At 45.2% G+C, this 63,865-nt stretch overlaps 1 protein-coding gene across 1 annotated transcript; it reads right to left on the bottom strand.

Annotated features, from left to right (window-relative positions):
* Window positions 1-26,929: 26,929 nt before the first annotated feature.
* LOC135519515 (uncharacterized) lies at window positions 26,930-36,904 on the bottom strand. Its single transcript, XM_064944744.1, has 3 exons — window positions 36,769-36,904; window positions 35,342-36,071; window positions 26,930-26,993 (listed from the first exon to the last, which is right to left on the bottom strand). Exons 1-3 carry the CDS (start codon window positions 36,902-36,904, stop codon window positions 26,930-26,932), a joined length of 930 nt encoding a protein of 309 aa, XP_064800816.1.
* Between the last annotated feature and the right edge of the window lie 26,961 nt (window positions 36,905-63,865).

Below are 63,865 nucleotides of genomic sequence, written 5' to 3'. Positions count from 1 at the left end.
TTGACTATAGACATGGTGCACTGTGCTGTATATAAACTCAGCAAAAAAAGAAACATACCATTTCAGGACCCTGTCTTTCAAAGATAATTAGTACTGTGAGACGCTTAAGACAGCGCTACAGAGAGACAGGATGGACAGCTGATCGTCCTCGCAGTGGCACACCACGTGTAACAACACCTGCACAGGATTGGTACATCCAAACATCACACCTGCGGGACAGGTACAGGATGTCAACAACTCCACCAGGAACGCATAATCCCTCCATCATTGCTCAGACTGTCTGCAATAGGCTGAGAGGGGCTGGACTGAGGGCTTGTAGGCCTGTTGTAAGGCAGATCCTCACCAGACATCACCGGCAACAATGTCACCTATGGGCACAAACCCACCGTCGCTGGACCAGACAGGACTGGCAAAAAGTGCTCTTCATTGACGAGTCCCGGTTTTGTCTCACCAGGGGTGATGGTCAAATTCACGTTTATCGTCAAAGAAATGAACGTTACACCGAGTTCTGTACTCTGGAGCGGGATCGATTTGGAGGTTGAGGGTCCGTCATGGTCTGGGTCGGTGTGTCACAGCATCATCGGACTGAGATTGTTGTCATGTCAGGCAATCTCAAAGCTGTGCGTTACAGGGAAGACATGCTCCTCCCTCATGTGGTACCCTTCCTGCACGCTCATCCTGACATGACCGTCCAGCATGACAATGCCACCAGCCATACTGCTCGTTCTCTGCGTGATTTCCTGCAAGACAGGAATGTCAGTGTTCTGCCATGGCCAGCGAAGAGCCCGGATCTCAATCCCATTGAGCGTGTCTGGGACCTGTTGGATCGGAGGGTGAGGGCTAGGGCCATTCCCCCCAGAAATGTCCGGGAACTTGCAGGTGCCTTGGTGGAAGAGTGGGGTAACATCTCACAGCAAGAACTAGCAAATCTGGTGCAGTCCATGAGGAGGAGATGCAATGCAGTACTTAATGTAGCTGGCGGCCACACCAGATACTGACTGTTACTTTTTATTTTGACCCCCCCTTAGTTCAGGGACACATTATTCCATTTCTGTTAGTCACATGTCTGGAACTTGTTCAGTTTATGTCTCAGTTGTTGACTGTTTTGTTCATAGAAATATTTACACATGTTAAGTTTGCGGAAAATTAACGCAGTTTACAGTGAGAGGACGTTTCTTTTGTTGCTGAGTTTATATACATTATCATTATTATTTGGAATCTATTGATATGGTCCAAAGAGTATTTAAGTAACCCATTGACAGATAGGGCTATAGAATAGGTGGTGATTTGTGTTCTCCTGCAAGCTCCATGCAGTCCCAGCATTGTTTCTGAACCCAGAGCATTAAGCCCCATGGGTGCCTCTGTACCCTCAGGAGATCCACTGGTCTTGTCCCAGGGGCCCAAGGGGTTTAGATGTTCCCTTTACAGCTATGGCACTTGACCCTGGCTCCCCTGAGAGCACCGATTCAACAGTGATTTCATGTCGCACTGTTTTCAGTGCTGGAATATCTCAAGGAGGCTGAGACTAAGAGGGCAATAAAACTGTTAGCTCAGAAGGCCTTGGATCTAAACCTATGGGCCAGCAGTTTGGCCTTAACTCTCCCTTGGCGTCCGAACACCTTTTGCAGATCCCACAAATCATCAGGCGGAGAGTGAAATTATCACAGGGTCAAAATAGGTCACATTTTCCAGGAATTAGTTGTTGTGTGGGTGCGTTTGTTATGGTAACGTATGTTCTGTATGTGTGTGAGGTGTGGGACGACTCACATTTGCAGAGTCTGAGTCAGCGTTCCTAATCCTCTGGTGCTGCTGCCGCGCCTGCTCTAGATCCTCCTCACACCAACCAGGTGCCACCGCAGCCACAACTTGTCCACATAAATGTGAGGTATCTGAAGGGAAAAGATTGACTGACGTTGAACTATGAGCTGTGGTCTGTGAAACCCCCAAGTAGCACACAGTTGTGTAATAAAATGTGTGTAATAAAATCCACAGTTTCTAATTGTGATCTCGGGCTTTAGGGCTCTAAAATGTGAACAATTTGTTAGTTTTATTTTGGGAGCACTGTGCTACTATGAACAAAAATCTCCCAGATAATAATTGTTGTAATGATAAGGCTTCGTATATACCGTTGTTTCCGAGTGTCCTGGAGAAACAAGAGAGTGCAGATTCGTCAGCGTCACGGATGCACCATTACTTCATCAAAAATGGCTTGCTTCTAGTCCAACCGGGTAAAATAAATCTGACCCATATTACAGGCGCAATATTTTTATCCTCCTATCGCGGATCGCCGAGACCACATTTTACATTCATAAACCAGGCCGTTCTAAATCTAGTCACGCGTACCATTTGTTTACCATTTGTTCAGTCATTTTATCTCATTGGCAAACTAACTACCTGGTAACTTTACCAGTGCATACATTTGGGGGCACATAAAGTATTACATATTTGTTTCTAGGGCACACCATGTTCTTCAAAAGCACTGGAATTCATATAGGCCCAATATAGTTTGTATCTCATTCAATTTAAAAATCGTATTTTCTGGTGCTCCTAAATTTCATGTGGTGCTCCTAACTTTTTTAAGTTGGGCGCACCAGTGCTACCAATGACATTTTTACATTTAGAGCCCTGGAGGGAGTCATGACGATCTTTACTGATGTTCTTGTGATTTTTGGCTCCACCTTGACTGCACCTCGTTGGTTGAAATGCTATCTACACCCCTCTGAGAAATGAACAATTATGAATGTTTGTTGAGATAGGAGAGAGAGCATAATTGAGGTTATGACAGAGTCGGGTTATCATCTGCAGTCAATATATTTCCAACACAAAGGTGCTGCTCCTTATGTGTGAAAACAGCAGCGCCAGGGGGCTGGGGGTGCAACCAGACAGAGAGGTCTCTAACATCCAGAGACCAGGCTATTGATAGGCTGATAGGCACTAAGCAGGCCTCTTCAGCCGGTTAGCGTTGACATAATTAAAAAGATAAACCTTTTGAGCAGGGCTCAAAGATAAGGTTGTAATGAGAGGGAGACGTGGGATGAGACAGTGGAGAGAATAATTGGGGGGGTAAGAGGGGGCTTGGAGGGGGGTACTAATCCCCAGGGAAATAAAGACCCAGCCTGTCAATCATTTTCTCCAGATAAGTGTGGACGGATGGATGGATGGATGGATGGATGGATAGATGGACAGACAGACCTGTCCTGAAGATGATCTCTGTCTGCTAACTAGGCTTGATCTGTACCTTGACTCACTGAGTGTACGGATGATTGCAATGCCTAATTTTGAAACAAATCAGCTAATCTTGGTGCTTGATCATACCTAAGACATACACCCTTCAACAGATGTTGCCAACAACTAGGCATGAGATCAGATAATTTGTTCAATATGGCCGATGACTCAAGAGCTTTGATTCGCTTGTTGTTTTGAACAACAACATAATGTAGTTTACAGGACTAAGATCAAATCCTACTACACCGGCTCTGACGCTTGTCGGATGTGACAGGGCTTGCAAACTATCACAGATTACAAAGGGAAACATTGCCACGAGCTGCCCAGTGACACAAGCCTACCAGATGATCTAAATGCCTTCTATGCTCGCTTCGAGGCAAGGGACACTAAACCATGCGTGAGAGCACCAGCTGTTCCAGACGACTGTGTGTTCACGCTATCCATAGCCGATGAGTAAGACCTTTAAACAGGTTAACATTCACAAGGCGGATTACCAGGACGCGTACTCAGAGCTTGCGCTGACCAGCTGGAAAGTGTCTTCACTGACATTTTCAACCTCTCTCTGACCCAGTCTGTAAAACCTACATGTTTTAAAAAGACTATCGCCCCATGGCACGCACATCTGTAGCCATGAAAAGATTTTAAAGGCTAGTAATGGCTCACAACATCATCCCAGATTCCTTGGATCCACTCCAATTCTTCTACAGATCCACAGATGAGACCATCTCTATTGCACTCCACACTGCCCTCTCCCACATGGACAAAAGGATCATCTACACGAGAATGCTGTTCATTGACTACAGCTCGAAGCTCATCACTAAGCTAATGTCCCTGGGACTGAACACCTCCCACTACAACTGGATCCTGGACTTCTTGACAGGCTGCCCCCGGGTGGTGAAGATAGGCAACAACACATCCGCTACACAGACCCTCAACGCGGGGGCCCCTTGGGGGTGCGTGCTTGATCCCTTCCTGTACTCCTTGTTCACCCATGACTGCGTAGACATGCACGACTCCAACACCATCATTAAGTTTGCCGACATCATGATGGTGGTAGGCCTGATCACCGACGATGATGAAACACCCTATAGGGAGGAGGTCAGAGACTTGGCAGTGTGGTGTCAGGACAACAACCTCTCCCTCAAAATCAGCAAGACAATGGAGATGATCGTGGACTACATGAACCAGAGGGCCGAGCAAAAACCCATTCAAATCGACGGGCTGTAGCGGAACGGGTTGTTAGCTTCAAGTTCCTCGGTGTCCACATCACTAAGGATCTATTATGGTCCAAACACACCAACACAGCCATGAAGAGGGCACGACAACACCTCTTCCCCCTCAGGTGACTGAAAAGATTTTGCATTTGCCCTCAGATCCTCAAAAGGCTACTGCTATTACTACTACTGCTGCTACTACTACTACTGCTGCTGCTACTGCTACTTCTGCTACTGCTATTACTGCTACTTCTATTACTGCTACTGCTATTACTGCTGCTGCTGCTATTGCAACTACTACTACTACTGCTACTACTACTACTACTACTACTACTACTACTACTACTACTACTGCTACTGCTGCTACTACTGCTATTACTACTACTGCTGCTACTACTACTACTGCTATTACTACTACTACTGCTGCTACTACTGCTGCTGCTACTGCTACTTCTGCTACTGCTATTACTGCTGCTACTGCTACTACTACTACTACTACTGCTGCTGCTGCTACTACTACTACTACTACTGCTACTACTGCTACTGCTACTGCTGCTACTACTGCTATTACTGCTATTGCTATTACTGCTACTGCTGCTACTGCTACTACTACTGCTGCTGCCGCTACTACCACTACTACTGCTACTGCTACTACTATTACTGCTACCACTGCTGCTACTGCTACTGCTACTGCTACTACTACTGCTATTACTGCTACTGCTATTACTGCTACCGCTACTGATAGTACTGCTGCTGCTCCTACTACTGCTACTGCTACTAATACCACGACAGCTGCTACTGCTACTGCTATTACTGCTACCGCTACTAATATTACTGCTGCTGCTACTACTGCTACTGCTACTGCTACCACTACAGCTGCATAGGTAATATCTTTTTCCTACAGCAAATCATTCCTTCCCTTCAGAAAACACAGAGCAATCTGTTCCAGCTGCAGATGTACCCGTCTCTCTCACTTGAGTGTGTAAATGATCTCAGAGCACTTTGTCTTTCTGTCCTCCGGAACAGCCAGCTTACCATGTAAGCCTTACACCGGCGAGAGCCTCCAGACTGACAGGTAGCTCGTCTCTTTGACACTCATATATAGAGTTAAAGCCGTGAACAGAACCCTGCGTCTCCTTTGAGATGCTCTCACTTTTTCTGACACCTCGATTAGAAGGCAAACCTGCGTGGAGAGAATGCATCTCTAACTGGAACAGTGTGTGTGTGTGTGTGTGTGTGTGTGTGTGTGTGTGTGTGTGTGTGTGTGTGTGTGTGTGTGTGTGTGTGTGTGTGTGTGGCGCACACGCACGCGTGCGGTGCTGTGCTGTGAGGTGGAAACACAGCTCTCTTGTTACAGGGCCAGTGGTGGAGGTTGTTTACATGACTACTTTAGGAAGAACAATGTACAGGCTGACAGGCAAACTGTGTTACTTCATTTCCAGGGCTTCCTTGTTTAGAAATAAGAGTAGATAAATGGGTGCCATACATACACGATGGAGCATATCTGAAGATGTGTTGTAAATGACTCATAATACATAGACGTATGACAGTCAGTCTGCTAGTGCATCAATCTAATTACTCTAATCACATATTTTTATAATAATATGAAGAAAAGACATTGTCATGTCGTAGATGCCTAGCGCTAAATTCCAAACCGACCACAAGCCCTTTCTCCCATAGGCACTACTTTAGATTTGAAAGGGGTGCATAGATATAAACATTATGGTAATAGCTTTGTTTTATCTTCTGCTTGGCTTGGTAGAAATGTCACAATGTTGCTTACACCTACTTAATTATCCCAGATCTACCGGAGTGGCTATAAGGAGGGTTAATTGGCAATCCAGAACCAGACAGACTCCAACCCTACAAGTATAACATTTTCTGTGCACAGCTTGCCTCTGCTGTAGAACGTGCTCCAGCCTCTGTCTAATGTACCTGAGACTTCACATTTTCTATTCTAGAGAAAAATAAAACAAGGCAAAATAGAAACCCAGAAGTGTATTTATTTCAAACCCTCTCAGTCTCGTTCACTATTCAATTACGTCTTTCATTTAATCTTTTCAGTATTTCTAGAAAACATTTTTACTGAACCTAACATGCTGCATTATTTGCATTGGAGAGATTTACTGTACAAGAGAAATCTACCAAATAGCAGCTCTAAGACAGCTATGTTTTAATGTGTATTTTATTGAGTGAATGAAACTTAATTCATCTTTGTGTGTTGTGAGAATAATTTTTTCCCTGATGGTGCAACATGAATAAGGCTTTACTAACGTAATGGAGACAATATGTAACTCTCATACAAGAGCTTCTGACAGATAATTAGCATTATTCATCAACCAAAATAACCCATAAAGATGTTGAGAAATCTCTTCCTAATGAACAATGTGTCTTCCTTCAATCTGCGGTCTGTGTATTCAAATGTGACAAACCCACAAATTAGGATTTAAACAAACGTCAGTCATTTCTTTTTCCATTGCAGAAAAGTGGAAAGATGAGTGTTTGTTGGTGAAAAATGAAATGCTCTCCAACCATATGAATTGAGTTAAATGATAATTTCCCAGTGTATGGTTAAAAATCCCTCAAACTATCCATCTTTCCTTAATATGACATGTAACACAAACAGTGTAGCTACTGTATATGACTGATGCATTCTAGTCTCATTTCTAAATGTATTCTCTGCATACCTATGGGACACAAGCACATTATTAGAACCTTAAAGGAAGAAAGTGATTTATCATTTTCTAGAATACATTTGATACATTTTTCTTTAAAAAAACAGGTTTTCTCTGTCAAAATAATACTTATATCCCTTGATTGATTTGTTGCTCCTTGTAAGCACTTTTATGACATGATATATTAATCAGAGAGCTGATGAACAGAAGCATTCTGTGTAATCAGCAGATGTGTACTGTTTTATAGGCTGGCACAGCGTCGCTCACAGTAGCTGAAAATCTCTCCCTCTGTGTTGGGAGGTCTTCCTCCTGAGGACAACTGAACCCAAGGAAAATGCCTGTCTCAGTGGAACAGTAGTACAAGTGTTGATTTACATGTACAAGTGTTGATTTACATGGACAAATATAGTTGGGACTTTCTACATTTCTGCATTAGAGCTGGAATTACAGTTATTTTCTAAATTTGTAAATTAAATCCACAATTATTTTGCGTTTAATTTATTATTCATTCTTGTGAATTAATAATCTGAATGAATAATCTCAGTCTTAATTTACTTGTTTTTAGTTTATTTAGTTGAGTTTTATTCTTTACAATAGTGTCTATAACAGGGTGTCTGTGTAGAAATGAGAGAGGTATGTTTTGAACTGTTAATTTCGAGTTCCATCGGTTCTCTGTGTTGTAAAAACTCCTGATGTCCAGCCAGTCAGTGGAAATCAGGACATTGGTTACACCAACACTGCTTCGGGCATATTATTTAGCAGCCATGTTGGCAACCATGTTAGCACTCCAAACCTCAGATTTCACACCACAGCGTCCGAGGATGACATAGCTGACGCGCTATGCAGCCCCTCACCATGATAATACACATTTGCACAGAGCAATGGATAATTTATCTTTTCTCAGCAGTCACCCCTTCTACAGAACAGAACTATAGTCACTGGCTCCATTGTGAGCCGCAGACTAATGCATTATTAATCTGGATTTATGTTGTTACTTTCCTTACATGGTTTGGAATAGGACATCACATCCAATAACCTATTTATACAGAATGGACCAGTATAAACAGGACAGGAAAGGGAATATATACTGTAAGCTCTTAGAACTTCTACTCAGTACTTCTACTCAATAAAAGCAATGTTCTTGGATGGATTGCAGTTAGGGTGATAGGGCTATACAGTCGTGAATGACCCTGTTGAGGTGACTGATGTCTCTGAAGAGACAAGCCATGTGAGAAGACACAAAGATTGGATTGGAGATTGGTTGGAGATCTATTAGCCCTGGTCCAACATGTTAGTCCTCTGTTACGCCACTAGAACGTGCTCTTCAGCAGCCTATCAGTCTTCTGTTACTACTGTACCATCACCCCTCTCTTTATCTCTCTCTTCCTCTCTCTCCTTATCACTCTCTCTCTCTCAATAGTGCTCTCTCTCTCTCTATCGTGCTCTCTCTCTCTATCATGCTCTCTCTCTCTCTTTCTCCATTTATCTCTTTCTCTCTCTCCCTCCCTCTCTTGCTCTTTCTCTCTCTTTACCACTCTCTCTTCCTCTCCTCTTAATCTCTGTCTTTATATATCTTTATCTCTCTCTCTTTCTCTCTTTTTGTTCTCTCTTTCTCTATCTCTCTTGCTCTCTCTCTGTCTCTCCCTCCCTCTCTCTGCAGACCCTAAGACAAAGCTCTGTGTCTAATTTGTTGAAGAGGGCAGAAAGAATGTGATTTAGAGCTGTGAAAAGCAGCATACCACCAACACACACACTCTCAGGGGTCTCCTGTGGTTCTCTGGGCTGGTCTGTGGAAAACACACAGGATGAATAAATCACAGAGTCATACAGTGTCAGAGACCACCTATACCATACCCCACTGCTCATAGTCCATACCCATTGATTGATTGTGTGTGTGTGTATATGTGTGTGTGTGTATGCATGTCAACCCTGTATCTTCACAGTCTAATAACTGTTAATGACACATCAAGAAGACATTAGGGAGTCATGGTAGACCGAGTCACCATTAGGAGTTATCTATGAGAGAAACTGAGGGACCAACTATTTTAGGTGCCCTGTCTGCTGACCTGTAATGGCCAATATGCCTTAATTATTGACACTCTTTAACAAGCTCTGAACTCTTTAGTGGGCATTGAATAGAACTTCTAGATGTGGTCCTCGGGGAGTGAAGGGGTGTTGGGATGTTTTCTCCATGGGGTCCTGGTTGACTGGTCCAGGGCCTCCCCAGGGCCCTTAGCCTGACTGCCTTGCCTGGTTCACCAACTACTTTGCAGACAGAGTGCAGTGTGTCAAATCGGAGGGCATGCTGTCCGGTCCTCTGGCAGTCTCTATGGGGGTGCCACAGGGTTCAATTCTCGGGCTGACTCTTTTCTCTGTATATATCAATGATGTTGCTCTTGCTGCAGGCGATTCCCTGATCCACCTCTACGCAGACGACACCATTCTATATACTTCCGGCCCGTCCTTGGACACTGTGCTATCTAACCTCCAAACAAGCTTCAATGCCATACAACACTCCTTCCGTGGCCTCCAACTGCTCTTAAACGCTAGTAAAACCAAATGCATGCTTTTCAACCTTTCGCTGCCTGCACCCGCACGCCTGACTAGTATCACCACCCTGGATGGTTCCGACCTTGAATATGTGGACATCTATAAGTACCTAGGTGTCTGGCTAGACTGTAAACTCTCCTTCCAGACTCATATCAAACATCTCCAATCGAAAATCAAATCAAGAGTCGGCTTTCTATTCCGCAACAAAGCCTCCTTCACTCACGCCGCCAAACTTACCCTAGTAATACTGACTATCCTACCGATCCTCGACTTCGGTGACGTCATCTACAAAATAGCTTCCAACACTCTACTCAGCAAACTGGATGCAGTTTATCACAGTGCCATCCGTTTTGTCACTAAAGCACCTTATACCACCCACCACTGCGACTTGTATGCTCTAGTCGGCTGGCCCTCGCTACATATTCGTCGCCAGACCCACTGGTTCCAGGTCATCTACAAGTCCATGCTAGGTAAAGCTCCGCCTTATCTCAGTTCACTGGTCATGATGGCAACACCCACCCGTAGCACGCAGTCCAGCAGGTGTATCTCACTGATCATCCCTAAAGCCAACACCTCATTTGGCCGCCTTTCGTTCCAGTACTCTGCTGCCTGTGACTGGAACGAATTGCAAAAATCGCTGAAGTTGGAGACTTTTATCTCCCTCACCAACTTCAAACATCTGCTATCTGAGCAGCTAACCGATCGCTGCAGCTGTACATAGTCTTATCGGTAAATAGCCCACCCAATTTTACCTACCTCATCCCCACACTGTTTTTATTTATTTACTTTTCTGCTCTTTTGCACACCAATATCTCTACCTGTACATGACCATCTGATCATTTATCACTCCAGTGTTAATCTGCAAAATTGTAATTATTTGCCTACCTCCTCATGCCTTTTGCACACAATGTATATAGACTATTTTTTTCCCTACTGTGTTATTGACTTGTTTATTGTTTACTCCATGTGTAACTCTGTGTTGTCTGTTCACACTGCTATGCTTTATCTTGGCCAGGTCGCAGTTGCAAATGAGAACTTGTTCTCAACAAGGGGCGGCAGTGTAGCCTAGCGGTTAGAGCATTGGACTAGTAACCGAAAGGTTGCAAGTTCAAATCCCCGAGCTGACAAGGTACAAAATCTGCCGTTCTGCCCCTGAACGGGGAGTTAACCCACTGTTCCTAGGCTGTCATTGAAAATAAGAATTTGTTCTTAACTGACTTGCCTAGTAAAATAAAGGTAAAAAAAAATATATATATATACCTGGTTAAATAAAGGTGAAATAATAATAAAATAAAAATAGAGAGTACTGAGTCTCCCCATGGAGTCACAGTTACATACTGGGGTTAAATCTCAACAAAAGAGACCTGCTCAGTCTCAAAATCCAGAATGAGACAGAGAGAACACTTGCAATGCCTTGTATCTGGCATCTTCCACTTATAAACAAAGGAAAAACAACATTATTCATTACGATCTTTACATCAATAGGTTTATTTTCATGATGCAGACATTGTAAGTGGGATAATTAATGTGTATTTCAAATGTATACATGAATCCAAATCCAATCCAAAACCTTTCACTAATGCACCATACAGCCTGGTTGTGTTAGAGGCTTCAAGCATTGAATGTGCTGATGTCTTCTATTACCCCTCCATTGTCCATCAACAAACTGATGGCTTCCATTACCCCTCCATTGTCCACCCAACAAACTGATGGCTTCCATTACCCCTCCATTGTCCATCAACAAACTGATGGCTTCCATTACCCCTCCATTGTCCATCAACAAACTGATGGCTTCCATTACCCCTCCATTGTCCACCCAACAAACTGATGGCTTCCATTACCCCTCCATTGTCCACCCAACAAACTGATGGCTTCCATTACCTCTCCATTGTCCACCCAACAAACTGATGGCTTCCATTACCCCTCCATTGTCCATCAACAAACTGATGGCTTCCATTACCCCTCCATTGTCCATCAACAAACTGATGGCTTCCATTACCCCTCCATTGTCCACCCAACAAACTGATGGCTTCCATTACCCCTCCATTGTCCATCAACAAACTGATGGCTTCCATTACCCCTCCATTGTCCATCAACAAACTGATGGCTTCCATTACCTCTCCATTGTCCACCCAACAAACTGATGGCTTCCATTACCCCTCCATTGTCCACCCAACAAACTGATGGCTTCCATTACCCCTCCATTGTCCATCAACAAACTGATGGCTTCCATTACCCCTCCATTGTCCATCAACAAACTGATGGCTTCCATTACCTCTCCATTGTCCACCCAACAAACTGATGGCTTCCATTACCCCTCCATTGTCCACCCAACAAACTGATGGCTTCCATTACCCCTCCATTGTCCATCAACAAACTGATGGCTTCCATTACCCCTCCATTGTCCATCAACAAACTGATGGCTTCCATTACCCTTCCATTGTCCATCAACAAACTGATGGCTTCCATTACCCCTCCATTGTCCACCCAACAAACTGATGGCTTCCATTACCCCTCCATGGTCCATCAACAAACTGATGGCTTCCATTACCCCTCTATTGTCCACCCAACAAACTGATGGCTTCCATTACCCCTCCATTGTCCATCAACAAACTGATGGCTTCCATTACCCCTCCATTGTCCATCAACAAACTGATGGCTTCCATTACCCCTCCATTGTCCACCCAACAAACTGATGGCTTCCATTACCCCTCCATTGTCCATCAACAAACTGGTGGCTTCCATTACCCCTCCATTGTCCATCAACAAACTGATGGGTTCCATTACCTCTCCACGGTCCACCCAACAAACTGATGGCTTCCATTACCCCTCCATTGTCCGTCAACAAACTGATGGCTTCCATTACCCCTCCATTGTCCATTCAACAAACAAAATTAGTGCTAATGGTGACAGCAGTGTACCAGAATGGAGCATGCAAAACACACACACACACACACTAACACTATGAATATTGAATCAACAACAGTTAAAATGGAATATACTAAATGGAAAAAGAAATACTTCGAAAGTCTACCAATTAATATTTTGGTAAAATAACATTAGTTGTACACATCATTCTGTGCATTACAAAATGAAGCTAATGATTAAAATCAGCAACCTGACTGATCTCCTTTCATTCTCCTTTTGAATGACTCGTCCCTCTTTGTGCAGGGATACCTAGGTCTTTCACTGACTGGCATAATAGCCCTTTACAACCCTTTAATTCATCTGATGAGGAGATATCAGTAGGGGATGATATGGATGGTAATTGAGGAGATGTGTGTAACCACCCACACTATTATTAAAATTATTCATTTCCTCTTTCATTTGGAATTAATTGGAATAAACTCCATCCTACATTAGTCTCATAATGCAAGGCAATAATCTATAAAAGAAAACGTATAAGTGTGAAGATCTTCTTCTTAGGTTCAAATTAAGGAAATTTCTTTTTAGCCATATTTGATTAAATTGCTCTCATTTCACCAGTATTGGGCCTATGCCATTCATTCTAGAAGTGCATAAATTAAGAAAATAAAAAGGTGAATTATCTGAGAGGAGCTGACTGTCAGTGAATTCAGACCAAGTTCATTATTTCAGCCTGATAACCCTTCTCATCTCCTTGACTCGCTTTATAGAGACAATTAATTATGTCAAACATGCTCTCTTTCTTTCCTGAGAATAGCCAGGCACAGGCAGGCTGGTGGGGGTGTTTACAATACGAGGGATGGGGGGTCTGCAGGACGAACGAGGGAAAGCTTTCCCTAATCTCAACACACCTGTCAGACATATAGATCGTTATGTTGCCACTGAGGGCTAGATAACAAGCTGAATGTTGAACTACAACATCCAGGGGAGCGCAGAGCTGTGCTGAGCTGATCAGACCACTGTCCACTGGTAGACAATTCATTCAATTAGCCAACAGCACTCAGCCATGGCTGTAATGAGCTTGTAACAGGGCATGAGTTGGGCTCATTGACTGAAGATCCTCATACCTCGTCTATGTTATTGATACGGGACATTGACTTCATCTCCATCAAGGACGTTTTGCCGTTCCCTGCTTGTGGCTGCATGAAGTAGTGTTTGGGAATAGCAGGGAAAAGCAGTAACGTCTGGCAATGAGAGAGAGCCTGATCATCCTAGTGTTGAGTGAGGGACATCAGCATGACACCAAAAAGAAAGCATGAGCACATGGCAGTGTCCTCAGAGCTAGCGTGTATCCTGTCTGAGCATGTGGCTGTGACACCTGGAGATGCGGGGGGAGCATTTAACAATTCACTGAGTCACTATTGGAGGGAAGTGGGACCCTACGGCATAGCTACCAGAGTTGTTTCATCGGCAGGAACACACTTGGGAGACAAAAGTCTCTAGAAAATGCATGGTGTGTAATCCATCTCAGGAAAAAGGGCGGAAAATCACACCCTCTGTCCGAGGGGCCCGCTGCATAGTTGCTACGGCTGGTTACACTCTGTCAGTTTTTTTATTTATTTTATTTTTTATTTCACCTTTATTTAACCAGGTAGGCTAGTTGAGAACCAGTTCTCATTTGCAACTGCGACCTGGCCAAGATAAAGCTTAGCAGTGTGAACAGACAACACAGAGTTACACATGGAGTAAACAATTAACAAGTCAATAACACAGTACAAAAAAGGGGAGTCTATATACATTGTGTGCAAAAGGCAGGTAGGCAAATAATTACAATTTTGCAGATTGGCACTGGAGTGATAAATTATTAGATGGTCATGTACAGGTAGAGATACTGGTGTGCAAAAGAGCAGAAAAGTAAATAAATAAAAACAGTGTGGGGATGAGGTAGGTGAAAATGGGTGGGCTATTTACCAATAGACTATGTACAGCTGCAGCGATCGGTTAGCTGCTCAGATAGCACATGTTTGAAGTTGGTAAGGGAGATAAAAGTCTCCAACTTCAGGGATTTTTGCAATTCGTTCCAGTCACAGGCAGCAGAGTACTCGAACGAAAGGCGGCCAAATGAGGTGTTGGCTTTAGGGATGATCAGTGAGATACACCTGCTGGAGCGCGTGCTACGGGTGGGTGTTGCCATCGTGACCAGTGAACTGAGATAAGGCGGAGCTTTACCTAGCATGGACTTATAGATGACCTGGAGCCAGTGGGTCTGGCGACGAATATGTAGCGAGGGCCAGCCGACTAGAGCATACAAGTCGCAGTGGTGGGTGGTATAAGGTGCTTTAGTGACAAAACGGATGGCACTGTGATAAACTGCATCCAGTTTGCTGAGTAGAGTGTTGGAGGCTATTTTGTAGATGACATCGCCGAAGTCGAGGATCGGTAGGATAGTCAGTTTTACTAGGGTAAGTTTGGCGGCGTGAGTGAAGGAGGCTTTGTTGCGGAATAGAAAGCCGACTCTTGATTTGATTTTCGATTGGAGATGTTTGATATGAGTCTGGAAGGAGAGTTTACAGTCTAGCCAGACACCTAGGTACTTATAGGTGTCCACATATTCAAGGTCAGAACCATCCAGGGTGGTGATGCTCGTCGGGCATGCGGGTGCAGGCAGCGATCGGTTGAAAAGCATGCATTTGGTTTTACTAGCGTTTAAGAGCAGTTGGAGGGCACGGAAGGAGTGTTGTATGGCATTGAAGCTCGTTTGGAGGTTAGATAGCACAGTGTCCAAGGACGGGCCGGAAGTATATAGAATGGTGTCGTCTGCGTAGAGGTGGATCAGGGAATCGCCCGCAGAAAGAGCAACATCATTGATATATACAGAGAAAAGTGTCCGAGAATTGAACCCTGTGGCACCCCCATAGAGACTGCCAGAGGACCGGACAGCATGCCCTCCGATTTGACACACTGAACTCTGTCTGCAAAGTAATTGGTGAACCAGGCAAGGCAGTCATCCGAAAAACCGAGGCTACTGAGTCTGCCGATAAGAATATGGTGATTGACAGAGTCGAAAGCCTTGGCAAGGTCGATGAAGACGGCTGCACAGTACTGTCTTTTATCGATGGCGGTTATGATATCGTTTAGTACCTTGAGTGTGGCTGAGGTGCACCCGTGACCGGCTCGGAAACCAGATTGCACAGCGGAGAAGGTACGGTGGGATTCGAGATGGTCAGTGACCTGTTTGTTGACTTGGCTTTCGAAGACCTTAGATAGGCAGTGCAGGATGGATATAGGTCTGTAACAGTTTGGGTCCAGGGTGTCTCCCCCTTTGAAGAGGGGAATGACTGCGGCAGCTTTCCAATCCTTGGGGATCTCAGACGATATGAAAGAGAGGTTGAACAGGCTGGTAATAGGGGTTGCGACAATGGCGGCGGATAGTTTCAGAAATAGAAGGTCCAGATTGTCAAGCCCAGCTGATTGGTACGGGTCCAGGTTTTGCAGCTCTTTCAGAACATCTGCTATCTGGATTTGGGTAAAGGAGAACCTGGAAGGGCTTGGGCGAGAAGCTGCGGTCGGGGCGGAGCTGTTGGCTGAGGTTGGAGTAGCCAGGCGGAAGGCATGGCCAGCCGTTGAGAAATGCTTGTTGAAGTTTTCGATAATCATGGATTTATCGGTGGTGACCGTGTTACCTAGCCTCAGTGCAGTGGGCAGCTGGGAGGAGGTGCTCTTGTTCTCCATGGACTTCACAGTGTCCCAGAACTTTTTGGAGTTGGAGCTACAGGATGCAAACTTCTGCCTGAAGAAGCTGGCCTTAGCTTTCCTGACTGACTGCGTGTATTGGTTCCTGACTTCCCTGAACAGTTGCATATTGCGGGGACTATTCGATGCTATTGCAGTCCGCCACAGGATGTTTTTGTGCTGGTCGAGGCCAGTCAGGTCTGGAGTGAACCAAGGGCTGTATCTGTTCTTGGTTCTTCATTTTTTGAACGGAGCATGCTAAAATGGTGAGGAAGTTACTTTTAAAGAATGACCAGGCATCCTCAACTGACGGGATGAGGTCAATGTCCTTCCAGGATACCCGGGCCAGGTCGATTAGGAAGGCCTGCTCACAGAAGTGTTTTAGGGAGCGTTTGACAGTGATGAGGGGTGGTCGTTTGACTGCGGCTCCGTAGCGGATACAAGCAATGAGGCAGTGATCGCTGAGATCCTGGTTGAAGACAGCGGAGGTGTAACTGGAGGGCCAGTTGGTCAGGATGACGTCTATGAGGGTGCCCTTGTTTACAGAGTTAGGGTTGTACCTGGTGAGTTCCTTGATGATTTGTGTGAGATTGAGGGCATCTAGCTTGGATTGTAGGACTGCCGGGGTGTTAAGCATATCCCAGTTTAGGTCACCTAAAAGAACAAACTCTGAAGCTAGATGGGGGGCGATCAATTCACAAATGGTGTCCAGGGCACAGCTGGGAGCTGAGGGGGTCGGTAGCAGGCGGCAACAGTGAGAGACTTATTTCTGGAGAGAGTAATTTTCAAAATTAGTAGTTCGAACTGTTTGGGTATGGACCTGGAAAGTATGACATTACTTTGCAGGCTATCTCTGCAGTAGACTGCAACTCCTCCCCCTTTGGCAGTTCTATCTTGACGGAAGATGTTATAGTTGGGTATGGAAATCTCAGAATTTTTGGTGGCCTTCCTGAGCCAGGACTCAGACACGGCAAGGACATCAGGGTTAGCAGAGTGTGCTAAAGCAGTGAGTAAAACAAACTTAGGGAGGAGGCTTCTGATGTTGACATGCATGAAACCAAGGCTTTTTCGATCACATAAGTCAACAAATGAGGGTGCCTGGGGACATGCAGGGCCTGGGTTTACCTCCACATCACCCGCGGAACAGTGAAGGAGTAGTATGAGGGTGCGGCTGAAGGCTATCAAAACTGGTCGACTAGAGCATTGGGGACAGAGAATAAGAGGAGCAGGTTTCTGGGCATGGTAGAATATATTCAGGGCATAATGCGCAGACAGGGGTATGGTGGGGTGTGGGTACAGCGGAGGTAAGCCCAGGCACTGGGTGATGATGAGAGAGGTTGTATCTCTGAACATGCTAGTTGTAATGGGTGAGGTCACCGCATGTGTGGGAGGTGGGACAAAGGAGGTATCAGGGGTATGAAGAGTGGAACTAGGCGCTCCATTGTGAACTAAAACAATGATAACTAACCTGAACAACAGTATACAAGGCATATTGACATTTGAGAGAGACATACAGCGAGGCATACAGTAATCACAGGTGTTGAATTGGGAAAGCTAGCTAAAACAGTAGGTGAGACAACAACAGCTAATCAGGTAGCACAACAACAGCAGGTAACATGGCGTTGACTAGGCAACGGGGCCGACAGATAAAACATAAACAAGCAGAATGAGGTACCGTGATTAATGGACAGTCCAGCGTGCATCAGCTATGTAGCCAAGTGATCAGTGTCCAGGGGGCAGGGAAGCTGGATTAGTGAGTGTTATCCAGGTTTAAAAAAAACTAACAATGACTAAATAGCTTGTAGCTAGTTAGCTTCTGGAGGTTCTTGAGTGTGTTCTAAAAATTAAAATAATAGCAATTCCGTATCACATTGGGTGAGGCAGGTTACCGGAAGGTATAAACAAATTAAAAATCGAAAAGAGATAAGAGAGTAAATATGGGTCCAGTGAGTGTTTGGGACGAGGCGATTCAGACGGTTAGCAGGCCTGTGCTAACAAGCTAACAGTTAGTAGGCCGGGGCTAAACAAGGTAGCAGTTAGCAGGCCAAAATAGCAAGCAAGGAGATAGCAAGGGCTAGAGAGTTAGCCTTTGGGGGACGTCGCGATGGGGTGAGTCTGTTTATTCCTCTTCATGCGGTGACATCGATAGACCGGTCGTGGGTCTGGGTAATTGTAGCCCAGGAGTATGCTACGGTGGTAGGTATTGAAGCCCAGGATTATGCTACGGTGGTAGCACAGGTGCTCTGGCGGGGCTAGCTTCAGGCTAAGTGGGTGGAAGCGCTAGCCAGCAGTAAACGTCCGGGGTTGCGGTTTAGCTAAATAACTAGTTGTGAAGATCCAGCTGAAAGATGTTCCGTTTGCGGCGGGAATCCGGGGATAAAAAATAAAAAATATATAGGTCCGTTATGCTCTGGTTAGAGTCGCGTTGTTTGAACTGGCGAGAGCTTTCCGAGCTAAAGGTTAGCTGATAAGCGGTTAGCTGAAGACCGCTAGCATAGCTGGTAGTTAGCTGGCTAGCTTCAGTTGAGGGGTTCCGGTTCCGAAGTAAATATAAATACTAAATACTTTAGGAAAAAAAATAGCTACATTGGGTGAGGCGGGTTGAAGGAGAGTATTTGGAAGCTGAGGTTTAGCAAAATGTTTTAAAAGATATGCGAAGAAAAAAATATGTAAAAATGAAAAAAAGACGAAATATACACGGGACAAGGGACACGACACGTCTTACTGCTACGCCATCTTGGATCAAGATTGGGTAAGTCATTGGGTAAGGTCTGAGATGAGAGGGTGACGTTGGGTAACAGTTTTAAAGGCTAGAGAAAATATGAAGTTGGGTCACAAGGTTCTGGAATGGTAGTCATTTTGAGGAGTATGGTCTTCAAAACATTTGATCTTTGCGTGTTTGCTATATTTCTTCATTTGACTTCATAAAAGCCGCCTCTTCCTCATGAGAGAGTCTGAGAGAGTATGCATGAATACAGCTGCCTGCTTCTCTAGCTGTAACATACCACAGATGTGAGTACAGACAATGTACAGACAATTTAGTAAAAGTGTGAGCCATGGTAGCCGTGCATGGGCTTCCCCCCCGACATCAAAGAGATGGAGGGAGGACTGGTTGGAAGGATGAGGAGAAGAAGTGAATTAGAAACTGTAGCTCTCTACAGCTCAGCGTGAGAGTCTGACCTCCACCTCTGACAGCAGGCAATCCAGGTAAACACACTGTCTATCAGCAGGGGATCTGAATGCTGCTGGAAAAATGTAGGCTCAATTTACAGCCTAGAAATTAGCTAGTGGTATACCACATATACGTGTGTGTGTGTGCCTACTTGCGGGTGTGAATGGGAGCGTGTAGTGTGTGTGTGTGTGTGTGTGTGTGTGTGTGTGTGTGTGTGTGTGTGTGTGTGTGTGTGTGTGTGTGTGTGTGTGTGTGTGTTTGTGGTGTGTGTGTGTGTGGTGTGTGTGTGAGATGGCTATTTTGAGATGCCTGTTGGTTGAGTAAAAAGTAATTCTCTTTGATTCGTTCCCAGTCACACATCCAAATGAGTCAGGATGAGAAAGACAGCGGGGAGTCTCTTGGCCTTCCCAAACCCAAGGCCCATTTTTGGTGCATGGAATTGGCCTCTCTCTGTTTGGATTTATTCATTTTATATGTGGAACCTGATAATGAAATGAATGGCTTTAGACTGGTGCTGAAACAAAGAGAAAACTGAAGGTTTTAACCATTATTATATTGACTCTTCAGCAGTATTCCGTTTTATGTCTCATCAAATTCAAATAGTTGTATAAGCCCCCCTTTTCACCCCGATTTCATGATATCCAATTGGTAGGTACAGTCTTGTTCCATCGCTGCAACTCCCGTACGGACTTGGGTGAGGCGAAGGTCGAGAGCAATGCTTCCTCCTAAACACCCCACCAAGCCGCACTACTTCTTGACACACTGGTCGCTCAACACAGAAGCCAGCCGCACCAATGTGTCAGAGGAAACACCATTCAGCTGGCGACCGAAGTCAGCTTGAAGGCACCTGAAGTCAGCTTGAAGGCACCTGAAGTCAGCTTGAAGGCACCTGAAGTCAGCTTGAAGGCACCTGAAGTCAGATTGAAGGCACCTGAAGTCAGATTGAAAGCACCTGAAGTCAGATTGAAGGCGCTCGGCCCGCCACAAGGCACAAGTCCTGCCTTAATTTTGCTGGACCCCAGGAAGAGTAGCTGCTGCTTTGGCAAATTCTACCTCAATTTGACTTATACTGTTACACATGCAGCCACGCCATTTGTAAAATGGCGCCGGAGGAGATGGCCGCCGTTTTACGGTCTCCTAACCAATTATGTGGTGGGTTTTCGCGATATTTGTCAATTATTTTGTACATAATGTTTCTGCAACCGTATCTTATGGCAGAAAAGAGCTTCTAGATATCAGATCAGAGATCACTCACCTCGGATTAGACAAAGATTTCTTCAACAACAACAGCAGCAAGCAGGACTCACACGATATTCTCCAAACACGAAGCGACGCAGAGGAAGAAGAGCCGGATGCCTCGTCCGGACCCGCAGAAGGCAACTAGGAAAGCTGCCGTTACCGTCAATATTACTCGCCAACGTGCAATCATTGGATAATAAACTAGAAGAGGTACGATCACGAATATCCTACCAACAGGACATCAAAAACTGTAATATCCTATGTTTCACGGAATCGTGGCTGAATGATCACATGGATATTTAGCATGCGCGATACACGCTGTACAGGCAGGATAGAACAGCACACTCCGGTAAGACCAGGAGGGGGGGGGGCGGTCTGTGCATATTTGTAAACAACAGCTGGTGCACGAAATCTAAGGTTTTAAGTCTCTAGATTTTGCTCGCCTGAAGTAGAGTACATTATGATAAATTGCAGGCCACACTACTTGCCTAGACAGTTCTCAGCTATACTTTTTGTGGCTGTTTATTTACCACCACAGACAGATGTATAAGGAAATAAGCTAACAGGAAACCAGTCACCCAGAGGTGGCGCTCCTAGTGGCCGGAGACTTTAATGCAGGGAAACTTAAATCAGTTCTACCAAATCTCTATCAACATGTTAAATGTGTAACCAGAGGGAAACAAATACGCAAGGCGGCGGGGCCAGATGGATTACCAGGACATGTGCTCCGGGCATGTGCTGACCAGCTGGCAGGTGTCATTTTCAACATGTCCCTGATTGAGTCTGTAATATCAACATGCTTCAAGCAGATAACCATAGTCACTGTGCCCAAGAACACAAAGGCAACCTTCCTAAATGACTACAGACCCGTGGCACTCACGTCCATAACCATGAAGTGCTTTGAAAGGCTGGTAATGGCTCACATCAACACCATTATCCCAGAAACCCTAGACCCACTCCCATTTGCATACCGCCCAAACAGATCCACAGATGATGCAATCTCTATTGCACTCCACACGGCCCTTTCCCACCTGGATAAAAGGAACACCTATGTGAGAATGCTATTCATTGACTACAGCTCAGCATTCAACACCATAGTACCTTCAAAGCTCATCACTAAGCTAAGAAACCTGGGATTAAACACCTCCCTCTGCAACTGGATCCTGGACTTCCTGATGGTCCGCCCCCAGGTGGTGAGGGTAGGTAGCAACACATCTGCCACGCTGATCCTCAACACTGGAGCTCCCCAGGGGTGCATGCTCAGTCTCCTCCTATACTCCCTGTTCACCCACGATGCATGGCCAGGCACGACTCCAACACCATCATTAAGTTTGCTGATGACACAACAGTGGTAGGCCTGATCACCGACAACGACGAGACAGCCTATAGGTAGGAGGTCAGAGACCTGGCCAGGTGGTGGGAGAATAACAACCTATCCCTCAACGTAACCAAGACTAAGGAGATGATTGTGGACTACAGGAAAAGGAGCACCGAGCACATCCCCATTCTCATTGATGGGGCTGTAGTGGAGCAGGTTGAGAGCTTCAAATTCCTTGGTGTCCACATCAACAACAAACTATCATGATCCAAACACACCAAGATAGTCGTGAAGAAAGCACGACAAAGCCTATTCCCCCTCAGGAAACTAAAAAGTTTTGGCAGGGGTCCTGAGATCCTCAAAAGGTTCTACAGCTGCAACATCGAGAGCATCCTGACCAGTTGCATCACTGCCTGGTAAGGCAATTGCTCGGCCTCCGACTGCAAGGCACTTCAGAGGGTAGTGCGTACGGCCCAGTACATCACTGGGGCAAAGCTGCCTGCCATCCAGGACCTCTACACCAGGCGTTGTCAGAGGAAGACCCTGAAAATTGTCAAAGACCCCTGCCACCCCGGTCACAGACTGTTCATCACATATGCATAGTTACTTTAACCATATCTACATGTACGTACTAACCGGTGTCTGAATATAGCCTTGCTACTCTTATTTTCAAATGTCTTTTTACTGTTTTATTTCTTTACTTACCTACACACACACACACACATACTTTTTTCTCCGCACTATTGGTTAGAGCCTGTAAGTAAGCATTTCACTGTAAGGTCTACACCTGTTATATTCGGGGCACGTGACAAATAAACTTTGATTTGATTTGATAGTCTATGTGAAAGCACTGCTCCAGTACTGCAGGTGCACTGACTGTGTATGTGTTGAGGTTGTAAAGGACGGCTCAGTGACCCGGCCTTTGGAGGTCATCCCAGAGAGCTCTGCTGTCCAGAGCTGCAAGAGTCGTGACCTACAAGTCAGCGGACAGCAGACCATGGCAACAGGTTGACCCATATTTCACGGCCAGCTTGTGCAGGTGCCTCTGAGGTCAGGGGTCTGTAGCTGGAGGTCATAAGGGTCGCAGTCTGTTTAAAACAGTAGGGTCCTGCCCCGCCCCCTGGCCACCTGTCCTGAGCGTGCTACGTTTGATGCACCAGAAAGAGTGTGTGGGTGATCAAATGCATTTACCAAATTTCTCCAGCGGTGCTGGGCCTTAAAAAGATTGATAATTAAAAACAAGAAAAGCCTGCACACTATAAAACAGTACAACTTGATGAAGGCCATTGCAGCTTCAAGGCCAAAACGTTCTCTGTGTTTGTGCAGGGGGAAAGCATGAGAGCAGCATATACTGCTATGTATACCATGTGCATGCTGTTCTGTCTTTACTATGGGTGTGGTGATCAGCCAGCCAGACTCAGGGAGAGCGGTCAGTGGCCTGTCCAGTCTGGATGGACACCAGCAGGGGGGGATGTGTGGAATGTCCAGACTGCAGGCCACTCTACCCCACCATGGTATGCTATGTATATGGAAGGGAAGACCAACAGGACCTCACTCTACATGCACCTGTGTTTTTGATGCATGTGTGTACGTGCATGCGAGAGTGTATGTATTCGCGAGTGTGTATGCATGTTGAGTGTGTGTGGGGTGGGGAATCCTGGCATTGGAATGTGTGTTAACTCTTAAATGCCAGGCCACACCATCAGCTGGATATCTGGCCTGGATTCATTTAGGCTTCCTTCCTTCCCATCAACCTCCCTCTCTCCATAAACCTGTCGTCCCCCTCACCCCCTCATCGACCTCCTCATGCCCCTCTCTCACCCATCAGCCCCTTCTATCCCATTAACCCCTCACCCCCTCTTACCCATCCTTCCCTCACCCCCATCAACCCCCTCTATCCCATCAACCCCTCACCCCCCCTCTTACCCATCAACCCTTCACCCCCTATCAACCCCTTCTTTCCCATCAACCCCTCACCCCCCTCTCTCCCTTCACCCCCTCAACCCATCAGCCCCCTCTTTTCCATCAATCCCCTCTCTTCTATCATCCCCCTCTCCCCCACAACTCCTCAACCCCATCAACCCTCACCCCCTCACCCCCTCTTCCCATCAACCCCTCTCCCCATCAACCCACCACCTCCCTCTCCCCATCAACCCCTCTCTCTATCCACCCTCACCCCCTCTCCCCATCAACCACCCTTCCCTCCTCCCCCTCTCCCCATCAACCCCTCACCTCCCTCCCCCATCTTTCTCCACTCCCCCATCAACCCCTCACCCCCTCCACACTCCTCCCTTCCTCTCATTTCCTACTCACCATCCACTCATCTCTGGCAAACCCAACACTCAATACCTATCTTCTTTATTCTCTCATCATCCCCTTCTCTTCCTCTAATCTGTAACCCTCTTTCACCTGTTCTCTCCATTTTACCTCTATTTCTCCTTCACCTGCTGAGCCTCTATTGTCTGCTCCCTCTCTTTTCCTCTCTGTTAACTCCTCTCACAGATGGTTTCTTTGACTTTAATGGTGTTCGCCCATAGTACATACACCATCTGATATTATGCTCTATCCGGTGGCTGTAGTGGTATGTTAGCCAGCTGTCCTGGGGGTGTCTGCTATTTGATGTGTCTGCAGAAATGGCAGCAGGGGTGCGGGTCAGGGAAAGATGGTTTGTTTCATTACTATCGCAGCCCTGAGTTACGGCCCCGCTAGATGTGTTACTGGATAGCCTGCTCCCCTGTCGGTGTTTGAAGTCCCGTCAGATTTAGCAGTGGGGTGTACATCCATAGGCGATGCATACGGACACTTGCTCTGACACTACTGATGCGTTGTCCAGTGCCATCCAAACATATTCACACATTTCTCACACACACACACACACACACACACACACACACACACACACACACACACAACAAGTAGCAAGACCAGGGGCAGCCTTGCAAACTGTGCCGTAATAGAGAGAGTGTAGAATGTGGAGGGGTCAGGGACTAGGCCAGGGTTCATACATAGGCCCACCCACATGTAGACTCACTCCACTCAACTCCATACAGACAGACATCTACAGTTTCCCAGATGCAGATTAAGCCTAGGCCTACTCATGGCCTAAAGAAACATGCCCAATAGAGAAACTCCACTGAAAGAAGGTCTGGATAAACAAAATAAGTCTATAATCACTGCATGGCGGAGAAACTGACTTTATTCTACCCAAGGTGTCACCCATCATCAGAGTTATTGAGACAGTCAGTGGGCAAAGCTGTCACCATAGTCTAGTCAGGGTCTAAACAGACAGTACAGCAGTTTGAATCGCCTCCAGATTATCTTCACTCATTCAGAATGAGAGAGAGAGAGAGAATTCCTAATAGAAGTAATTACGATCTTATATTGTAAACTCTTTTCAATGGCCAAAGTAACATGGAGTCAGATTGTATTCCACAGTTGTGAGTGAACACCAGGAGAACAACTTTGGTCTGATGCCTCCATATCAATAACTTCTTCGTCTGCTATCAGGCTGAATCATTTCAATACCCTTGCTATTTATAAGCAATACCTTTCAAATATTTCTAAGTCAGTGTAAACGGGTAATTTGTGACTGACTAATGATCCTTACAGTCTGTCTAATTACAGCAATTGAAAGGGATTAGTCTGTTTTCATGTCTTCAAGGCCCTTGAATACCAACCACCATTATTAGGCATTCACACTGACAGAGAACGTTACAGGAACGCTAATAAAAGTGTGCAGTTTAATTAAGGCTAACGTTTCTTCACATAATAAAGCAGCGCGCTGAAGACCGTGAGCCTGGCTCTGGAGATCTGGAGATTTGTATTACACCCCCGCAATGTAATTAATAAGACAACAATATCGGTGCGCAGGGCCCCGTGGTTTGGAATGCCAACGGCAAACCCATGCAGCTAATGTACAAAGCCACTAATAAACAATATGGAAATAGAGGGACCCAGATGAGCCCCGGAGGGCCAGACCATTCTGATGCGTAATTACAATCACACTGTATTAATGAACACAGAACACTTATTCTCTGAAATGTGAGAAAGAACACCAAATCGTATTATATGAAGAGAGCAGACAGAGCCAAAGCCAAGTCCTTCAGCACTTTGGGGAAACGGATCTGAATCGGAGAGAGGATACACAGTGGCCTCCCATACATCATGGACAGAAGGTCATTGCTGATATGGAGAGGCTTTGATAGCTATTATCAGGCAGCACAAACAATGAAGGGTGTTGATAATAAGTGTATGAGAGTGGTCTTTGTGGGTGGGGTCTCTGTAGAGGGAGCCCCTCTGGTGTGAACAGAGCCAGGCACGCTGTGGCTCCTCCCTCTGGCTGGTGTGGCCATGTAGTCATTAGCTAGTGATAAGACAGAACAACAAGGAGGAAGGGAGGAGGAGAGGGAGATGTTTACTGGAACAGGGCTGGCTCTGACTGGAATATAGGAGGTGTACAGTGAATCTCAACCTAATGCTCAGGTACACTATGCATTCTCGCAGTCATTAAGATGGCAGAATTGTGATAGGAATCCTGAATGATTTCACCTTTGAGTGAAGCATTCAACACAATCACTACCCTGGCAAATATGTGAGATGTGTGAATGCATGGCATGTCAACATTATGTCGGCCATGATAGCAACAAATACTCAGTCTGCAGTCTAATGTTGTTTTCTGTGTGATTGACAGCTGCATCCGCCAGCCCTTGGAGTGCAGCCAGGCGTTAACGCCCTGCATGAGCGATCATGGGGTCCGCCCCCGAACCCGGGCTGCTGGGCCGGTGGGGTGTCCCACTACCACGACACGTTTAGGAAGTGGCAGAGGCCAGGGATTGTCTCTGGCCAGCAGGGAAGATGGAGAGACACCAGGATAGACAAAAGGAGGATAGGATGAACGTGAGGGCTGAGGCCTCTGTCTCTTTCATTAGAGAGGAGCCGTCTAGACATGAATGTTCCACAGGAGAGCAGGGCCTCTTTTAAAGATGACTTTGAGAAAGTCTTTGCTGGGAAAATAGGGGTGGGGGTCAGAGTCAGTGATCAGTATAGGCACCACAATACTAAGGTAAAACTGAATGTCTAAATGAATCCACATTCATCTCAAATCACATTCTGTGACATTAGGATACAGCAATCACAATATTGTGATCGCAATGTTTTGTATACAGTTTGTGTTTTCTGGTGTCTTCCTCCACAAAATAGCAGGTGCAATGTGTGCATGTGTGAATGTGTGTGCACGCATGCGTATCTGTGCTTTGTGGTGTCCCTTCCTTTCCACAGCAGCAGCACAGGAGGTGGGGGGTGGGGAGGAGAGGGTAATGGGCCACGGCTCTATTTTGAACACGTACTTACTGGTTCTTTAATAAACCTTTGACCCCCCCATGGGGTCATATATCCCAAAACAACTGTGCAGCTCCGCCACCCACAGAGCCTGCTGCCTGGCTGTCACAGTCACAGAGATGACAGGCTCTGTCTCACACCAACTGCACTGTACCCAATACCCTTGTGCCCTCATATAATTATTGGTGGTATGATTGTAAGAGGTTCTCTCCCTTTTAACCCCTGCTCCATAGCTGAATGTACTGTATGTGCTGAATTGGACAACCATCGGCTCTCATATAAAATGTGTGTATTTACACTCCTGCATACTGTACATGTAATGTATTGTTATACAGTGAGGCCATATTTCTTTCCCGGCGTGATCATATAGCCCCTCTGCACTGTTTATTCTATTTGTTTGCCTGATGCAGTGATTGCGTACGGTTATGATGGTCCCGCATTGAGTCGCATTCATTAACTAAACCTGCACTGACATTTGAAATATGCACCTGCAGTGCTCCCTCTAGAATGTTACATCAGGCTCCTGCTATAAAGATGCACTCAGACATGAAAACACTTGATGGGAACATTTGTAAATCTTTGCCTTGCAAATAGTGTTATTAAAATATCTAACTAATTGCAGGATGTAATGGCCCAAATATAGACATGTAGACCTATTCATATTTGAGAAATATTTAGTTACCTCACATAAAATATGTGATATGCAGTAACCTGGTTAGAAAGATGCTCTACAGCATGTGACCATTTTAGTCTTATTCCTGAAATAAGTTATTTGTTTGTAGATGCTTCCTCTCCTTACCTGCACATTAATCCCTGTATCTAACCCTCTCTAAAACAGAGTTCACCGAAGGCAGATGGGTCACTCTTCTGTTATTTAGTTGTTGATGGAAAATGTGTTCATCCTTGTCGTCTGTTCATCCACTGAGCCCTGGCGTTGGACTGAGTAGCGGGAGGAGAGGAACAGACGCTGGCACATTTGCATGAGAAAGTGTTTATGGTCCCCTATCTCTCCCCTCTCCTCTCAGGCAGTACATTTTGAATCAGTCTTGTTGGCTTTTTGGCCCTCTAGATGAGGGAAGGGGTCACGAGGGCAGCCTATTACAACGCCCCCTATCACTTCTGTGTCACTCAGACCCTGTCACATGACCCTTTGTCAACCAGAAGGGCGACAGCCCTCTTAAGAATAATCAAATTAGTTATCAATAAGCCCCATAACTCTGGATGTAATTGGCTTTTTATGGACAGAGGAGGTGTGCAGCTGGTGGCAATGATTGAGGTGACACACACGCATAAATACACAAAGGTGTGCAAAAGAATGATGGGATGGAGAATAATGCAGTCTCTAGGGGGTACTCTCTCTTCAAACCCTCAACCAAAATCCTAATTGAATTAGCGGAGCTACATTGAGAGAACTGGGAGGGCAGTGTATTATTGAAAATGATGTGCATTTTTGGTCAAAATTGAACTCAAAGTAGTTTAGAAAATACTTGATCGTGACATTTCCTCTACTAAAGAATTGTTTTGAATCTTTCATTTTTAATGAACACAACCAAGAATTGACCCATATGGGCACTCCACTGACATGTGTGTGAGGTATATCACCTTTACGTACAAGGTGTCCTAGTCTTATATTATGTGTAAATTGCAACAAGCCTCCTAGCTCCTATCAGACAACTCACCCTTCTGAATTGTTCTTTCCCCAATATCAATTCTCCTCACCCTGCAGAATCGTTCTCCCCAGGGCTCCTAGCCACAGCCAGAGTCACAGCCACAGTGCTGCCTCGCTACATTAGCTGATCGTCCAGCACCGGGGCCCGGGCCCTCCTAATGAGACGGGGGCGTGGGGCCCTGTAGCTCGTTCATCATCCCGCTCTCTCCAATCCCAAGCCCTTTTATCAGGCCCCTGTCATCTCCACCAACATTAATCAGCTGTCCGCTGAGGCACAGGCTCTGATAATGCCCTATTAGTCACCATGCTGCAGAGTCATTACGGGCCAATGAAAAGGCCAAGGAATTACATCCCCAAGACGCTCACAGAGCGCGCTCAGACAGCGCGACTGGCATGGCCCGGATATTAGTGTTAGCTAGCAACAATGGCTCAGATTCTGAGAGAGGAAAGGTCCTGCTTGGCTTGTTTTCTCTCTCACTCTCTCTGAAAAAATACTATTCGGTAATACTGAAGGGATGAGAATATTTCAAAGCATGACCAAATAGTACATTTTCTGTAAATAAAGACTTCGACTACCAACTAAAGAACATGAACCAAAAGCTAACCCTGGACAGAGATAATTTACATCCCCATTTTATCAGACAAAACCAAACATCACAATGTATTCCAGACAAATATGTCCTTTCAGTTCCTCCTCACCCATGCAATAACTCATTCATTATCACCATCAAGATCAACACTATGATCCACACTCTTAGAACATAGGTTTCCAAAGTGGTTCTTCAGCTGTCCCCATAACATAACCCTTTTTGGTTCCAGGTAGAATCCTTTTTGGATCCATGTAGAACCCTCTGTAGAAAGGGTTCTAATGGAACCCAAAAGGGTTCTATCTGCAACCAAAAAGGGTTATCCTATGGGGACAGCCGAAGAACCGCTTTAGGTTCTAGATAGCTTTTTTTTCGAAGAGTGCATGGTTATGAATATCATCAGAGCCATGCTGAACATATCCCCACCGTCAAAATATGGTGCTTTGGATCTTAGTGGTAATTATCTGAGATATGCGTTCACTTCCCTTTATGATTATCTCTGTGTATGCTTGAGTGATCTGGCATTAGAGGTAGCATAACATCCATCATGGGGAGACACAGGGAGATTAGCAGGGTTAGTCGTGTGATAGATAGCCCCTGATAGGCTAATGATAAGCTTCTTAGTGTCCATGTAGCCAGCCTGGTTCTGAGCTCCACTAACCATGCAGATGAGAGCCCATTTGTATTCATTAGACCATGGAGGTCCCGTCTCTCTCTTTCATTCTCTCTTTCTTCCCTTCGATCTATAGCCCTGTTTATACCTGGTGCTAACATGAGTCCCTTGTCCTGATCTTGTCTACATTCTGATTGTGCCCACATTTCCAGAAATGTGTCTACACGTGGTATTAAAATATGTTTGTTATCCATCCACTGTGTCTACACTGTGACCATATTTCCTGGTCCCTTCCTTTATGCAAATTATTTAATAGTTATTCTTTCAAAATATGATTTATATATATAAACTGATGTAATCAGTCAATGGTGCCACCTGTAAATGATTTTAGAGGGCGGAATAATGATGATTTAAATAGTTTCTCTGTTCAGATCTGTCGACACTTGTAAGATACACAGAGACAATGCATGTCTAACTACCTTAGGAGGTGGGTAGGATGATCTGATCACAATCAGATCACAATATGTCTTTTGATTGTCTACACCTGTCTAAAAACGTGGGCCCAAACAGAATGTGGACAAGATCAGGACAAAGGAATCAAGTTAGAACCAGCTATAAATGTGGCTTTTGTCTCTCTACCTCTCCATGAACATAAAAGGGTCAAATCTCTGTGGAAATTAAATCAGCACTACAATTCTAGAAAACCTATAACACCCGAGTTCCTGGAAGATACAAAAAAAGCTGTGTTTAAATTGACCAGGTAGACTTCCCTGAGAGACATTTTTGCCGTCAGTGTCAAAACGCAGCCTTTAAGTCTAGACTGACTGAGACCATCTCTTCTCTGGCCTTGGAGATGAATGGTGTCCATCTGACAGCTCAGCTTGTTCTGAGGGCTGATAGCATCTCCACACCGGCCCAGGCCCTGAGGTGAGGTGAGTCTAGCCTTATACTACAGTATGTCAAGCTGCTGCTGTGACACTGAACAGAGTGCTGGCCGCAGGCTACGTGTCCAGTCATGTGCCACAGGCAGGTGGACACACCCCTGACTCTGTAAAGTGTATTTACCACCTGTAATGGTTCCTGTGATCCAGAATCGTTAAGCTTTTAGAACAGCTGGAAGAGAACTGAGACATAGACAAAAGAGGGAAAGGACTGTGATATTTCTCTCTGCACTACATGCTGCCAATGTTCATTGTTGATATTGTTGCTGAGAGTAAACCAGGAAACATGTTGGCCAATTAACTAGCTGTGTTGTCATTCAGACAGTAGGCAACAGGTTAGATGACGTGTGATATTCTAATTAGTCCAGCAGGGTATTACAACATGTTGGTTCCAAACAGTTACCTCTGAAGGCAGGTAAGGCACAAACACACACTTTCTGTCAGTAGATCTCTTTCCTAATGACAGCAAGGCACAAACACACACTACTGTTACGGCTAGGTCCCTTTCTTCATGGAAGCAACAGAGAAGAGCACCCAACCAGCAACTTTTTTAGAAGAAGTGAGCAGGTTATTTATAATTTCATCGACACAGCCAATCCCAGCCAGGTGATTTATGGGACATCAACAGCTCAGGATGTGGAGTCATCTGCAGACAGAGGAAAGGTGTTTATCTGCTGCTGTCTGGATGAAGGGGAGGGAGGACAAGACACTCGACTTGGCTGTAACCGTCTGGTGTGATCTTTAATATACACCCTTCTGACAGCTTGGGTCTGTCCTCCAGACCTACTCTGATGAGGCCAAGAGATCAGAGTGAACTGAAGTCCCAGATTTAAACAAGCTTGTTGCTGCTGACTTACACTTTACACTCCACCTGTTGTGTCAAAAGGCCACTAAATAAGTGAAATAAAGATCTGTCTCACTTTGTCTCTTTCTATGAAAATTCATGACAACTGAAACAAATCTTCTTCCTCAAAAGCAAATTTAGTCAGATGCCAGTATGAGGCAACGTTACCTTGTGACCTGAAATCCTATGGAGAAGAGACCTCTATCTATCGCTGTGTCTGTGCAGTGTCAGGGTGTGTGATGGATGTTATTAGTCAGGACCTCTGTGGAGGCGAACAAGAGGTCTGTCATTACCACGGGACCAGGAAGGGATTACTACGCCTGAATTACCTGCACTGATAAGGACAGAAGGATGAGCCACAGACATCCTCCACTCTGACCCTGTTCCCCTGTACAAACATTTGATGTACAACATATTGGGGTTGTGTCTGTCTCTGTAATTGGAGTCAAATACAAGATCCAAAAGTTCACAAATATTACAGACGGACACCATAGATTTATCTCCAAACCCCAACATACTAAATTAGCCAAATACCCACAACCAAATAGTGAGCACACAAAACACACACACTACTCGCATCACTGGATCAAAAAGCAGAGATGAGTTGCAATGTGAATGCCACGACAGATGTACGTGACGCACTAGAGAAGCGATGCAAGACAAACAGGCCAACATGGGTACAGAGAAGCGCCAAGGGGAAATGGTGCTCTAATTATACCATCCAATGGTTCCCGGCAAAGGATGGCCTGCCTGTGTTTCTCTGCCTGCTGCTGTGCCGTGAGCCGCTGTTCAGCAGCACAGTCATACACCCTGGGAGGAGACAGACACCCACCGTCTGCCACCTCGGTATGTGTGAATGCTCCGTCGCCCGTCCTCCCCCACCTTGTCCTCCCCCACCAACACCCCTCTTTCCCCCACTGTCGCCCGTCCTCCCCACCTTGTCCTCCCACACCGTCGCCCCTCTATCCCCACTGTCGCCCATCCTCCCCCACCTTGTCCTCCCCCACCGTCGCCCGTCCTCCCCCACCTTGTCCTCCCCCACCTTGTCCTCCCCCACCTTGTCCTCCCCCACCGTCGTCCCTCTTTCCCCCACTGTCGCCCGTCCTCCCCCACCTTGTCCTCCCCCACCGTCGCCCCTCTTTCCCCCACTGTCGCCCGTCCTCCCCACCTTGTCCTCCCCCACTGTCGCCCCTCTTTCCCCCACTGTCGCCCGTCCTCCCTACCTTGTCCTCCCCCACCGTCGCCCGTCCTCCCCACCTTGTCCTCCCCCACCTTGTCCTCCCCCACCTTGTCCTCCCCCACCGTCGCCCCTCTTTCCCCCACTGTCGCCCGTCCTCCCCACCTTGTCCTCCCCCACTGTCGCCCCTCTTTCCCCCACTGTCGCCCGTCCTCCCTACCTTGTCCTACCCCACCGTCGCCCGTCCTCCCCACCTTGTCCTCCCCCACCTTGTCCTCCCCCACCTTGTCCTCCCCCACCGTCGCCCCTCTTTCCCCCACTGTCGCCCGTCCTCCCCACCTTGTCCTCCCCCACCGTCGCCCCTCTTTCCCCCACTGTCGCCCGTCCTCCCCACCTTGTCCTCCCCCACTGTCGCCCCTCTTTCCCCCACTGTCGCCCGTCCTCCCTACCTTGTCCTCCCCCACCGTCGCCCGTCCTCCCCCACCTTGTCCTCCCCACCTTGTCCTCCCCCACCTTGTCCTCCCCCACCGTCGCCCCTCTTTCCCCCACTGTCGCCCGTCCTCCCCACCTTGTCCTCCCCCACTGTCGCCCCTCTTTCCCCCACTGTCGCCCGTCCTCCCTACCTTGTCCTCCCCCACCGTCGCCCGTCCTCCCACACCTTGTCCTCCCCCACCTTGTCCTCCCCCACCTTGTCCTCCCCCACCGTCGCCCCTCTTTCCCCCACTGTCGCCCGTCCTCCCCACCTTGTCCTCCCCCACTGTCGCCCCTCTTTCCCCCACTGTCGCCCGTCCTCCCTACCTTGTCCTCCCCCACCGTCGCCCGTCCTCCCCCACCTTGTCCTCCCCCACCTTGTCCTCCCCCACCTTGTCCTCCCCCACCGTCGCCCCTCTTTCCCCCACTGTCGCCCGTCCTCCCCACCTTGTCCTCCCCCACCGTCGCCCCTCTTTCCCCCACTGTCGCCCGTCCTCCCCACCTTGTCCTCCCCCACCGTCGCCCCTCTTTCCCCCACTGTCGCCCGTCCTCCCCACCTTGTCCTCCCCCACTGTCGCCCCTCTTTCCCCCCACTGTCGCCCGTCCTCCTCACCTTGTCCTCCCCCACCGTCGCCCCTCTTTCCCCCACTGTCGCCCGTCCTCCCCACCTTGTCCTCCCCACCGTCGCCCCTCTTTCCCCCACTGTCGCCCGTCCTCCCTACCTTGTCCTCCCCCACCGTCGCCCCTCTTTCCCCCACTGTCGCCCGTCCTCCCCACCTTGTCCTCCCCCACTGTCGCCCCTCTTTCCCCCACTGTCGCCCGTCCTCCCTACCTTGTCATCCCCCACCGTCGCCCCTCTTTCCCCCACTGTCGCCCGTCCTCCCTACCTTGTCCTCCCCCACCGTCGCCCGTCCTCCCCCACCTTGTCCTCCCCCACCTTGTCCTCCCCCACCTTGTCCTCCCCCACCGTCGCCCCTCTTTCCCCCACTGTCGCCCGTCCTCCCCACCTTGTCCTCCCCCACTGTCGCCCCTCTTTCCCCCACTGTCGCCCGTCCTCCCTACCTTGTCCTCCCCCACCGTCGCCCGTCCTCCCCCACCTTGTCCTCCCCCACCTTGTCCTCCCCCACCTTGTCCTCCCCCACCGTCGCCCCTCTTTCCCCCACTGTCGCCCGTCCTCCCCACCTTGTCCTCCCCCACCGTCGCCCCTCTTTCCCCCACTGTCGCCCGTCCTCCCCCACCTTGTCATCCCCCACTGTCGCCCCTCTTTCCCCCACTGTCGCCCGTCCTCCCTACCTTGTCCTCCCCCACCGTCGCCCGTCCTCCCCCACCTTGTCCTCCCCCACCTTGTCCTCCCCCACCTTGTCCTCCCCCACCGTCGCCCCTCTTTCCCCCACTGTCGCCCGTCCTCCCCACTTGTCCTCCCCCACCGTCGTCCCTCTTTCCCCCACTGTCGCCCGTCCTCCCTACCTTGTCCTCCCCCACCGTCGCCCCTCTTTCCCCCACTGTCGCCCGTCCTCCCTACCTTGTCCTCCCCCCCCGTCGCCCGTCCTCCCCCACCTTGTCCTCCCCCACCTTGTCCTACCCCACCTTGTCCTCCCCCACCGTCGCCCCTCTTTCCCCCACTGTCGCCCGTCCTCCCCACCTTGTCCTCCCCCACTGTCGCCCCTCTTTCCCCCACTGTCGCCCGTCCTCCCTACCTTGTCCTCCCCCACCGTCGCCCGTCCTCCCCCACCTTGTCCTCCCCCACCTTGTCCTCCCCCACCTTGTCCTCCCCCACCGTCGCCCCTCTTTCCCCCACTGTCGCCCGTCCTCCCCACCTTGTCCTCCCCCACCGTCGCCCCTCTTTCCCCCACTGTCGCTCGTCCTCCCCACCTTGTCCTCCCCCACTGTCGCCCCTCTTTCCCCCACTGTCGCCCGTCCTCCCTACCTTGTCCTCCCCCACCGTCGCCCGTCCTCCCCCACCTTGTCCTCCCCCACCTTGTCCTCCCCCACCTTGTCCTCCCCCACCGTCGCCCCTCTTTCCCCCACTGTCGCCCGTCCTCCCCACTTGTCCTCCCCCACCGTCGTCCCTCTTTCCCCCACTGTCGCCCGTCCTCCCCCACCTTGTCCTCCCCCACCGTCGCCCCTCTTTCCCCCACTGTCGCCCGTCCTCCCCACCTTGTCCTCCCCCACTGTCGCCCCTCTTTCCCCCACTGTCGCCCGTCCTCCCTACCTTGTCCTCCCCCACCGTCGCCCGTCCTCCCCCACCTTGTCCTCCCCCACCTTGTCCTCCCCCACCTTGTCCTCCCCCACCGTCGCCCCTCTTTCCCCCACTGTCGCCCGTCCTCCCCACCTTGTCCTCCCCCACCGTCGCCCCTCTTTCCCCCACTGTCGCACGTCCTCCCCACCTTGTCTTCCCCCACCGTCGCCCCTCTTTCCCCCACTGTCGCCCGTCCTCCCTACCTTGCACGGGATACGTCTACTGAGATAGTCTTTATTGCAGATGAGAGAGTGTGGTGCTAACAGCCAGTCAGCTCAGCAGACTACCTTTCATGTAGTGCTCAATATTGTGGCACCAACCAACCACACTTATCTTTGGCGCTGCTTTAACGCAGTGTAGTGTTGCAAGGTGGTAAGGTTTTGTTTCTAAGTTTGTGTTTGTACACTGAACAAAATATAACCGAAACATGTAAAGTGTTGGTCCCATGTTTTATGAGCTGAAATTAAAGATCACAGAAATGTTCCAAAAGCACAAATAGCTTATTTCTCTCAAATTTTGGGCACAAATTTGATTACATCCCTGTTAATGAGCATTTCTCCTTTGCCAAGATAATCTATCCACCTGGCAGGTGTGGCATGTCAATAAATTGATTAAACAGCATGATCATTACACAGGTGCACCTTGTGCTGGGGACAATAATTGGCCACTCTAAAATGTGCAGTTTTGTCACACAACACAATGCCACAGATGTCTCAAGTTTTATGGGCGTGTGCAATTTGCATGCTGACAGCAGGAATGTCCACCAGAGCTGTTAAAAGATAATTTAATATTAATTTCTCAACCATAAGTTGCCTCCAATGTGGTACGTCCAACCGGCCTCACAACCGCAGTCCACGTGTAACCACATCAGCCCAGAACCTCCACATCCGGCTTCCTTACCTGCGGGGTCGTCTGAGACCACCTGGATAGCTGATGAAACTATGGGTTTGCACAACCGAAGAATTTCTGCACAAACTGTCTCAGTGAAGTTCATTTGCGTCCTCACCAGAGTCTTGACCCGACCGCAGTTCGGCATCGGAACTGACTTCAGTGGGCAAATGCTCACCTTCGATGGCCACTGGGATGCTAGAGAAGTGTGCACTCCACAGATGAATCCCGGTTTCATCTGTACTGGGCAGATGGCAGACAGAGTGTATGGCGTCGTTTGGGTGAACGGTTTCTAATATCAACGTTGTGAACAGAGTGCTTCATGGTGGCGGTGAGGTTATGGTATAGGGAAGCATAAGCATCGGACAATGAACACAATTGCATTTTATCGAGGAGGCCCATTGTCATGCCATTCATCCACCACCATCAACTCATTTTTCAGCATGATAATGCACAACCCCAAGGATCTGTACACAATTCCTTGAAGCTGAAAATCTCCTAGTTTTTCCATGGCCTGCATACTCACTTCACGTCACCCATTGAGGATGTTCTGGATCGACGTATACGACAGCGTGCTCCAGTTCCCAATAATATCCAGCAACTTCGCATGGCCATTGAAAAGGAGTGGGACAACATTCCACAGGTCACAATCAACAGCCTGACCAACTTTATGCGAAGGAGATCTGTTGCGCTGCATGAGGCAAGTGGTGGTCACACCAGATACTGACGGATTTTCTGATCCACGCCCCTACCTTTTTTTTAAGGTATATGTGACCAACAAGTTAATATCTTTATTCCCAGTCATGAAATCCATAGACTAGAGGCTAATGAATTTCTTTCAATTTACTAATTTCCTTATACGAACTGTAACTCAGTAAAATCTTTGAAATTGTTTCACGTTGGGCTTTTATTTTTGTTCGGTGTATTTAGCTGCTCTTTGATCAAATAACTGTCTTTGTTTAGTCTGCTTGTAGTTTGTTATGTCTGTGTTTCAGTTGTTGTGTCTATGTTATTTGTTTGGTACATATTTAACCCATATTCAAACGCAACCCAAGCATCTTTGGTGTGAGAAAATCTACATGTCCCTCTCAACCTGATCTTCTACCTCACACACATCTACAAAGAGCTCTTGACCTACCTCTGAACAGTAAATCTAATGAAAGGCAATGGCACTGCGATCAAGGGCTGGTTTCACAGCTGCTTTTGGCTCGAGTTCTATGTTCTTTGAACCACAACCACCAAAGGATGCTGGGTTTTAGACTAAACACGCACACAGTCCCCAAAGAATTGCTGGCAGTTTTGAATTTTTCATATATTTTCTCTCCACATGAGCGAGGGCCACGGCACAGGAATTCTACCCCAGAACTTTTCTTGATTCTGAGCACAGTCTATTAGAGCCCCCCGCTAGTCTTAACATTGAGTGCACTTGAACCAACACTGGATGGCACTGCAGTTTTTCATTATGTGATATCCAGCTAGATGTGATTGAGAAATTCTCTCCAACTATTCTCAGTAGTCAAAAGGAGTCGTCACCACACAGATCTGATACCATATGAGAAAACATACAAGAAAAAAAACTATTTTTACCAGGTGATATTGTATGCATAGGTATTGAAACAAACAGTATGTCTCACTGAAGCCCAATGACCATATAAATGGACAAAGTCATCGATCACATGACACCATTCATTGTTATGTGAAGACTTTAATAGCGCATTAAAGCCAACAGGAGGTGGGCCGAAGCCGAAAAACATGAACCCCATCAAGGGGGGTTCATCAAAACATTCTTAGGATTATTGGCACCTTCAATTCTTGCACGTTTTCTCATAAAACATATATTTGAATACTCTGTCCGCTCAGATAAATTTGCCGATTTTGCTAACCTTGGAACCAATCATCACGAGGGGTATGTGGTTCTGAAGGCAGCCAAAGGTCTGCTTCTATCTACGATGTAAGCACGAGCTGCTGTCTGATGAAGAGGAACAGATATAGCTAGCTCCGAATGAATATATTTTTTAGAGTGCACTGGAAATATGCAGCATGATTTACGAATTGTCTTCATCGTAAAAAGAGGTGACATGCTAGCTAGTATAGTTAGCTAACTAGCAACATTACTAAGGTTGCTGTGTTCTAAGGTAGGAGTCATTTTACAGCTTGCATTGATGGTATCACATTTCTATAGCTAAATAGTTAGATTACAAATAAAAAATACCTGATAGCAGTTTGTCGGACGGCGATCTCTTTCAAGATGTCACCAGCTGTCTACCACCTTAGATATGGACAAGGGACAGATCCTCCACCAGCTGTCTACCACCCTAGATATGGACAAGGGACAGATCGAAATTTACTGGGGGTGATTTGCTGGTCCAACTCAAGGTGTCGTAAAAACAATTATCACCACCCTCCCAAAGGAAAACTTTTTTTTCACCCTCCCCCTCATAGAATTAACTCAAAATAATGTTTGCGACCAAATATAACAATAACTACTAACCCTTTGTGGATATCAACTTCAGCATGCTTTTGTGGCACAGTCGATGCCACACAGGGCCACGGGCCAAAAGGTTGGGGGTTTGCCGACCACCATAAACGAGCTCACTCTCCCTGCCTGTTTCATTCCACTACAATCAGAGCTGGCTGCAGACAATGATCAGCTTGGGGGAAATCAGATTTTCAACATTTTGATGCCATATTTATAATTATGTAAAATATATGCAACTCATTATCCACCAACAGATTTCTGTGGTAATGCACCACACAACCAATAAACAAAGCATACCAATTTCGGGCACTTCACTATCATGGTATATCATGGTTTCAACATCAAATCAAATCAAATTTATTTATATAGCCCTTCATACATCAGCTGATATCTCAAAGTGCTGTACAGAAACCCAGCCTAAAACCCCAAACAGCAAGCAATGCAGGTGTAGAAGCACAGTGGCTAGGAAAAAACTCCCTAGAAAGGCCAAAACCTAGGAAGAAACCTAGAGAGGAACCAGGCTATGTGGGGTGGCCAGTCCTCTTCTGGCTTTGCCGGGTGGAGATTATAACAGAACATGGCCAAGATGTTCAAATGTTCATAAATGACCAGCATGGTCGAATATTAGTAAGGCAGAACAGTTGAAACTGGAGCAGCAGCACGGTCAGGTGGACTGGAGACAGCAAAGAGTCATCATGTCAGGTAGTCCTGGGGCATGGTCCTAGGGCTCAGGTCCTCCGAGAGAGAGAAAGAAAGAGAGAATTAGAGAGTGCATATGTGGGGTGGCCAGTCCTCTTCTGGCTGTGCTGGGTGGAGATTATAACAGAACATGGCCAAGATGTTCAAATGTTCATAAATGACCAGCATGGTCGAATAATAATAAGGCAGAACTGTTGAAACTGGAGCAGCAGCACGGTCAGGTGGACTGGGGACAGCAAGGAGTCATCATGTCAGGTAGTCCTGGGGCATGGTCCTAGGGCTCAGGTCCTCCAAGAGAGAGAAAGAAAGAGAGAAGGAGAGAATTAGAGAACGCACACTTAGATTCACACAGGACACCAAATAGGACAGGAGAAGTACTCCAGATATAACAAACTGACCCTAGCCCCCCGACACAAACTACTGCAGCATAAATACTGGAGGCTGAGACAGGAGGGGTCAGGAGACACTGTGGCCCCATCCGAGGACACCCCCGGACAGGGCCAAACAGGAAGGATATAACCCCACCCACTTTGCCAAAGCACAGCCCCCACACCACTAGAGGGATATCTTACATTTTACATTTACATTTAAGTCATTTAGCAGACGCTCTTATCCAGAGCGACTTACAAATCTTCAACCACCAACTTACCATCCTGAGACAAGGCTGAGTATAGCCCACAAAGATCTCCGCCATGGCACAACCCAAGGGGGGGCGCCAACCCAGACAAGATGACCACATCAGTGAATCAACCCACTCAGGTGACGCACCCTTTCCAGGGACGGCATGAGAGAACCCCAGTAAGCCAGTGACTCAGCCCTGTAATAGGGTTAGAGGCAGAGAATCCCAGTGGAAAGAGGGGAACCGGCCAGGCAGAGACAGCAAGGGCGGTTCGTTGCTCCAGAGCCTTTCCGTTCACCTTCCCACTCCTGGGCCAGACTACACTCAATCATTTGACCCACTGAAGAGATGAGTCTTCAGTAAAGACTTAAAGGTTGAGACCGAGTTTGCGTCTCTGACATGGGTAGGCAGACCATTCCATAAAAATGGAGCTCTATAGGAGAAAGCCCTGCCTGCAGCTGTTTGCTTAGAAATTCTAGGGACAATTAGGAGGACTGCGTCTTGTGACCGTAGCGTACGTGTAGGTATGTACGGCAGGACCAAATCAGAGAGATAGCAGTAAAACCTTGAAGTCAGCCCTTGCTTTGACAGGAAGCCAGTGTAGGGAGGCTAGCACTGGAGTAATATGATATTTTTTGGGGGTTCTCGTCAGGATTCTAGCAGCCGTATTTAGTACTAACTGAAGTTTATTTAGTGCTTTATCCGGGTAGCCGGAAAGTAGAGCATTACAGTAGTCTAACCTAGAAGTGACAAAAGCATGGATTAATTTTTCTGCATCATTTTTGGACAGAAAGTGTCTGATTTTTGCAATGTTACGTAGATGGAAATAAGCTGTCCTTGAAATGGTCTTGATATGTTCTTCAAAAGAGAGATCAGGGTCCAGAGTAACGCCAAGGTCCTTCACAGTTTTATTTGAGACGACTGTACAACCATTAACATCACAATAAATAGACCATGTAAATCTGGACAAACAGAAAATACATCCCTCCCTACCTTGTAGGCTTACGCAGTATAGAAGGCTTGGCTTGACCATCTCCGAATGTCATTAAATGTGTGTGTTTTGTAACAGCTGTCTCTTCTCATTCATCAATTGGCCGCTGCAGAGTTTGGATTGATTGATTGATATTATTTGCCAGATAAAAAAATACATTGTGTACAGTATATACACAAAGATTTTTTTAAGTGACTGGGATTGCACAATTAGGTTGGGGACTTATTTCCATTGTGATCCCTGTTTTTTTACATAAATACATGTACAATTACATAAATAGACACATTACAGAGATAGAGACAGAAAAATGCTCAAGCTCCAGATGAGTATGTGGGGAGAGTGTAAGTACAATTCTTACAAGATTTTTTGGTTTGTAACTTATTCTTTAGATTTTCATGTGAATATTCTGAAATCTTCAAATAAACAAAATTAGTTTCCTTTATGAAAATGTAGTGCCGAAAAACATGGCAGGGAAGATTTTCATATACAAGGCATTTGAGAAATTTACCAGACATCCATATGCATTCAGATCCAACCGCGCTCAGCCAGCGCTATCAATAAAGGAATACTGGCCAAATTAGCCACATTTACGTGTCCTTAAAAACAGCCTATAACACATTACAAAAAACAATTCCTTGTGTTTCAATGTGAAGCATATTCAACACTTTATAGCTTATTTTAGTAATAGTTTTTTAGGCTACTTTCCTAAAACAATAATTGTCAATCTCAAGGTTCGGTTGTCAAAGTTTGAGCACTGCATAGGCCTATAGACTTAGGTGTCCACTGTATGATATTAGCATTTTAATAAATATAAACTCAGAAAAAAAGAAACGTTCCTTTTTCAGGACCCTGTCTTTCAAAGATAATTAGTAAAAATCCAAATAACTTCACAGATCTTCGTTGTAAAGGGTGTAAACACTGTTTCCCATGCTTGTTCAATGAACCATAAACAATTAACGAACATTCACCTGTGGAACGGTCGTTAAGACACGAACAGCTTGCGGATGGTAGGTAATTTAAGGTCACAGTTATGAAAACTTAGCACACTAAAGAGGCCATTCTACTGACTGAAAAACACCAACAGAGAGATGCCCAGGGTCCCTGCTCATCTGTGTGAACGTGCCTTAGGCATGCTGCAAGGAGGCATAAGGACTGCACATGTGGCCAGAGCAATGAATTGCAATGTCCGTACTGTGAGATGCCTAAGACAGCGCGACAGGGAGACAGGATGGACAGCTGATCGTCCTCACAGTGGCAGACCATGTGTAACACCTGCACAGGATCGGTACATCCAAACATCACACCTGTGGGTCAGGTACAGGATGGCAACAACAACTGCCCGAGTTACACCAGGAACACACACCAGGAACGCACAAACCCTTCATCAGTGCTCAGACTGTCCACGATAGGCTGAGAGAGGCTGGACTGAGAGCTTGTAGGCCTGTTGTAAGGCAGGTCTTCACCAGATATCACCAGCAACAATGTCGCCTATGGGCAGAAACTCACCGTCGCTGGACCAGACAGGACTGGCAAAAAGTGCTTTTCACTGATGAGTCGCGGTTTTGTCTCACCAGGTGTGATGGTCGGATTCGCGTTTATCGTCAAAGGAATTAGCGTTACACCGAGGCCTGTACTCTGGAGCGGGATCGATTTGGAGGTGGAGTGTCTGTCATGGTCTGGGGCGGTGTGTCACAGCATCATCGGACTGAGCTTGTTGTCATTTTGATCTCAATCCCATTGAGCACGTCTGGGACCTGTTGGATCGGAGGGTGAGGGCTAGGGCCATTCTCCCCAGAAATGTCCGAGAACTTGCAGGTGCCTTCGTGGAAGAGTGGGGTAAAGTCTCACAGCAAGAACTGGCAAATCTGGTGCAGTCCATGAGGAGGAGATGCACTGCAGTACTTAAAAATCTGTTTGGGATAGGGGGCAGCATTTTCACGTTTGTAAGAAAAGCTTGCCCAGAGTAAACTTCCTGCTACTCAGGCCCAGAAGCTAATATATGCATATTAGCATGTTAGTAGTATTGGATAGAAAACACTCTGAAGTTTCTAAAACTGTTGGAATGGTGTCTGTGAGTATAACACAACTCATATGGCAGGCGAAAACCTGAGAAAAGTCCAACCAGGAAGCGGGAAATCTGAGGTTTGTAGTTTTTCAACTCATTGCCTATTGAATATACAGTGTCTATGGGGTCATATTGCACTTCCTAATGCTTCCACTAGATGTCAACAGTCTTTAGAACGTTGTTTGAGGCTTCTACTGTGAAGTGGGGGCGAATGAAAGCTGATTCAACCAGAGGTCTGCCAGAGTGGCATGAGCTGATCACGTGCGCACACGTGAGAGCAACCTGCGTTCAATTGCATTTCTAAAGACAATGGAATTCTCCGGTTGGAACATTATTGAAGATATGTTAAAACATCCTAAAGATTGATTCTATACATCGTTTGATATGTTTCTACGAACTGTAATATAACTTTTTGAACTTTTCATCTGAACTTTCGCTTGGATTTGCCCACGCTTCATGAGTTTGGATTTGTTCAATAAACGCGCTAACAAAAGGAGGTATTTGGACATAAATTATGGACTTTATCGAACAAAACAAACATTTGTGGAACTGGGATTCCTGGGAGGTCATTCTGATGAAGATCATCAAAGGTAAGTGAATATTCATAATGCTATTTCTGACCTTTACGGACTCCACAACATGGCGGGTATCTGCAAGGCTTGTTTTTGTGTCTGAGCGCCATACTCAGATTATTGCATGGTTTGCTTTTTCCGTAACACTTTTTTTTATCTGACACAGCGGTGGCATTAAGAAGTATTTCTATAATTCTGTGCATAATACTTGTATCTTTTATCAAAGTTTATTATGAGTATTTCTGTAAATTGATGTGGCTCTCTGAAAATTCGGCGGATGTTTTCAAAGCACAACATTACTGACCATAAAGCGCCAATGTAAACTGAGATTTTTGGATATAAATATGAACTTTATCGAACAGAACATACATGTATTGTGTAACATGAAGTCCTATGAGTGTCATCTGATGAAAATCAAAGGTTAGTGATTCATTTTCTCTATTTCTGCTTTTTGTGACTCCTCTCTGGCTGGAAAATGGCTGTATGTGTTTTTGTGACTAGGCTCTGACCGAACATAATCATATGCTTTCGCTGTAAAGCCTTTTTGAAATCAGACATGATGGGTATATTAACCTCTTGAAACTCTGGGGGCGCTATTTCATTTTTGGATGAAAAACGTTCCCGTTTTAAACAAGATATTTTGTCACAAAAAGATGCTCGACTATGCATATAATTGATAGCTTTGGAAAGAAAACACTCTGACGTTTCCAGAACTGCAAAGATATTCTCTGTGCGTGCCCTAGAACGTGAGCTACAGGCAAAACCAAGATGAAACGTCATCCAGGAAATCAGCAGGATTTTTGAGGCTCCGTTTTCCATTGTCTCCTTATATGGCTGTGAATGCGAGAGGAATGAGCCTGCCCTTTCTGTCGTTTCCCCAAGGTGTCTGCAGCATTGTGACGTATTTGTAGGCATATCATTGGAAGAATGACCATAAGAGACCACATTTACCAGGTGTCCGCCCGGTGTCCTGTGCCGAAATTGGTGCGCAAACCTCAGCTGCAAGTATTTTTCCATGGAATTCAGAGAAGAAAGCAGGCTTCCACGAACGATATATCAATGAAGAGATATGTGAAAAAACACCTTGAGGATTGATTCCAAACAACGTTTGCCATGTTTCGGTCGGTATTATGGAGTTAATTCGGAAAAAGTTTGACGTTGTTGGTGACTGAATTTTCGGTTAGTTTCGGTAGCCAAATGTGATGTACAAAACGGAGCGATTTCTCCTACACAAAGATTCTTTCAGGAAAAACTGAACATTTGCTATGTAACTGAGAGTCTCCTCATTGAAAACATCCGAAGCTCTTCAAAGGTAAGTGATTTTATTTATTTGGTTATCTGGTTGTTGTGAAAATGTTGCGTGCTAAATGCTACTCAAAATGCTAAGCTAGCTTTGCATACTCTTACACAAATTAGTGAATTGCTATGGTTCAAAAGCATATTTTGAAAATCTGAGATGACAGTGTTGTTAAGAAAAGGCTAAGTTTGAGAGCAGGCGCATTATTTTCATTTTATTTGCGATTTTCAGAAATCGTTAACGTTGCGTTATGCTAATGAGCCTGAGGCTTTATTCACGATCCCGGATCCGGGATGGGGAGTATCAAGAGGTTTTAACAAAAGTTAACGCTTTAATTCTGTTATATTGCACTTGTGAATGTATGAAAGTTCCATGTTTCTAAGGATTATTCCATTTCTGATAGTCACATGTCTGTGGAATTTGTTCAGTTTATGTCTTAGTTGTTGAATCTTCTGTTCATACACATGTTAAGTTTGCTGAAAATCAACGCAGTCGACAGTGTCGATAGTGAGGACAATTCTTTTTTTGCCTATATAAAGGAAGAGAACCTTATGCCTAACCCCAAAGATATTCCCGTGGCATGCTATGACACCGACATGCATTTCTTTTTACATGTCAGATGGCTACTGCGTCTGCTGTACAGATATAGACACGAGTCTAAATTGTACATTTTCTATCAGAATATTTTGTATAAAGTTAAGGATTATATTGTTAGATTATAGGAGGAACTTTGGTAGGCCTGAAACAGTCTTCCTCACCACAAGTTCAACTGTCGGAGTCAGTTGGAGCACCAGGGTACTGTAACGGCTTTCTTCTACCTCCTTCTCTGACAAAGAGGTGGAATAAGGATCGGACCAAAATGCAACGTGGTTCGTTCGATACATCTTTAATGAAGAAGAACACGAACAATACAAAAGAACAAACGTCGAAAACTGAAACAGCCCTGACTGGTGCAACAAACACAGAGACAGGAACAATCACCCACAAACACACAGTGAAACCCAGGCTACCTAAATATGGTTCCCAATCAGAGACAACGATAATCACCTGACTCTGATTGAGAACCGCCTCAGGCAGCCACAGACCAATCTATACACCCCACACAACCCCAAGACGAAACACACTACAAATAAACCCATGTCACACCCTGGCCTGACCCAATAAATGAAAATAACATAATAAATATAGACCAGGGTGTGACAGAACCCCCCCCCCCCGGACGCACAACAAAAACAATAGGGAGGGTCCGGGTGGGCATCTGTCCATGGTGGCGGCTCCGGCTCGGGACGTGGAACCCACTCTATGAATGTCTTAGTCCCCCCTCCTCGCGTTCTAGGATTGTCCACCCTCGCCGCCGACCATGGCCTAGTAGTCCTCACCCAGAACCCTACTGGACTGAGGGGCAGCTCGGGACAGGGGGGCAGCTCGGGACAGAGGGGCAGCTCGGGACAGAGGGGCAGCTCGGGACAGAGGAAGCCCAGCACTGAGAGGAAGCCCAGCCAGGGAGTTGAATCCGGCAGATCCTGGCTGACCGGCGGTTCTGGCAGATCCTGGCTGACCGGCGGTTCTGGAAGAGTCTGGTTGACCGGCGGTTCTGGAAGAGTCTGGTTGACCGGCGGATCTGGAAGAGTCTGGCTGACCGGCGGATCTGGAAGAGTCTGGCTGACCGGCGGATCTGGAAGAGTCTGGCTGACCGGCGGATCTGGAAGAGTCTGGCTGACCGGCAGATCTGGAAGAGTCTGGCTGACTGGCAGATCTGGAAGAGTCTGGCTGACCGGCAGATCTGGAAGAGTCTGGCTGAACAGCAGATCTGGAAGAGTCTGGCTGACCGGCAGATCTGGAAGAGTCTGGCTGACCGGCAGATCTGGAAGAGTCTGGCTGACCGGCAGATCTGGAAGAGTCTGGCTGACTGGCAGATCATGCAGACTGACAGCTCTGGCTGCTCCATGCAGACTGGCAGCTCTGGCTGCTCCATGCAGACTGGCATCTCTGGCTGCTCCATGCAGACTGGCAGCTCTGGCTGCTCCATGCAGACTGGCAGCTCTGGCTGCGCTAAACGGGCAGGAGACTCCGGCAACGCTGTAGAGGCGGAAGGCTCTGGCAGCGCTAAACAGGCGGGATACTCCGGCAGCGCAGGAGAGGAGGAAGGCTCCAACAGTGCTGAACAGGCGGGAGGCTCCGGCAGCGCAGGAGAGGCGAGGCGCACTGTAGGCCTGATGCGTGGTGCTGGCACTGATGGTACTGGGCCGAGGACACGCACAGGAAGCCTGGTGCGGAGAGCTGCCACCGGAGGACTGGTGTGTGGAGGTGGCACAGGATGGGCTAGACCGTGAAGACGTACTGAGAGCTCTTGGCAGATCTTTCTACCTCCTTCTCTGACGAAGAGGTGGAATAAGGATCGGACCAAAATGCAACATGGTTCGTTCGATACATCTTTAATGAAGAAGAACACGAACAATACAAAACAACAAACGTTGAAAACCGAAACAGCCCTGACTGGTGCAACAAACACAGAGACAGGAACAATCACCCACAAACACACAGTGAAACCCAGGCTACCTAAATATGGTTCCCAATCAGAGACAACGATAATCACCTGACTCTGATTGGTCTGTGGCTGCCTGAGGCGATTCTCAATCTATACACCCCACACAACCCCAAGACGAAACACACTACAAATAAACCCATGTCACACCCTGGCCTGACCCAATAAATGAAAATAACATAATAAATATAGACCAGGGCGTGACAGGTACACTGACTTCTCTTAGGCCTGCAGTAGCTAAAGCTTAATAGTCACACCATACCAAATGTTCCTAAACTTTTAGGGTAATATCAAAAATTAGTCAAGGCATTGTTATAGGGAAAATACGAGCAGAGCAAATGTAAACCAGGGAAAAATATATACTTCGAAAAACAGCTCCTCTTTTGACAGAGATTGAGCTCGAAGATTGAAGCTAATAGCTTTCTACTGCCCACCACCTGCAAATGAAGTCGGTTAAGATTGCATTTCATGGAGACATGACATGCACAGTTTGTTCTATTCCAGTCTAGCTCAGTGCTGCTCCCTCTCATTAAGTATCTCAAATTGAAGGCCAACCAGGGTACTACTGCAGGCTTCCAATAGCAACTAAATTAGCCTGAATTTTAAAAAATGATCCTTAACTTCTGTGTGCAATTTTAAAATAGTCGGTTCAAGGATATACTTCTGGTGTAGATGCAATTGATAAATATTGCCATTTTTTCCATTCACTATAATTCAGGGAGATCTGGTTTTCTGCTAATGTCAAAAGCTGGTCAAGAGCAGCTTTGACTAGACACAGTTCAGTACCGTAGATAAGACTACACCACCCTAGGTTTAGACCAAGAGCATAGGGAGCTCAAATAAACACTTCTACCATTGGCTACACAGGTTCTTTCAGTTTGAGTTTGAACAGAAGAACCTGAAAGGAGGATCAGAGGCATGCTACAGTTCAGTTTGAGTTTGAACAGAAGAACCTGAAAGGAGGATCAGAGGCATGCTACAGTTCAGTTTGAGTTTGAACAGAAGAACCTGAAAGGAGGATCAGAGGCATGCTACAGTTCAGTTTGAGTTTGAACAGAAGAACCTGAAAGGAGGATCAGAGGCATGCTACAGTTCAGTTTGAGTTTGAACAGAAGAACCTGAAAGGAGGATCAGAGGCATGCTACAGTTCAGTTTGAGTTTGAACAGAAGAACCTGAAAGGAGGATCAGAGGCATGCTACAGTTCAGTTTGTTTTGTTTTAGCTCCCAATTTCAGCTTCCATACCCACTTTAGCATTAGCACAAATGGAGGACGGATAACGAATACAAACATTTATATCAAACAAAACAGGTTTCAGTGCATGTGGAGCATTTTAACATTATCTTTAGCTTAAATCATTATTTCATCAAGGTAATACTTCTTTTAGCAAAACCCTCGGCTTCCAACACTCTGTCACAGCTTCAATCAACATCACTTCTCTCTAACCTGCGCCTTCCCCTGGACAGCCACGCTTCAAACAAGGGATATAAACAGCCAAACACATTGCTCCATGAAACAATCAATTAGGAACACTCAATTAGGGCAAAAGCATGCACAGTAATTAAGGGCATTCATCACACCTGGGAAAACTTACAATGCCTTCAGTACAGCGGTCGGACTTGAACTTCCGTGGCTTCAATGAGACGGGGTAGTTGTTCTCCCCTTACAAAACATTAGCTCTCTGCATCTATGATGTCACCATAGTGTCATGAACTTAACATTCTCTTTGACAGGTTAGTATTGTGACTTTCTGTAATCTAGTAGGGGTCAGGGACATACAGCTCTGTTATGGCTATTCTATGTCCACTGACTGGCTTGTCTGATGGATGTGGCAAAAAACTTGAATAAGTATCTGCCTAAATGAGGCTAAGTGGTTGGCAAAGATTTATAAGCGTTGATAGGTAATGATGTTGAAGAGAATGACAGTGAACGACAGGCTAGCTCTAAGTGTTGACCTGAAATGTCTGTTAGATCAGTGTAAATATGTTGAGGTGAACTTGGCCAGTTTATGTCCCTAATGAGCTTATCTTCTGTAACTGATGAGAGTTTCTTTCAAGGTTCGTTTGATGGGTGCAGAGTGACACATGATCCCATCTCTTTCTCCAGCGTTAACTCCATCTTGTCATCACTTTTTTTTACTCTGTATGGGCAAAACTCTGGCATTGCTCTTCATCTACGGTGTCAGACATGAGTCTGCTGTGAATATGAAAAAAAATGTCCCTAATGTCCCAAGTACTCCTACATGGCCAAAGTTCCTGGGCCAAATCACTTTGAGCATGGTGTCTATGAAAACCAGGCATACAGTGGAATCTAAGCCTCCACAGCTTCTGAATAACAGAAAGATATTATAGGGACATGTCTGTATTTCTGGTGTCAGGGCATCGGGTATCTAAACATTGCCAGAGTTCATTTGGACTAACATTGTGTCATGTGACATATTTTTCATAATGTACAGCAGACTACCAAAAGAATATGGACCAAAAAGGATTTTGTTCCATATAAAATACATTTTCTCTATATTCTTCTCGGAATATAGGCATGGACATTGATACGCCTTTCACTTAAAAAATGTATGTTTTTGATTTATGGTAAATGTAAAACAGCTTCTAAGATTGAGCAATGAGGTGGTGCTGAGTTGAGTTCTGTTTAACTGAGCTGATATTTTGTTCAATGGTATGCCTGTGACAGTGAGAAAGGGAAGAGGAAAAACTACATTGGCACACATAATTCTGTCAGATTACTGGTGACAGGGATGCAAATAGTTCTCAAACCTTCAAGAGCATGTGACCTTCATATCACTAACACTCTGACACTCCATGTACGGTAACCACGTCTCAGATTATACCGGACAGTCCCGCGTTTTGGCCCTTTGTCTTGCGTCCTGCAACCAAAAAATCATATCACCTATTTTATCAACAAATTTAAACACCACTAATTTAAAAAAATAAAAAAGGTTGATTTGGCCTTTATTTCAGTCCGACCTGTCTCTTGCAGTCACGTTGCGCTTTTGAAAATATATACACTATCTTACAAAAGTTTGGGGTCACTTAGAAATGTCGTTTTTGAAAGAAAATCAACTTGGCCATTAAAATAACATTAATTTATCAGAAATAGTGGAGTCATTGTTAATGCTGGAAGCTGCTGATTTTTTATGTAATATCTACATAGGCATACAGAGGTCCATTATCAGCAACCATCACACCTGTGTTCCAATGGCACGTTGTGTTAGCTAATTCATGTTTATAATTTTAAAAGGCTAATTGATCATTAGAAAACAATTATGCAATTATGTTAGCACAGCTGAAAACTGTTGTCCTGATTAAAGAAGCAGTATCTGGAGCTTCAGCATTTGTGGGCTTGATTACGACTCAAAATGGCCGGAAACAAATAACTTTCTTCTGAAACATGTCAGTCTATAATTGTGCTGAGACATGAAGGCTATTCCATGCGAGAAATTGCCAAGAAACTGAAGATCTCGTACAGCGCTGTGTACTACTCCCTTCACAGAACAAAGCAAACTGGCTCTAACCAGAATATAAAGGAGTGGGAGGCCCCGGTGCACAACTGAGCAAGAGGACAAGTACATTGGTGTGTCTAGCTTGAGGTACATGCACCTCACAAGTCCTCAACTGGCAGCTTCATTAAATAGTGCCAGCAAAACACCAGTCTCAATGTCAACAGTGAGGAGGTGACTCTGGGATGCTGGCCATCTAGGCAGAGTTGCAAGGGAAAAAAGCCATATCGCTGTCCAGTGTCTGTTCTTTTGCCCATCATAATCTTTTATTGGCCAGTCTGAGATATGGCTTTTCCTTTGCAACTCTGCCTAGAAGGCCAGCATCCTGGAGTCACCTCTTCACTGTTGATGTTGAGACTGGTGTTTTGCAGGTACTATTTAATGAGGTGCTTGTTTCTCAAACTAGACACTAATGTACTTGTCCTCTTGCTCAACACCGGGGCCTCCCACTCCTCTAGAGCCAGTTTGCACTGTTCTGTGAAGGGAGTAGATCTTACAGTGTTGTATGAGATCTTCAGTTTCTTGACAATTTCTCAATTATGTGTGCCAACAGTTTAGCTTTCGTCCATCCCCTTGCCCTGACCTGGGCTTGAACCAGGGACCCTCTGCACACATCAACAACAGTCACCCATGAAGCATCGTTACCCATCGGACCACATAAGCCACGGCAAAGCAAGGGGAACAACTGCTTCAGGTCTCAGAGCGAGTGATGTCACCGATTGAAATGCTATTAGCGCGCACCACCGCTAACTAGCTAGCTACTTCACATCGGTTACAATAGCCTTCATTTCTCAGAACAAAAATAAACTGACAAGTTTCAGAAGAAAGTTATTTGTTTCCGGACATTTTGAGCCTGTCATCAAACCCACAAATGCTGATGCTCCAGATACTCAACTCGTCTAAAGAAGGCAAGTTTTATTGCTTCTTTAACATAATTGCAAAAGGGTTTTCTAATTATCAATTAGCCTTTTAAAATGATAAACATGGATTAGCTAACACAATGTGCTATTGGAACACAGGAGTGAGTGATGGTTGCTGATAATGGCCATGTAGATATTCCATTAAAAACTCTGTTTCCAGCTACAATAATAATTTACTACATTAACAATGTCTACACTCTATTTCTAATATATTTTATATTTTAATGAACAAATGAGCTTTTCTTTCAAAAACAAGGACATTTCTAAGTGACCCCAAACTTTTGAAAGATAGTGTATATATTTTCATAAGCACAATGTAACTGCAAGAGACAGGTCGGACTGAAATAACAGGCAAATCAACCTTTATTCTCTAAATTAGTGGTGTTTCAATTTTTTGATAAAATACGGGATGTGATTGTTTGGTTGCAGGACGCAAGACAAAGGGCCAAAACGCGGGACTGTCCGGCATAATCTGAGACGTGGTTACCGTACATGGAGTGTCAGAGTGTTAGTGATATGAAGGTCACATGCTCTTGAAGGTTTGAGAACTATTTGCATCCCTGTCACCAGTAATCTGACAGAATTATGTGTGCCAATGTAGTTTTTCCTCTTCCCTTTCTCACTGTCACAGGCATACCATTGAACACAAAATATCAGCTCAGTTAAACAGAACTCAACTCAACACCACCTCATTGCTCAATCTTAGAAGCTGTTTTACATTTACCATAAATCAAAAACATACATTTTTTAAGTGAAAGGCGTATCAATGTCCATGCCTATATTCCTAGAAAAATACAGAGAAAATGTATTTTATATTGAACAAAATCCTTTTTGGACCACATTCTTTTGCAATGGTCTGCTGTACATTATGAAAAAGACATCACATGATGCAATGTTAGTCCAAATGAACTCTGGCAATGTTTAGATACCCGATGTCCTGACACCAGAAATGCAGACATGTTCTTAAAATATCTTTCTGTTATTCAGAAGCTGTGGAGGCTTAGACTGATGAGTTTCAGAAGAAAGTTCTTTGTTTCTGGGCATTTTGAGCCTGTAATCGAACCCACAAATGCTGATGCTCCAGATACTCAACTAGTGTAAAGAAGGCAAGTTTTGTTGCTTCTTCAATCAGGACAACAGTTTTCAGCTGTGGTAACATAATTGAAAAAGGGTTTTCTAATGATCAATTAGTCTTTTAAAATTATAAACTTGGATTAGCTAACACAACGTGCCATTGGAACACAGGAGTGATGGTTGCTGATAATGGGCCTCTGTATGCCTATGTAGATATTCCATAACAAAATCATCTGTTTCCAGCTACAATAGTCATTTAAACATTAACAATGTCTACCCTGTATTTCTGATCAATTTGATGTTATTTTAATAGACAAAAAAAGTGGTTTTCTTTCAAAAATCAAGGACATTTCTAAGTGACCCCAAACCTTTGTAAGGTCGTGTATATTATAAGGATGTGGTAGCCTAAACCTATATGTGATGTTTAGCACTTCTCCAATTGTTATTGAGAACTGATATTCTGTGCAGCAACAAGATGAGATATAGGCCAATGTCATAGGCCTATCATCAACCAATCATATTTCTCATATCCTTCTGATCTAAATTCCAGCCTAACTTGGAGAGGACAGTTAAGCCTAACTACTTACAAAAAGTGTGCTTCTAATGAGGTATAAGGTAATTTCATCAAACTTGTGATGCTCTCTTTGCTCATTTGTTGCTACTTCCCTTCCTTTTTACATTCACTGAGACCAACCAGAACTGTTTCCTTGGAACAAGTATTCCCAGATTTTCATGTAACAGGCACACGTGGTCTCTCGTTTCTGCATCATACAATTTTGGCTATGCTAGGTGCTTGTTCGGTGCAGCAGCGGAGTGAAGGGGTGTAGTGTTGCCTGCCAGAGCGCACCGGAGCGTTGCTCCACCAATTTTCACAATAGTGCTTGTTTAGTAAAGTTATTTCAAAGTTGAATCAATGTCTTGGAAGATCACATAATGACTAAATAGTTATTATACATGATTTTATTCATACAGGCTACACTGTCCCACGAATGTCCCACAAAATCACAATATTGTCCCGCATTTGGGTATTTTAAATATGGTCATCCTAACTGTGTGTGTGTGTGTGTGTGTGTGTGTGTGTGTGTGTGTGTGTGTGTGTGTGTGTGTGTGTGTGTGTGTGTGTGTGTGTGTGTGTGTGTGTGTGTGTGTGTGTGTGTGTGTGTGTGTGTGTGTGTGGAGCATATGGGCTTTACTCTAAAAGGCTGACATCAAGCGGGCAGACAAACTAGTATGATATCTTATTCAACAACCTCTCACAGTCTCACTGCATAATTAGAAGCTCATCCAAGTTCTCCAAATGTCAAATTTTGAAGTTAACTTTAGGCACTCATTCTGAATGGTTAAGGTAAGTGATGTTTGGCAGAGGGTTAAAACCAAAAATAAAAAAACAGTGCCCAAGACTGGGATGGAACACACAACCTTCTGAGCCAGAGTCATCTAGTTACACCATCCACAATGCCCCAGCAAAACCCAACCATTCTCAACATGAATGGCGCTCACTGTTGCCCCAAGTGGACGGTTTTGAAGACATTTCCCGTTGTACTAAGGACATGAATAGACATCCAATTTTGACGTCAATCTTGAACAACCTGGCTGATGTTATTGTACCTGAGGGGCACTGACAAGATATGGGTACCATTTAAGACTATGGTCTAGGGCAGGGGTGGGCAATTCCAGTCCTTGAGGGCCTGATTGGTGTCACAGGTTTGCCTCAGCCCCAACTAACACACCTGACTCTAATAATCACGATCATGATCTTCAGTTTAGAATACAATTTGATTAATCAGCTGTGTTTGCTCGGAATGGATAAAAAGTGTGACACCAATCAGGCCCTCGACGACTGGAGTTGCCCATTCCTGGTAGTGCAAGTGAGTGAAAACTCAGGGTATACAGCCCTTTGCTCACCGATGGTGGCAGGCTACTCCCATGCACGTACACAAAATGGTTAAGTCAACATTATTTGTCTACGTATTGTGATGTGGAGAATACATTGGATTTGAAAAAGGTCATCAACTGTCATTTTTAACCACAGGATTATTTCATTATGGCAACCAATTTTCAACATAGACAAACCTTGTATAAAATATATTGAATTTGTTCTTTTTGAAACAACGTCAGATCTTCAACGTAATATCCATTATAACAAAAACAAATAGGCTGGGCAGCACCTCCTACTGGAGAGTTGATTTATCTACAGCTATCCCGTTGGTCTCCCATCAAGCCCAGCGTTAATATTTGTCACTGACTATTACCTATGTCCTATCGTGAGAATGACTGTTGAGAACTATCCAGTTAACAGATTCACTGTTGTTATCGAAGTAATTCCAAAGGGTAGGATCAACAGAGCAAATTAAATGTAACCATACAATATTAATCATATATTATCAATGAGGCTATTTAGCCCTATATAGCATTTGGGAAGTCATCAACAGCTAATGTTTAAATTCAGCCCAGGATTAAACTACAAAAGACAATACATACAGTGCATTTGGAAAAGTATTCAGAACCCTTGATTTGTTTCTACATTTTGTTACATTACAGCCTTATTCTAAAATGGTTAAATAGTGTTTTTCCCTCATCAATCTACACACAATACCCATAATGACAAAGCAAAAACAGGTTTTTAGAAATAGTTGCAAATGTATCAAAAAACAACTGAAATATGAAATTTAAATACTTTTTCAGACCATTTACTGAGTACTTTGTTGAAGCACCTTTGGCAGCGATAACATCCTTGAGTCTTCTTGGGTTTGACGCTACAAGCTTGGCACACCTGTATTTGGGGAGTTTCTCCCCTTCTTCTCTGCAGATCCTCTTAAACTCTGTCAGGTTGGATATGGCGCTTCCCTGCACAGCTATTTTCCGGTCTCTCCAAAGATGTTTGATCTGGTTCAAGTCCTGTTTCTGGCTGAGCCGCACAAGGACATTCAGAGTCTTGTCCCAAAGCCACTCCTGCGTTGTATTGGCTGTGTGGTTGGGTGGTTGTCCTGTTGGAAGGTGAACCTTTGCCCCAGTCTGAGGTCCTGAGCACTCTGGAGCAGGTTTTCATCAAGGATCTCTCTGTACTTTGCTCTGTTCATCTTTCCCTTAATCCTGACTAGTCTCCCAGTCCCTGCAGCTGAAAAACATCCCCAAAGCATGATGCTGCCACCACCATACTTCACCGTAGGGATGGTGCCAGGTTTCCTCCAGACGTGACACTTGGTATTCAGGCCAAAGAGCAATCTTGGCTTCATCAGACCAGATAATCTTGTTTCTCATAGTCTGAGAGTCCTTTAGGTGGCTTTTGGCGAACTCCAAGTGGGCTGTCATGTGCCTTTTTTACTGAGGTGTAGCTTCCGTCTGGCTACTCTAACATAAAGATCTAGTTGATTGAGTGCTGCAGAGATGGTTGTCCTTCTCAGAGTGTCCATTGGGTTCTTGGTCACCTCCCGGACCAAGGCCCATCTCCCCGATTGCTCAGTTTGGCCCGATGCCCAGCTCTATGAAAGAGCCTTGGTGGTTCCAAACTTCTTCAATTTTAGAATGATTTTGGCAACTGTGTTCTTAGGCACCTTCAATGCTGCAGAAATGTGTTGTTACTCTTCCCCAGATCTGTGCCTCTACACAATCCTGTCTCAGAGCTCTATGGACAATTCCTTTGACCTGATGGCTTGGTTTTTGCTCTGACATACACTGTCAACTTTGGGACCTTATATAGACAGGTGTGTGCCTTTCCAGATCATGTCCAATCAATTGAATTTACCACAAGTTGACCCCAAGTTGTAGAAATAGAAGGATGATCAATGGAAACAGGATGCACCTGAGCTCAATCTCGAGTCTCATAGCAAAGGGTCTGAATACTTTATGCAAATAAGGTATTTATGTTTTTTATTTTTAATACATTTGCAAAAATGCCTAAACATGTTTTCACTTTGTCTTTATCGAGTATGTCTGTAGATTGAGGAGGGGAATTATTTTTTTAAATCAATTTTAAAATAAGGCTGTAACAAAATGTGGAAAAAGTCAAGAGGTCTGAATACATTCCCGAATGCACTGTATGGGCTTAGGGTTTCAAGTGTTGGTTGATTTCAAATGGCATCTACAAGTTAATAATAAATATGTTTGATTCACATCTCCACCTCTACCAAAAATATAAATTAAAGAATATGATTAAGAATAGGATAATAGAATAAGCCAGTAACTCAGATGGAACTGTCCAAGCAGTAGATACAGCTCCTTTAAATGTTGATATTTGGTTTGTCAACCAAACACAATTCAATATTATGCTGAACAAAAATATAAATGCAACAAGCAACAATTTCATATAAGGAAATCAGTCAATTTAAATAAATAAATTAGGCCCTAATCTATGGATTTCACATGACTGGGAAAACAGATATTAACTTGTTCGTCACAGATACCTTAAAAAAAGGTAGGAGGTTGGATCAGAAAACCAGTCAGTATTTGGTGTGACCATTTGCCTCATGCAGCTCGACACATCTCCTTTGCATAGAGTTGATCAAACTGTTGATTGTGGCCTGTGAAATGTTGTCCCACTCCTCTTCAATGGCTGTGCGAAGAAGCTGGATATTGGCGGAAACTGGAACACGCTTTCGTGCACGTCGATCCAGAGCATCCCAAACGTCCCCAATGGGTGATGTGTGGTGAGTATGCAGGCCATGAAAGAACTGGGAGATTTTCAGCTTCAAGGAATTGTGTACAGATCCTTGCTACATGGGGCCATGCATTATCGTGCTGAAACATGAGTGGATGGCAGCTGATGAATGGCATGACAATGGGCCTCAGGATCTTTTCACTGTATCTCTGTGCATTCAAAATGCCTGCCCATACCATAACCCCATCTTCACCATGGGGCATTCTGTTCACAATGTTGACATCAGCAAACCCCTCGCCAACACGACGCCATACACGTGGTCTACGGTTGTGAGGCCGGTCGGACATACGGCTAAATAATCTAAAATGACATTGGATGCGGCTCATGGTAGGGAAATGAACATTAAATGATCTGGCAATGGCTCTGGTGGACATTCCTTAAGTCAGAATTACAATTGCACTCTTCCTCAACTTCAGACATCTGTGTGGTGCACCTGTGTAATGATCATGCTGTTTAATCAGCTTCTTGATATGCCACACATGTCAGGTGATGGATTATCTTGGCAGGAGAAATGCTCACTAACAAGGATTTCTGAAAAGAAAATATAGAAATAATTTTTTGTGGGTATGGAACATTTCTGGGATCTTTTATTTCAGCTCGTGAAACATTCAACACTTTACATGTTGTGATTATAATTTTTTAAGTGTACTTTTGTAAGACAGTTAATAGCCTAATGCTTTCACATTTTGAGGTTATTGTAGCAAAACAATTCTTATCATAGAAAGCATGCACAGAATCTCAAACGGCATTGATCACTTGGACCATGTACTTGAATGTAATCCCAATTAACTGCAATCCAGGTAGGTTTTGCTATCAGATTATAAAGCACAGTGATAACACGTTGTATAAATAAACAAAATATCTAACATTGTATTCCCATTTTTTTTTACTTTGGTGTGCTTTTAGATGGTTGAAAGCATAGTGACAACATTGGGAATCAAACTTTAGGCTTGTTGAGTAGGGAAAAAGTAGTTTGGAATCTCATTGATCGATGTATCTACCAAATAAGACCACATTCTCCATGTTGAAATGACTTGGTGTGCCCAGTGAGAGGTAACTTTCAGATCCATTTTTTTCTACCAACTCTCACATCAGAATTAGACGTTCATCCATGTCAAATTTTGAAGTTGTTCCAAACGTCTAATTTCAAGGTGTTTAAGGTTAAGTTTAGGCATTAACTCTGAATGGTTAATGTTTGTGATAGATTATATTTTAGTTTTGAGCCTATCACTGGATTCAAACTTGCAATGTTTGGAATCAGAGGCGATTGCTTACGCCCATCCGCCATCCCCATCTACAATGCACTCGCAAAACCCAAGCAAAATTAATGGTAATAGTGCTCAAGGTTGCCCCTAGTGGCCAGTTTACAAGTAATCTCCTGACATCCTCAGACATGGATTCATTACATTTACATTTAAGTCATTTGGCAGACGCTCTTATCCAGAGCGACTTACAAATTCACTTTGAATACTGACTTCTATCACAGGTGACCTGGCTGATTTTTTTTATTTTTTATCCAGGTGAATTGAGACACTCCCCTTGTCATATGTTTGACTGTTTGACTGAGTGGAGTGTAATGCTCAGGCCCCTCAGGTGAGATTAGAACTGCACTGTGGCATCTGCCTATTCTGCTGTAAATGCATATTGTTTGTGTGCCTGTGTTCGCATGCATATGATCACAAGGGATCATTACAATGCAGTCTTATAGTGTGTGTGCGTACGTGCGTGCGTGCGTGCGTGCGTGTGTGCGTGTGTGTGTGTGTGTGTGTGTGTGTGTGTGTGTGTGTGTGTGTGTGTGTGTGTGTGTGTGTGTGTGTGTGTGTGTGTGTGTGTGTGTGTGTGTGTGTGTGTGCAGGAGGTCTAAAAGTAGACAGGTAAAGGCCATACTCCTGGGTTGAGGACTATTAGACATGGTTTGGGTCAGACGTGCCAAGATTCACAAGCCTAAAACTCATTCCATCTCTGTTTGACCTTTGCCACTTTCTCTCAGTGGCTGAAGGTTAAGGTCGACTGCTAAGGTTGAAGTCGAAGACGGTGTGAATCCTTTGTTTTTTTTATTTGTTTTTTTACAGCACACACTCTCTGAATTAATCAACCCCAGAGTGTTAAGACAAAGAAAAGGATCTCTCATATATTTCAGTTGTAACTAAATGAAACGGTGGCTGCTGAGGGGAGGACAGCTCGTGATAATGGCTGGAACGAAGTGAATGGATATGCATCAAACACATGGAAACCAATGTGTTTGATTTACTTGATACCATTCCACCTATTCTGCTCCAGCCATTACCACGAGCTGTCCTCCTCAATTAAGGTGCCACCAACCTCCTGTGAAATGAAAGTACTAAATACTAAATAAATCAATTGAATGTAAAAAGGCAATGTGGAATGTACATAAACATAAACAGTTCAATCGGATTCAATGATACATACAGTATGTTTACATATAGTATCTATGTATGAAAATAAATGAGGTGCATGTGTTTCAACTGATGTTGCAAAATAAGCTTCATTGCCAACAGTATGGCAATACATATGGCTGACAATGTTCCTGTCAGGAACCACAAGGTAACACTAAAGCAACTTTGGCATCACAATACATATTGGTTCAGAGAATGTACAGAATTATGTCTGTTTATTTAGCTATTTTTCTATTGTTGTTAGTATGAGTCACCTTAAAAGACAGTATTTTAATGTATGAAAGATCTATGTGTCATTACTAAATAATTACTGAAATTGCAAACAAAATATTATTGTACATATTCAATACTGAAACAAACTAGTTTTAGTATTGTAGTTTTTTAAACGTGTAAAGACAGTGTAAACCTGTTGACAGTATAGACCTCCGTATTTGTATATCTTTGTATTTTTCCTTTAGTCTCAACCCTGTATGCAGAGGTTCATGTGAAACACATGTATGATGTTAAGCAGACCACACAGACTCTCATCTTAACCTCTGCTCTGTCTGACCGTCAATAACCCATTCTATACAGCACATCCTCTACGAACAACAGATCAGCTCTGAGAAATAGGTCAGCATCATTTACACCTACACAAACTCATCTGCGATATGGTTACTCTGTTTATATGCAAACACCTCAGGGCACAAACACGTAGTTGAACTTTCTTTCTCTCCTCAACATCAAAAGAGTTGCCGAAAGAAAATCTGTTTCTTGCAACTATGTAATGGATTCCACATGTGAGAGCAGACTCCAAGTCCACCACCGAGGCTGAGGCAGTCTATCAACCTTTGAGGTGCACATGTACTGGTTGGTATTCACAGATCAGGGCATTAAACCAGAGTGTATCATCAAGGCACAGTAATAGACAGTGACTGACCTTCGTCAGTGTCTGGGTGGGTGGGTTTTACTTTGGCAGATGAGGAAAGAGAGGAGTAGTCTGAAGTGTTTGTTGTCGTATACTCTTATAGTGTACAACAGTATGAACCATTTTTATTTTTTTACCTTTATTTAACCAGGCAAGTCAGTTAAGAACAAATTCTTATTTTCAATGACGGCCTAGGAACAGTGGATTAACTGCCAGTTCAGGGGCAGAACGACAGATTTGTACCTTGTCAGCTCAGGGATTTGAACTTGCAACCTTCCGGTTACTACCCTGCCGCCCCATGCTGTCTTACTTTTCAAACCAACCTAATTACTTTGCCAGGTTAATCCACTGACTGTGGTCTCCAAAAAGCACTGACATCCCCGCGCGGTGCTATCCAATTCCATATCACGTCTTGGCTGTGTGTGACTGCTGTATCTAGAACAACATACAGTAAAGTGAATGGTAGAGGCTTGGGGAAGCTTGCAGTATGATAGGGTGATAGAGAGTGACTGTTGGGTCTGAGCGGGCGACTGAGAGGCAGCGCAGACTGGCCATGCACCTGCAGTAAGTTAAACAGTCAGTGTCTGGGAAGGCTTATACAGACCAGCTGGGCACACTGGAGGTCTCCAGTAAAACTGCACATTTCTCTCCTATGCTAGAAGTGGGAAGATGACAAATAGGAGTTCAACAAAGGAACCATTCAGTCCTTGCTAAAGAGCCCAGAACCAATGTGTGAGATGAGCGATGAATGAGCATTAGCTCTCCCTCACAGTTATCTGCATTTCTCAGCCTTAACATATTGAGGATCACCCACTATGAGGAGGCCTAACCAGTGCTGGTATGCCATAGCACTTGTTTTGGACTTGTTGTGGGGTACCATTCAATTATATTATCATAAGATATACCAAGGTCATTACTGGGATGAATCATTGTAAGCATTGTGCCTTAATAGTAAACTGCCCAGTGAAATGTTTAATGGACATAGCTATGCTTAATTAGCCATGTATTGTCCATCTCCTTCCTTGTCTAATTACATGGAATGCCTTTATTAAGTCGCCACTACCTATATTAAATTAATATAAAGGGTCAAATAAAACTGTAGTTTAGAATGAATAATTATTATATGTGTAGTTTTCTCAGGAATTGACTCCATAAGCATTTAGTTCATAATGACCCTTATTTTAGTGAGGGAAATCCTTGACCTCACACACACACACACACACACACACACACATACACACACACATAGAAACACACCAACAGGATTTTTCATGCCTGCCCAGATGCATTTGGGGCCCAAAATATTGCAGATGACATCACGACAGCCACATGAACGGCCGTGAAAGCCTACTGCTCCACACATACTAAATAGATTTCACACCACCGGTTAACTAAATGATTCTGTACTATTTCACTGGCGTCCTACAGTTTAGTATGTCTAATAACTTTATATGACACTGAAATATTATGATTCATTTATACCAGTGCAATTAGTGTTCGACATTTGGCACTGGCTTCTGTTATCTTTCAACACACACACACACACACACACAGAGAGAGAGAGAGAGAATTCCGTTGGGACCACACATGACGCTGGCTGGTGTTAAAGCAGTTATCCACGGTCTGTGCCGAGCTCCATTCCCAAGATGCCTCCCAGTTGTAACCTGAACTCTTTGAGGAACACATGGGATGAACACTTTGCTATCCACTCTGCGTGAGTGTGTGCGTGTGTGTGTGCCTGTGTGTGTGTGTGTGTGTGTGTGTGTGTGTGTGTGTGTGTGTGTGTGTGTGTGTGTGTGTGTGCGTGCGTGCGTGCGTGCGTGCGTGCGTGTGTGTGTGCGCGCGTGCGTGTGTCATCAACCCTCTTCTGCTCTCAGATCCAGTTTTCATCTGTCATGGGGAGATATTCTCAATAGGGCAAAAGTGCGTCCTCTCCTCAACTCATCTGTCCTCCTTTCCAACGTGACCCTGAAAACCAATAAGTGGTTGCCATATGTAGGAGAGCGTCAATTAGTTAATAGGTGAACAGAGAGTAGTTTGCTCCTCTCCTCGACTGCCGTCTTCTGGCAGAGGATGCTCCAGTGTATCCTACATGGAAGAGTTTTAAAATCTGCCACAAACCCTTGGAAACATATATTTTCTCAGAGGTGAAAAGCATGCACACATTTATCTATAAAATGTCTAGCACAACTAGCTAGATGTATTTTTCTAACCATTTTCTTTAGGATGAATTTGTTTTATGATTTAAATCCTAATTTGCCGATGGCGTGCTAGAGGAGAAGGAGAGTCTCATTTCATGCAAGCACGTTTGTTTCCGTGGCCTTTTCTCTATTTGATTTGTTCAACTCCTGCTG

Source organism: Oncorhynchus masou, chromosome 29, assembly GCF_036934945.1.
Source record: "Oncorhynchus masou masou isolate Uvic2021 chromosome 29, UVic_Omas_1.1, whole genome shotgun sequence".
Lineage (NCBI taxonomy): Eukaryota > Metazoa > Chordata > Actinopteri > Salmoniformes > Salmonidae > Oncorhynchus > Oncorhynchus masou.
Note: the sequence above shows the minus strand (reverse complement) of the source record. Positions and strands in the feature narration are given on the sequence as shown.

Excerpts from the sequence above, each read along its gene's own strand:
- LOC135519515 (XM_064944744.1), bottom strand. The coding sequence starts at position 36,904 with ATGCCGAACTGCGGTCGGGTCAAGACTCTGGTGAGGACGCAAATGAAC. Across the intron at positions 36,072-36,768 it reads GGTCTCAGACGACCCCGCAG|GTAGGGAGGACGGGCGACAG; the intron begins GTAAGGAAGCCG and ends ATCCCGTGCAAG. Across the intron at positions 26,994-35,341 it reads GTGGGGGAGGACGGGCGACG|CAAAGACTTTCTCAAAGTCA; the intron begins GTGGGGGAGGAC and ends CTATTTTCCCAG.